Source organism: Cupressus sempervirens, chromosome 5 (assembly GCF_028749045.1).
Source record: "Cupressus sempervirens isolate cs-2001-9-10 chromosome 5, ASM2874904v1, whole genome shotgun sequence".
In the NCBI taxonomy this organism is placed as follows: domain Eukaryota; kingdom Viridiplantae; phylum Streptophyta; class Pinopsida; order Cupressales; family Cupressaceae; genus Cupressus; species Cupressus sempervirens.
The window spans coordinates 350,944,291-351,016,379 of NC_143122.1; the positions used below are offsets into that span (position 1 = coordinate 350,944,291).

The 72,089-nt window shown below is 33.2% G+C and overlaps 2 protein-coding genes across 3 annotated transcripts; one reads left to right on the plus strand and one right to left on the minus strand.

The window, feature by feature from the left end:
• The first annotated feature begins 13,545 nt into the window (after positions 1-13,545).
• On the plus strand, positions 13,546-19,007 carry LOC149556166 (uncharacterized). 2 transcript variants are annotated; one of them, XM_089830292.1, is made up of 7 exons: positions 13,572-14,225; positions 14,611-15,194; positions 16,420-16,606; positions 16,917-16,981; positions 18,018-18,228; positions 18,361-18,416; positions 18,515-18,684. In XM_089830292.1, exons 1-7 carry the CDS (start codon positions 14,130-14,132, stop codon positions 18,537-18,539), a joined length of 1,224 nt encoding a protein of 407 aa, XP_089686418.1. In that variant the 5' UTR covers positions 13,572-14,129; the 3' UTR covers positions 18,540-18,684. The 2 variants fall into 2 exon arrangements, with proteins under 2 accessions (XP_089686417.1, XP_089686418.1); XM_089830291.1 differs by having other exon boundaries at positions 13,546-14,225; positions 18,361-19,007.
• Positions 19,008-21,885: 2,878 nt separating this feature from the next.
• Positions 21,886-26,508, minus strand: LOC149556167 (pentatricopeptide repeat-containing protein At2g03880, mitochondrial-like). The gene is made up of 2 exons (XM_089830293.1): positions 25,590-26,508; positions 21,886-25,184 (listed from the first exon to the last, which is right to left on the minus strand). The coding sequence occupies exons 1-2, from the start codon at positions 26,380-26,382 to the stop codon at positions 22,774-22,776; spliced, it is 3,204 nt and encodes a 1,067-aa protein (XP_089686419.1). The 5' UTR covers positions 26,383-26,508; the 3' UTR covers positions 21,886-22,773.
• Positions 26,509-72,089: the final 45,581 nt, after the last annotated feature.

The window sequence follows — 72,089 nt, forward strand, 5'->3', positions numbered from 1 at the left end:
GTATATTCATGATATCATGCTATGTTTGATCTCACGAGGTTGAACGGTTTTGGATGTTGTTGTGGCTTTTCTCTTGGGGTTGTGAAGGAGATCATAATTGGCATATTTGACACTTATAAGTGTTTTTGGAAGGACATGCTAAGTGCTTATGATTTGCAGATTCTCTCTTTGGTCTTGGTTATCTTCTTGGATGTTTGGGTTCACATAACATTGTTTTTTGAGATTTTTTGGAGCTATGGTGGTCACTCTTTCATGGTCATATGTTATCCCTTGTACTTTATTTATTTTTGGTGATAACATGGTGGTTATATTATCTCTTTTATTTGTTGGATATGTGGAACATGGTAGAGTTGTGGAGACTAGAAGAGAGAGATGTTTCTCGCAACATTTTGGCAATAGGATTTGCATGTCTTTGTGGATGGTCTTTGGTACTACATGGCTGCACTTTCTTTGTGTTGTTATTAGTAGACTCAGCATGCCTTGGATTTTTCAGACTTGACATTACCCATGTAGTGGGAATTCTTGTATGTGTTTGGTCTTTATCAACTAGTTTGCACATGGAGCTTGAGGTTGTAGTTTATGGGTTGGCTATTTTGTACGCATGAGTTTGTTGGTGTTGGATACCTTTGAGGTGTGAGTGATTGGATGGGTTAGCATTTTTTGTGGATTTTTTTTCAATCTCGTGGGTTTATCAATTGGATTAGAGCAACTAGTTTCATTGTTGTTCTGGCTAATGTTTTATCTTGTTTTCTGGAGGATTACTTTGCAGTTATGTTGGGCTAAGAAGTAGATGTTTTTATGCTTCTATGTAGCTCATGAGAACAGTGGAGTAGTGGAAGTATTCAGTAGCCTTTTTTTATCATTGGGATCTTATACTTATATTTTTTGGACATGTGTCTAATTGTAGCACAAGAGCATGTGTTAAGATTGGTACAAACTAGAGTTGTCATTGCACCAAAAGATCAATCTGTTAATGCCCGATACAACCACTAGACTTATAGAACACATGAGGCAATTAAGCCATGCCATGAATCCCAAAGGGGAAGGCTGGCAGTTAGTCCAAAAATTCCCCCCCTCAACATTACCCAAGGAGATTCAGACCTGTGAGCAAGCTCTGATACCACTTGTTACAAGCTAAAGTTGTCATTGCACCAAAAGATCAACTTGTTAATGCTCGATACAACCACTAGACTTATAGAACATAGGAGGCGGTTAAGCCATGTCACAAATCTCGAAGGGGAAGGCTAGTGGTTAGTCCAACGAAGATTTATGGGGTTTCATGGATGGTTGTGATGATATAGTTTCATTGGTTCAACTCATGTAACTTCTTCGTCAAGTGGAAGATTGTTGGGATATGGTGATTCAACCTTATCATGCTTTATTGGTTTTTATTTATGCATTTTTTGAAGATGCTAAATGAGACCAAATCTTCCACAAGGATCAACTTGGAGCAAAAAACATAAAGTCTACTTTTTGGGCTTTATTCTCTTTGCTTTTCTTTTATGCAAGAGTTGTGCATAAAGGATGTTTCTAAATAAGTTGTAGATACATTGAATGTAGACACTTCTGAAATTATTTCCTTTTGTATGAAAATTTTATAAAGACAACGAATTACTGAAGAGATGTAAGAGAGAGATTGGAAATTCTTTGCATAGGGTTATGCTACCAGATTTTTTCTAGAATGGAGTAAGATGTAAATCTCCATGTTAAGGCTGAAAATGTATTGTAATTTGTTATTGATTACTAAATTAGTCAATGGTTTGGAGGGTGGGGTTTTTACGTAGAAAGGTTTTCCCCATGTATATTTGTGTTTTCTATTTGGTCTCATTCTTCTAGTTTCTTAATTGTAGAGTATTGAATCTATGTGTTGTAATGTTGTTGAATTTTGTTAGATTGGTAAATTGTAATCACTTTCCTTTAAGGTTTTAATTGTGGAAAATCAACTATGTCTTATTTCACTTTTATGCATAGTAGTATGTACTTGTATATTTTCTTATTAGAAGCTATTCAAGAAATCATTGGATATAGGATGTGCATACTGATCTCGGATGGCTTTCTGGGATGTTCTCATCTCCCTTCAAATAGTACTACAAAATAAAACTAGTCAAGAAAATTATCCTTTCAAAAAATTTAAATTTATTTATTTATAATCTTTCATGACATTTTCAATCAATATGCTTAGTAAATGATGTACATAAAAGAAAAATAAATAATAAATGTTATAAAGGATCTTTAAATTTCTTCATTAAAATAAAAACCACAGCCTCTAATCCTAAATAGTACATCAAATTTTACACACACACACACACACATTTTCATTATTATTATTGGGTTGCATTTTTATTTGTTGATGTTATGTGGCACCTATGACAAATTTCGTAGCATTCAAAACTTAGGCATTTTAGGGAATCAAACAAATTCAATCAAATTTGCAAGTTTGTCTTTTTTTTTCAAGTTTATATCACATTTTGGTAGTATTGTAATAAATACATAGGTTTTGATTTAATTATTCAGTATCTATTTTCCAAAATTTATATAGTTGTTATGTTTTGTTCCATTTATCATAGAAATGGATGTTATTTAGTGTTAGAAGCATTGTAAGAAATATATAAGGTTTGATTGGACATATATTATTTTGACAATTCCTTCTACATATTATAAACCAGAATCGACTTACAAAAATAGACAACTAATTTATATTATTTTATAAAACATATGAATTTACAAACTTAAAATAAACTTAAAAATTTTAGCAAATAATATCAATTTATACTTATATTATAATGATAAAATACTTAAATTTAAAGAATTACTAAAATGCTGGTAGAAGAAAAAATTAACAATCAATATTTATCATACAATGTAAAATAAAATATATTAAAAAAATAACAAAACCCTCATTAAAAAAAGCATATAATAGACCAAATTCCAAGCCTGATTGATTATCCACGGTTTCTTCTAAACCAACGTTGGCGTTGAACTCAACCTTGGTGACGAGCCCCAGAGTTTAAACTTACGGAACTCAAACCTTTTGTCAACCAAATTATATTTGTGGCCTAAGTTTCGCAATGTCATTGTAGATATGACATGGCCTCTATGGAATTTTCTAACCGAGGTAATCTCCCACTTTGAATTCAAAACCGGGTGGGTGAGTAAATTCAGATTTATGACTCTATATCTTATTCATTTTAGATTTAGGTTTGATTTTGTATCAGGATAATAATAGTATTTATGTATTTCACTAAGATAATTAATAATAGCATGTATGTATTTGACTCTGGATAATAAGTTCAAAAAGCATTTTATCAATTCATGATTAATGGTAGTTAGGTATTATCTATGTTTGTCAAGGCTATCTTTTTCTTAGTTGAGTAAAATAATCAAATGACTAACAACTATTGACTATTAGTTAGATTGAGTTAACTCACCTCTTGATTGAGAATGATAAAGAGTGATTAGGAGTAAACTCATAGTTTTAGACTTACATCCGAGAGATCTATATGTTTGTATGTTATTGTTTGTAATATAACTCATTAATATTGAATATTAAATATATTGATTATGTTTCTTATGTATGAACTTATAAGCATTTTGGTGTGGCTAGAAATCATGTGTGGGCAAAATTGTAACATGGTATTCAAGTCATGATGTCGCAAAGCTAATTTTTGTTTGTATGTGTGTGTGAGAGAGAGCGGGGGGGAGGGGGGGAATTGAGGGAGAGGGAGAGAGGGTAATTATATCAGATCTTGAGGTTTTTCTTTGGTAGGCAAATTTTAGAACTTGATGGAAGAAATTAGAGCTTCTTGTAGTATTTAAAAGGCTCGAAAAAGTCAAGATCAATTTTTATTTCACCGATTCGAAGACTAGTAGGGTCAATTACAAATAAGGGTTTGATTGTTGAATTCAATATGTAACTTGTTGATGGAGTATTTTCAAGCCAAACAAAAACAAGTCATTTAAGCATCAAGAAGGCTTATAATCCCTATTTTAAATATAAATTTTGTCTAGTTTCAATGCTGAGAATCTTTATAAAACAAAAAAAAAATGGGTGTTATGGTTGAGCCATTTAGTTCATGCATCATATAACTTGCATAGAAAAAATTAAAACTCACATGTTGGCAATATACAAATTGTACATCCTTCACAAGTTACCAACATTGCCCTCCAGCCACTAACCTCTTCCACAAACTTGCATTAGTACAAAACCAGCTAACGAACTACATTAAGTTGTCTTTAAAATGGAGCAATTTTTAATTTTTAAAATAATGTTTTCTATGAATGGAGGTGGTTTACAAAAATAATTATTGGTGATTTACAAATATTCTTAGTGTAGAGAATATTGAAGAGTAATTTTGAAATATCGTCTACTAACATTAGCATGATAGCACCCACTTCTTCCACCAATTATTGTTCCTCTATTTAATGGAGTTTTGATTTTGTATTGAACCTCAAAGGCCTCATTTATGCTTGTGAATTTTGTATTTTTAAGATTTTTTAAATTGTCTAACTATTAGTTGACAAAATTCTCTATAGGTTATTGAAGAAGATTTTTTAATATGGTTGTCATTGTTGGAAAATCACATAGATAAGCAAGTTATGAAACATGCAAACAAAGGGAACACTATCGATACAAAGGGAACACTATCAAAACAAGGAAATACTATTAGTGAACATAGAACTAGACAAATAGGCAAATGATGGAATAGTTAGGTAAAACATAGGTGTTATCATCATAATAAGAGATTCATTGAATCTAGACAAAAGAAGAAGTGAAGGACATTAGTCAAGGTACCATGGGAAAATGATTTGTAGAAATAGGTCAAGTGATTTGAATGTTGAATTTGAGGAAGGTTGAGCGAATGAAAATATAGTTTTATTAAGGATGATAGCACAGTATTTGAGGACAACATCTAAAGTAATTTGGTTTATGGAAGACTCAAGAGGAAGAATCATTGAACCCTAATTAGGTTTAGGAAAGCATGAAAGGAAAATTAATTATACATAGGTAATTGAGAAGAAGCTGAAAAGGATATATGAGAGAGAAGATCAAATAGAAGAATAAAGTTACAGAATCGTAGAGAAATTACATAACAAAACATAAGCAGAGAAAAGGAAGAGCATAAAAGATTTGACAAGCTTTGGGAAGAAGCACTCATAGGTCAAAACTCTTATTGATTTATTCCTAATAGTTTAGCAACAATATTGTGAATCCTTTAACTAAATAGTCCTTAATTGGACTTAGAAATCTTTAGTCCAATCTCCTTTCTATCTATAAAATAACACATAATGGGACATAAAAGAGTGTAAAATTCACATCAAATAATTCTCACATATAGGCATCGATTGTGGATATTTTTGAGGAGATACAATTTATGCTTATTTGAACAAATAAGTCCTTTCATTACCTAAGTTTATAGAAACATGTGTTAATACTTCATTTGCTTTGTCTCTTGTTGCTTATGTTGAGTCTAGTGTTGATACATTCATGGAATCACATGATTCTTTGTAGACAAGACCACATACTTTTCCCTCCAAATATAACTCCTTGGGATGATTACTTGGCAAACCTTCTAAGTTTATTTTGTTAATCCTTTCTTGTGAATTTCTTTTTTTTCATCCGATCTTTATCTTTAGATCTTGTGCCACATCCATTTCTAGAAGGTTATATATTATTACTTTTGTCATTTAGGTTTAAGAATGCTACTTTGATTTGTGCAGCCTATCAACAATGATATTAAAATATTTGAGAACATTCCAAAGAAATCATATATGTTGCATTTTCTTCCCCCTTTTTTGGATTCAAGTGTCTTTGAAATGCACTATTAAATTTACATCTTTCAAAGGAAGAGAAGGTGGTTCAACATAGACATATTTTCTCTAGTGTATTACATCATCATTCTATCTACATTGTAGACTAAACTAAATCATGTAAAGACTACCTAGCTTGTCTTTAATTTTCTTCTAGGAAGAGTTATGATATTCTAGACTCCTTGACCCATTTCACATTTCTCCTAAGCAATAATTATGAGAGGGTGGGATATATTATATCATATGTGTGATGGTCCACCTTCTCAACAAGCTTACTTTGAATATTATGACACTTATTTACTCTTGCCTAAGTAGATAATAATAGAACATGTACACTCTGATTTGAGGTATAAAAGTGCCTCCATTACCTTAACTCATGATTGTAGACAAGTGGCACCTTTATCCAATCAAGTCCATGTCACTCTTGTTAAATTTGAGTGATTGATATATTGGTTGATAGTTCAACTCTTTCCTTCTCATTAAACTAAATCAATTTACTATATTTTTACTTCTTGATTGAGAGTGATGGGGGACTAGCTTATGCCTAGTGGACTCTACTTGAATAGTTCTTGTTAATATTGAATATTAAAATATAGCTATTGTATTATTCTTATTTTTTATCAACCTATAGGAATTTGGATCTTATAGAGAATTCTTATTAACCATATATAGTGCATTTAAAATACATAAAACATATCTGAAAAATGAATATCCAACTAAGCCATTAGATTATGTCCTTAAGATTTGAAAAAATGAAGTATTATAACCTATATCAAAAACTAGAATATATGATGCATATAAAGCTGCCATCAATCAAGAAAATTTATTAGTATAAGGAACATCAATAATCCTTAAAAAAAAAATGATAACAACCATAAACCATATCTAATCTTCTACAAAAAATAAATAGTATTTATGAATGAAATAAATCAACAAAAATTTAAGACCAAAATAGAAATAGGAGTTTTCTAAATTAGATTATAACCTGAATCTAAACTAGTCAAAGGACTCCAAAGTCCTAAACTAAAAAATTGTATAAGTTATCAAACTAACTTCATAGAGCCAAGATTACCTCCATGCAAAGAGAACCTATTACAGGGAAGAATGGAGAAAAAAATGGTTTGGGATTTGAAAAAATTGGAGTAAGTATTATTAGAGATTAGAATTATGAGCTATACAATGGATCAATTCTTATTAAAGGAGATCGTTCAATCTAAAATAAACCCAAATATGCAATCATTTAATAATTAATATAATTATTAAACGTCACAAATGTATAAAAGTGAAATCTTAAGATGGAAGAAAAGATAACTTAATAAACAGGATTAAGCTAAAACTTTACTCTAATACCCCCCTTAAGATGAACAAGAATGCATCTACTAACAATTTATGAAAATAAAATGTAACTACAATTTTGAAAGAAAACTTGGGTCCCAACAACATGGCTTGATGAGGTACCCAATCACAACCAAATCTTTGTAAAGTGGAGAAATGGAGAAAATCAGATGGAAACAAATCTACTCCCAAAAGAGATTTAAATAGTGCTAAAAGAAAAAATGAAAGAAGGAAGGCCTCACTGAGACCCCCTAAGGAAAACTTTAGTCACCCCAAGCATGGAGCGCAATTGAAAATAGCACGAAAATGCCAAAGGTGTAGTGAAGATGTCGAAGGTATAGTGAAGATGTCTACAACATTCTCCTTTGTAGGAATGTACTCCAAGATAAGAGAACCATCATGAATTAATGGTCTGATGAAGTGAATGTGGATCTCAATATACTTAGTTTTGTTATGCTCCACTGGGTTGCAAGAAATGTGAATGGCACTTTGATTGTCACACAAAAGAATAGAGGGACTATTGGGAGGAAACCCAAACTCTATCATCAAATGTTGAAGCCATAAAATATCTTGGCTAGCTAACACCATTGCTCGCTACTTAGTCCATGTAGGTGATAATGCAATAGTAATCTTCTTCTTGTAAGACCATGTGATAGGACCAAAACCAAGGCAAAACATGAAGCCATAAGTAGAATTTTGATCATTGACATCACTAGACTGATCTAAGTTAGTGAAGCCAAAAATATGAGGGGATCTTGATGTATAGTGAATGTCATAATCTACGGTACCCCAAATGTACTTCAAGATACATTTAGCTACCTACCAATGACTCTCATGAGGAGCATGTGAGAATATAGAGACAAGTCCAACCATAAAGGAATGGTTAGGATGAGATAGTGTCAAATACAACAAACTACCAACCAACTACCATTGAGTCAACTAATCACAAAAAACCTCAAATGTAGGAATGGTGAATCTATGACCCAAGAAATTTACAGTGGAATAAAAAGTAGATGAGAATATTTGAAAGCTCCTATGAAGCTTTGACAAAATTGGGTATATACACTTTATGAGTTTTATTCTTTCTACAATCCTATAGAATACTCAAATTTCATGAAAAAATCCTAAATAGAGGGAAAGGACTTAGATATAAGTGAAGTGAGTTCAACCTCAATTTGAAGTGCTTTGAATTCATTAATGGTACCAAATAAACCATTGAACTTGGTCCACATTTCATGAGGACAGTTATACCCATCAAGATAAAACAACAAGTTGTCTAAAGCATGTAAGAAAATCAAACCCATAGCCTCATCTATCTTATTTCTATGTTTCATAACCTCAAATGATCATGTCAATATTGTTTCAACCACATATTTAAAAGACCACAAGCCCTTGGATCTTAGAAGCAGATTCATGATACATTTCCATGTTTGGTAGTTGTGAGGTGTGTGAAGTTTAATACAAGAAGCATTTTTGCCCATGTTTGGAGTGGTTTAATATGAAGAAGTTTTGACTTTCAGAAGTAAATGATAGAAAGGAAGAAAAAATTCCCCACACAATTCAAGAATCCAAACCTTAGAAGTGGTTTTACAATGAAAAAACTACTGAAAAGGAAGAAAAAAAAGGTTTTAGAATTTATATTGTGTACCTGATGACTTTTATGGAAAAATTAACAAAAGATCTTTATATTGTACAAGAAGAGATTTTTGATGCCTATTTAAGTTAGAAAACCAGAGAAAATTTGAGAAAGATACACCCCCTAGATCTAACTTCTGACTGCATAAAAAGGATGCCAATTTGCAAAAGTCTTCAAAAAATCCTACATAGTTGTAAGGTGTGTGAAGTTCAATATAAGAAGTATTTTCGGCCATGTTTGGAGTGGTTTTGAAGAAGTTTTGAATTTTAGAAGTAAATGATAGAAAGGAAGAAAAATATTCTCCACACAATTCAAGAATTCAAACCTTAGAAGTGGTTTTATAGTGAAAAAACTAGAAAAAAGGAAAAAAAAAAAAAAAAGGTTTTAGACTTTATCTTGTGTACCTGATTAATTTTATGGAAATTTAAACAAAAGATATTTATATTGCACGAGAAGAGATTTTTTACGCCTATTCAAGTTTAAAAATTGGAGAAAACTTGAGAAAGCTACACCCCCTAGATCTAACTTTGACTGCATAAAAATGATACCAAACTTCAAAAGATTTCAAAAAATCCTACATCTTGATAGACTTAGAGCCAACTTTGCAACAATATATTATTTGTGAAAATCTAAGCTAAAATGAGAAAGATGTATTTTTTTAAAATAAAGGTACCTCCAAAAGGCTCATACATGAGGTTTCAAACCATTAAGGGATAAAGATCTTCAACCCTAGGTCACCATTGTATAGGCTAGCGGGCTCAGTGGCACCCTATCTGCACTTAGGTGGCAAGTTAGCTACTGGATGACTATAGTTTTTTCAAAATATTGTGCATTGTTTTTATAAAAAAAAATCTTTTAAAAAATAAAAACTTTTTAAAAAATTCTGCCTAAAAATATGTGCTCTACATCATAGAGCCTTGGGGCAAAAAAATTTCCTCAAAGGTTGACTCTGGCCAAAACGAATAAGTTTTATATGCAGACAGGGGTTTCTAGGTGCTATAAACTCAATGGTAGGTCTATTTGAGACCAAAGTGCACAAAAGAAAGGTTACCCCCAAATCCATCATAAAATACTCTTAAAGCCTTGATATGTCTGATCAAATCCCTATAACACTTAATTCTTTAAAAATAGAATAAGTTATAGCATGTCTATGCTCTGATAGCATGTAGAAGTTTTCAAACCAACTTCATAGAGCCAAGATCACTTGCATGCAAAGAGAACCTGTCCCAGGGAAGAATGAAGTAAAAATCAAGGGTTTGGGCTCTAAAAATATTGGAGAAATTATATTATTAGAGATAGAATAATGAAATATGCAATGGAGACATTCTTATAAAAGCTCATCGTGCATCCTAAAAGAAACCCTAATATGTAAATATTTAATAATTAATATAATTATTAAATATCGTAAATGCATAAAAGTAAAATCTTAAGAAGGGAGTAAATATAACTTAATGGACATGATTAAGTTAAAAATTTACTCTAACAAAAACCATTAGAAGATGATAAATCAAGAGTACAAGGTGAGGTTCCATTTTCTTCAAGGACAATAAGGTTTATTGTGCTAGCACCAATAGACAGATGGTCAATTGTTTTCATATCAACTCCCTAGTTTTACTTTGAATAGATATGTTCTCATGGTAGCTCGCATGCAATCCAAAGTAGTGTTAAAGTATAATAGTAAAATTTAAAGAGTTTGTGTTCCCCCCTTCATTTTGACTCACTTTAGGTAGTAGTTTTATTATGTAACGACAAGTATTAAAATGGTGTGATTTTCATTGATAGTTACCACATGACCTAAACCTTTACCTATCTCCATTTACAATATTATTTTTTCCCATATTCATCTATTTTTCATCCATGTTTGTGTAATTTCCTCAAACAAACATTTTTAGCAATTTTAGATATAAAAATAAACTTACAATATACTCTACAAATAACATCAAACCTGTGAAAACTAGCTAGCTAGTCTTGCATAGAGGAAATCAATTTAAATGAAATGTTAAAGAATGTTATTGAAATTTATTTTTAGATATGAACATCATATACTCAAGTATAAACACAAAATCTCCCAAATACCAAAATGCAAAACAAGCCCCATCAAACTATCACTTCCATAATTTACCCAGATCGCTTAAAACACCACAAATGTTATTATTGGCTTTCAAATGAAAAATATGTAATATTATATATTGAAAAAATGATGTTGACAAATACTATTGTAATGCACCCACAAATAACTCACAACACATCAAACACACTATTATGCTCATGAAACCACTCCAAACAACTCCATAGAAGACTCACAAAATGAAATGAAGAAACTAACAAAATCCCCTATCTCTCTTCAACCCAAAAGAAAACTTCAATTGAGATATCCCAGTATGAACAAAGGGCTTTGATCATATGACCATGTACTAATCACCTGTTTTTGTACACAAGCCTTATACTCCAATAGAATTTTGTCAATGGAAGAATCTTCCTCTAAATCCACAAATATGAAAGAAACAATGATATCAAGAATGCCCTCAAAATAATATTTACAATATTTGTATCCATCTTGCATGTAATAGTTTGGTGCCCAAATTCAAACTCCTTCCTTTAGAATTCCAGCTAATATGGTTTTGGGAATTACCAAAGGTTATCATTATGTAATCTTGAAGGTTCTCCTAAACTTGTATAGTGGAAACATTGTAAAATTTATCAAGCAACAACTCTTCACTCCCTCCTTAGGAATTTCTACTAATTTGGTTATGAAAATTGCAGAAAGTTGTCATTGAGTTGTCAAAGATTCTCCTCTAGATGTGATAGTGGAAACTTTCTCAAATTTATTATGCAACAACTTTCATAGAATGGTATAAAACCTAATGCCCTGCTAATTGTTTCCAAATATTTCATTTAGAATTTAAATGTCTTTTCAATATTGAGGATATTTGGGCATTTATAAAATATTAAATCAATTATTATCCTAAGCTTGTCTCACTAACCCATGAAAGAAAGAAAAAACATTGGTTAATAAATGCAAAAAATAAATTTTAAACATAGCTTAACATGTCAATTTAGATTTGCAAGTGACCTTTCTCAAATTCATGATTACTAGATTGGCCCTTAAATTTTTTTAACCCAAGTTCAAATTTAGTAATGACCTTGCCTTTCCCACTTGGTTGTTATTTGACTAGATAAACAAAATTTAAAAGTTCTTGAAATTCAAGATGTAACAATTGAGAATGATGTATATGTTGTAAGCTAGTTAGGAAGATGGCTCCAAGACTTTTGTATTTCATTGTATCTTATTTTTATTATTTTTTACATTTGCAGTCTTCTCTCTTGAACTGCCACCATTTTATGTAATTCAGTTATATTCAATAAAAAATCTCCATTTATGATACTTGTATTGTATTAAAACAATAACCTTAGTGAATTTTGACAAGACCTAGAAATCATCTAAGAATCATTTGACAAGATAACTCAAGATACATTTATTATCATTAATAAAGTATTCATTATTGGATTGCCTACTTGTATCAATATCTAGGACGTCCACCATATTTTGTTGTTGTTTCCAATCATTTTAAAAGTCATTGAATTAGTATCTAATGAGGTTTGGCACTGTTACTATCCCTATCAATTGCAACCCCTTGACTGCATTACCAAGTTTCCATGCGTATTAGACATCATTTTCATAATAGACACAAGGTGAGCATTCAAAGTTTTATAAGGGTTGTATCCATTTATCTAAAATATATGTACAAATTGAATTAACAAATACACAAGTGATTCAATAATCCTAGAAATACAATGAAAAATGAAAAAAAAAAAGTCTTTAAACATCGAATCTGAACTTCACCAAATATTAAAGTTTAAATTAAATATCATTATATTATCAATTTATTTTAATAAATTTCATTTCATTTCATTCATAGATTTTCCAACAATAAAAAGTATTTTTATCTACAAATACTATTTATTTGTACCTTATGAATTAATAGGAAAATGTTACTAGTTCCTTCCCAAGAATATACAATAAGCTTTTTATTTTTATTTTACAAGACTTGATAATGTTATTTAAAAGAAGATTTAAGATAAATTGGTAAAACATGATTTTGATTGATAAGTGAACATTATTTTGAAGTTGGATTCAAGTTGTAAAAGAAATGAAAAGAGATCACTCACAATATGGTTGATAAAAAGGATAAAATTATTGACACATGTTTCATGAGACATAATTCATGAGAACCTATTTCTTATGACAATGAATGGAACACTTTGACACTCTTGCATGGTGATGCCCACAAAGGTGAAAATAATAACTATAATATTATTGTCGATATTAATGTGTTGCGGTGGTTAAGATGTGACGTTGTTTTGCCACCAAGATTCAAACATGTTATAACCCTATTATTGAATGTTTAAATAAGAATCAGATCCCCATTTATAACCTTAACAATTCATAATTCCAGATAAAAAAATATACCTCTTTTTTAAACAAAATAATAATACTTCTAAAAATATTAACTGGTTGGGGTTGGTGGCCTGGCCCATGCCACCAAAAGGATTACTCATTTGCTCATCTATAAGTGAAGTTCGGTAATGATGAGACAGATTTTAAATCATATTTGACTGGTCATTCTGAACTTGTTTTTGTTTTCATGTTTTTAAACCGATTTCTATATCGATAACAAATATTTATATTGGTCATTTTGTGTAACAGTGCCACTACAACATTTCAACAATCATGTACATGAATTGTATGCGTAGATGGAGTTATTAAAGCACACGGTCAGATACCCAAAAGATTGTTTCAACGGATCATCTCCTATCACAATTTTAAGAAGATTGTGCAACGAGGCAGACGTAGGAAGTAGAACAAGATGGCGAAGGATCAGCTAAGAAAAATTAAAGAATTCCTTTTATGGTGGATTGATCGAAGAGAGTTTCTAATTGACTAACTGTTAAACTCCAGAGGTGATCAATGGACAAAGATGACATCAAATAAGCCAGTTGTAAGTCTTGAGTGAGTTTTAATGGAATAGAAATAAAAAAACTGAAGACAGTCGGTGTAACAGAAAGTTTTATAGTTTGGCAAACTTACTTAACATAGAGATGCAACAGGTGCAATTTTTAGAAGAGTTGGTTTCAAAAGAAATTGTCGTTCTTCGTGAAGCAAAGAGTATACTTGTATAAAGATGGATGGTCTGACGGCAAATTCCCCTGTGATCAAACTTGTTTAATCTACCAATTTTAGATGAAACCAAGAACAAGTCGTGGGCGGTTTTGATGGGATAGAACTGGTTCTCTGTTGAGCTTATTTGAAAGAGAAGTGGTATACCATCAGTATTTTCAAAGAGAAACTATGAAAGCTAATGAGCCTATGAAGATCAGAGGCAGCATTCGCAATTTACTGGTTTTGGCAGCTGTTTCAGTCACTCTCTTGCTTCTTAACAATTGGGTATGTTCTCTGAAAAATTAATAAATCAATATTTTTAATGAAAATCTGAAGATATTTGAATAGAATGGTTGCAATTAGCAAGGAAAAGAATAAATAGTGGCAACTGAATCAAAATATTTTTTTTAAATAAGGGGTGCTGCTGTTATCCGCCCAGCAGCCCATTTTGGGGCAAGCAGAGCAAAACTAGTTTCCCTTGGGGTATATGTTCGTAGTACACACTATTCTAGGGCGGTCTCAAATCCGAGACCATGGAATAACCCATAACCTCCAGCTCGACCACTACATCAGACGGGCTGGCCTATTCACCCTACTGAACGAAATTATTACTGATTGGCTTTCTTGGTATTCTATAACTGCTAACTTTTATTTATTGTAATCTATGCAGTCAGTTGAGCTATGGAAGGTCAGAGCACCGAAGTTTTATCCAAATGGAATGGCAAACTCTGCCGTCTTCCATCAAAGACACAAGACCAAAGAAATGCTCAATTGCTCTTCCAATGCTGTTTGCACTTCTTCCTCGTCTTCATCAAAATCATGGTTATCCAAATTTGTGAGCAAGCACTTTGATGGTAATGGAGCAGAATCCTGTCCATTTTATTTCAAGTGGATTGTTGCAGATCTCTGGCCCTGGAAAGAGTCTGGAATTACGTTGCAGCAAGTTGAAGAAGCAAAGGAAGTGGCATCATTCAGACTGATGATTGTTAAGGGAAGGTTGTTTGCTGAAACCTATCACAAATGTTTCCAAACAAGAGATCTTTTTACCATTTGGGCGTTTTCTCAGTTGTTGAAATTGTATCCTGGTATGGTTCCTGACTTGGACCTCATGTTCAATTGTGAAGATAAACCTCTTGTCAAAAGGTTTGATGACAAGAATAATCAGACCAGGAAGAACCCGCCTCCTTTGTTTCACTATTGTGGGCACCGGGATTTTTATGATATCGTGTTTCCAGATTGGTCTTATTGGGGTTGGTAAGAGATTATGACTTTTAAAATTCCTAATAAGACATCTTTCCAATTATTTATTCTTACCTCTACAGGAAAACATCTTTTCAATGATTTGTTCTTACCTCTACAGGAAAATTGTTACTAATTATAAGCTTTTTTAAAGCATTTTTGCTTCCGAATGTCTGCTACTGTAAATGATCTGTCTCTAGTTCTTATAAGCCCTTTGAGTTGATTTTTCCCTTCGAATGAATGCAACTTCTGAAGCGTACCTATTTCTACTTCCGAATGATAACTTTTTGTATGGAATTCGAATTCAAGGCTTTCATTTGGCTCTTTTCCTCATAGGGTTCACAAAAGTTAACAGACATTAGGGTGAGGTTTTAATGGGGATTATACTTTAATGTTTTAGAAAGGGAAGGTCTTATGAAGACGAGAAATTGGTTACACAATTATTCAGAATCTCTTTGTCAAATTTAGTTCTTCCTTTTAAGTTTGTAGATTTGAATGGGTGAAAGTTCGGTTGAGTAGAAATCATCCTATTAAATTAAGAATATTGTTATTACTTGTCAATATTTAAGTTTAAATTTTTCTTATAAAATGAATTGGAGGGAAAATGAAATTTTTAACTTGTTTCATCACTGAAATTTTCAAATTCATGAGATAACCAGTTTTCTTAACTTTTGGAACTTAAACTTTTTAATTCTTTTTTTAAGGAAGCATCCCTCCATACAAATCCATGAAAGAGACCAAGAAAAGAAATATATTTTGCATGTGTGTACTTAGGAGACCATAGGCTACATAGAGTTATGCACTTAGACTTGGAGACGAGGGTGAAGAAATGACTTAACCAGGACGTGAAGTTTGTCTCCTAATTTATTTAGGAGACCTTAGAGAAAGTATGTATGCATTTGAGAAAATATGTATGCATTTAGACAAATAGAAAGTATGTGTGTACTTAGCTCCACATGCAGCTGCTTAGCTTTTTTTGATTTGCTGCCACTGTTCAACATTTCAAAGACAGTTGTGGAGCTAGTGACTCCATGAATATTTAATCTCACTGTTTATGAATCTTTAATTGTATTTTTGAATAAAATTAGTAATAATTTTTTTCCCACAAAAAAGTCAGAGCAAAAAGAAGACTGTAAAAAAAGAGAAACAAATTTGTGAAGCCATGTAGCATTGTAACAATAAGCATTTGCTGCTTAGACTTTTCAAATAATTTTTCCTCACCGGAACATGTACTTTTCAGGCCGGAGATTAGGATCCCGCCATGGGAAGTTCTAATGAATGAAATCCAAAATGGAAGCCAACAAGTAAAGTGGTCTGACAGAGAACCAACTGCATATTGGAAAGGAAATCCAAAGGTTGCAGAAATTAGAATGGAACTTCTCGAATGCAACAAAATATCCAGTTGGAATGGTCACCTTATTGTTCAGGTAAAGAAATAACTTAAAATAGAGGAGGTTGAAAATGTTGTGCGAGTTTAGATCTCTTGACTTTTTTAATCTACTTTCTAGGACCAGCTTTGAGACAGAAATGTCTGCCTTAAGACACGCCTAGAATGTAGAATCAGAATTGCTGGAAGAGCAATCCACAATTGATTGCAATGGGATGGATGGGTAGCTTAGTGGTAGAGCACATTAGGAAACTTTATAACCTTTTAAGTTGATTGAACTTTACAGTTGAAATCATGGCCAGTCAGAAAGCTTTCCGCAAGTTTATTTTTGTGCTCTGTATATATTACAGGACTGGAAAATTGAGTCTGAAAGAGGCTTTGAAAATTCCAAACTGTCCGACCAGTGTAAGAACAGGTACCCTCTTTCTTTCATCATTTTATTCTTTTGAGTCACTACTACAAAGATATACATATAAACAGGCCAAAATTTGTGTTTCTTTGTAGAGTCGGAATACGAGTGGGTGTTAACAAATATGCATGAATTTAAGTACATATATGAGTTTGATAGTTACATTTGAAAAAATAGGCTTTAGTGATTCACCATTCAAACTTGGAATATAGGAACTAGAGCACTTCATATAAACAGCTCGAGCCAAATTTGGTGGACCCACATGAATAAATACCTATTGAAATAATGGACTTATTAATCCACCATTCAAACATAGAAATATAGGAATTAGAGTAGCTTTTACAAACAGCCAGGGTAAAATCTGGTCGGACCAACATAAATACTCCTAAGAACAGCATATTGAGTTTGAACGAGGATCTTCCAATAGACTCTCATTTATTTTTGCATGTCCAGCGTGATCCGCAATCTGATTTACAATCTCTTCGAAAATTGGCATCCCCATGAACTTTTCGTTTGACTCGTTGAATGAAATGGAAAAGCTTCAGATTCTTTTAAATTTTCAATTAGAATATTTACTATTTAACATTACATTGTGATATAATTCCAAGAGTAAAAGATTCATATATGCTAAAGAGGTAGATCGAACTTCTGTTTATTTGCAAATTATTTATAGCTGAACATTTTAGAAAAAGCTTTGAAAATGTCTAGAATTATTTAAAGGGCTCAAATAAGGTACAATAATTGAACACGGTAATTCTTGTTCAATATGAACTACATTCAGTAGTTCTTGTTCAATATTTTGGTAGTCTGACATAGTATTTTGAACTAACAATTTGTATGATAGATACAAAATATACATTGAAGGCAATGCATATTCTAGAATTATTTAAAGAGCTAAAATCAAATAAGCTACAATAATTGAACATACCTTCATATGAGTTACATTCAGTAATTCTTGTTCATTATGAGTTACATTCAGTAATTCTTGGTCAATATTTTGGTAGTCTGATATAATATTCTGAACTAACAATTTGTATGATAGATACAAGATATACATTGAAGGCAACGCGTGGTCAGTGAGCCTAAAGAATATTATGGCATGTGACTCACCGACCTTGTTAATAACCCCACAGTATTATGATTTTTTTCAACGAGGCCTTGTTCCCTATAAGCATTATTGGCCTGTAAGATCTGATACGATGTGCGACTCCATCAAATTTGCTGTAAATTGGGGAAACAATCACACAAAAGAGGTGAGTTTTCTTGTTCTCTAGCACATTGCAACTATGCTGTAAGTTGGGGAAACAATTGCATAAAAAAGGCAAATTTCTCATTCTCTAATACATTGCACGTTCTTTAATAGTTTCATGTTTACTTTTCTGCAGGCAATGGAAATTGGCAGGGCAGGAAGCGATTTCATGTTGAATGAGCTGAAAATGAAGTATGTATATGACTACATGTTCCATGTTTTAAAAGAATATGCCAAGTTATTGAAATATAAACCATGTGTTACCCAAAATGCGGTTGAGTATTGTTCAGAAGCAATGATATGTTTTGCCAATGAAGTAGAAAAGCAATACATGGAGGCTGCAATGGTCAAAGATCCTAGTCCTTCGGCACCATGCGAAGTGAGAAAGGCAAATACAAATGATCAAACAATTTATAAATACATAAAACAGAAAGAAAGAATCCTGGACGTCGAAAGGATGGAAGAGAGAGAATAAACTCAAAACCCTTAATCCTTATAACATGCAGGTCCTTTGTCTTACGATGCCTGAGGAGTTTCATAGGCCAGTAGAACTTCTCTTTGGTTGCGATGAGTCTTTGTCGAATTATTTGAATAAAAAGAAGAGTTTTAAGTGTGACTCTTAAGGAATTTAGCCAAAAAAGATTCTAAACAATTGTCTTCCTCAAAGGTGACAATCTAGTGAAAAGAGAGTGCAATCTTAATTGGGAGAGATTCATACCGCCCACTAGAATTCTTCAATGTGATGTTCAATGATTTAAATAAAGGGGATGAGTTTAATTGTTATTTTTAGGGCACTTAGACAACATAATTATCTTCCTCATAGATGGCATAAAGAGAGTGCAATCCCTTAAAATTTATTGGGAGCCTTGAGAATTCTACACCTCATAATAAACTTCAAATGCAAATATTGTCTACATTTTATCAAGTTAATTACTAGGTGATATTCAAATGTGTACTATTGAATGCTAATAAAGTATATTTCTTCACAAGATTAATTTCTTATGTTTTCAATTTGAAATTTCTTATTCAAGAATGAACAAAATAAAGAGTAAAGAGTGGAGTTTATTGAGTAGCAGTTGAAGAGATTCTTTGAAGCAAAAGATTGACAACTAAAGATTTCTAAAATTCACGTATTCTTTAGGTCAAAACAGTTATACAGTGTCATTCATATTTCCCTGTAGGTCTATTAGAACAAATCAATCTAGAGGCCAATTAATTTTGATCTTGATCTATAGCAGTCTTATGGAATATAGATATCATACTTCACTGCAATAAAATATAATATACATACTAAAGAACCTTTGGAAATTAAAGATTAAGAAAGACCGCCAAATTGCCAGGAAATCATGAATAAGACATTCTTACATGTTAGCAGAGATTTATATATTTGACTTTTAAGATTTTACCTTCATTATATAGTTTATGTTGTAAATACTCATTTTTATTTAATATTTAACTTCATTTTATTTTCAAAGAGACATGCCCTTACATTAAAGAGGAAGAGTGAAAGCCTTGCTCTTTTTGAGCATAAAAATCACATCTATTCTAGTAATTTTGTGAAGGTTTGACTGTACTAGCAATAAAACCATCCTCGTTATATAAAGAAGGTGCTTACAATATCTATGATAGCTTGTGACGTCATAGTAATGTGTTAAAGAAGCATTATTAAGCATTTGTAAAACCTTTGTATCTTTTGGTTGGCTGTAAGCAGAATTATGTGCTCGTTCATGTACATTAGCAACTTAGCTCTAGCTAGTTTGAGTAATCTCACTGAGGGCACCATAATAACAACTACAAGAATAACAAAATATCCATCAAGAAGAATAAGAAGAGCACATCACTAACAACTACAAGAAAACAAAAGAATAAGAAAGACAAAATAAGAATATGCTGCGTGCTACTAGCTTTGCAAACTTGAATAGAGGTCTACATTCTTCAAGCAAAGATGCCAAAACAGCAGTGCAAATTGAAAGGTAGCCTAACCTAGCAGCCATGCACAAACAACTGATTATGTGCCAAGCATAAGCAAATAAAATGTTATTTTTCATTAGATTAATATAATCTATCCTCACAGGGTGATAAATAGGTTCAAAAGAAGCCTTGGCACACAACCTCACATGCTTAACTGAATATAGCCTACAACAACACCCAACACTGTAGTTGTTTCCTCCAATCCACCCACAAATCTGTGCACAGACCATTGCTTGCAGGTCCCTTTAATGGCCACAGTCTAGACTTCCCAATGAGCTCTTCCTTTTTTTCTCAATCTCTGCCCCTCTGTTCTTTCATGTTACATGGTTCCACATTTGTTGTCTCTACACAAGGAAGTGAGTAGTTTCATTCACTTTTGGAATCCCACCAAAGTGCCTAATTGTCTTTCCTCTTTCTGTCATGATCAAGTATCCTTTTTGCCTAATGGAACAGTCGAACTGTTATTACAATTACTTAGGAACTCCAATGATCACCAGAAAACAGCATAACCAGGGAGACACCTACCCGCGCAAAACAGAATAGCCACCATGCTATGAAAGATAAATAATTGCAACCAGCGAAATGATTAATAATCACAGATAACAGGCCAAACCCTAGCCCCAGCCAAAGCTAGAAACAAAATACACAGATTCATAACACAGACAAACATCCCACCTAAATGCCTTCTTGTATACTTGCCTCATGCTGGCTGAAACAACCAAGAAAACTACACAACCCATAGTGACAGGCCAGAGGGAAAAAAAAAGTTGAATCGGACAAAGAACAATGCGAAATGGCCCTTGGAGTCCACATCATCATATGTTACCAGTGTTAGCTGTCATTCCTACCTTGCCAGTGAAGTGGTCTCAGATGCGACAAAATTGCAAATGCTGCTGGCATCATCCCAGATGCCATTGAAGTTATAGTTACGCTAACGTCACACACAGATTGAATGTGTTATCAAAGCAACTTGCTACTGAAGTCATCACACACTACTACCAAAAACCCAATGCTGTCAAAGATGACAGTGCTATTGAGATGAAACAGCCTGCTTCCAAAGTTGAAACAAGTCATTGCTGAAGATGCAATTATATTTTTTTTGGCTGCAAACTCAAATAGAATATTCTTTTGACCTCTTTTACTCAACTAATGCATTTCATTTATTCCAAAACAAATGCACACAAAACCAAGTACTTCTCAACCAGCTTTATCATGTTTATGAGTGATGCAAGCTTGCTTGTGCACCCGGATGCTCTTGCATCAAAGAGCTTGACTAATATTTTGAAAATTAGATATTTCAATTATATTTCAGTTTATCTTTGAGATACAAATTTAAAATTCCCATAATTGTCTATAACCCAATTTGAGGTCTAACAATTCTAAACTAGAATGTAGATCAATATTGCTAAACTAGATATGAAATGGAAAGTAAATTCAGCCAACATACCAACTCTACAGATTGAGATTAATTCATTTGATCTTGCCCTTGCTTTGTAAATAATGGTTAAGGGAAAAAAGACTGCCTAGATGTAATGACTCTTTAAGTTTAAAAAAATTGAAAGCTTGATCAAAATAAATGCATCTAAGTAGAACGCTTTGCAGCTATACCCAGGCATAGTCTTAGGGTAGATTGCTTCCTTTTAAGTATTGAACCCTTGCATGTGAGAAACATTATTGTACACTCACCTGATGGACCCTTTATAAAAGGTTTGTTTATTGCCATTATTCGGCTATAAAATCAATACTACATTATGATAGTTTTATACTATGTGGAAATCAGGCTGGAACCTCCGCATAATTTTGTGATTAGCACTGAATATTCTATCTTAAACAAGAAATAAAATATTCTACAGAAGACTAGAGGTTTTGTTTTTTTTTTCCCTTCTTTTAATAGGTGAACAATTTTGACTTGGAGCTGTGCACCAATGAGACCACAATCAAGGGATCTCATCCCCAGCATGAACTTAACAGTCCAAACTCATGACCATGATAGCCCAGCAAGGACACAAAGCCCACAAGTACACCAGCCGAGAGAGGGAATGGAGTGCAAGCATGAATGTGTGCCAAGAGACCTGAGATGAGCACGACAGCAGCATCAATGCTGCAGTTCAAATCTGCAAGCATGCTGGATCAGCGAAGGCATGAGCCTGTAAGCACAACAGTCCAGCGAGGATTTGAACACTGGTGGCCACAACAACAATGCTGCCACCTAACCATTGCACTATGGGATGAACTTTGACTGAAGGTTCTCCCTTACATGAGATAAAATATTCATTTAGACAACTGAAGGTTAAGGAAGGTTAAAAACATAACTATTAGAGTAATTGCCAACAAGAAAATCATTTCAATTTTAATAGGAAACAAGATGATACCAACTTCAGGTTTACCAAGGCATCTCAACTTCAAACCATACTGATGAAGAATTGGCTTAAACATCATGGAATGCTGGTTAGACTGTTTTCCAATGTTTGTGTTATGCGATTGCAGAACAAGAGGAATAGGATGGAAATATTTCAATTAGCCTGAGTCAGAGATAAGGTATAGGATCACATGTATGGTTATTGTTTGTTTTATATTATCACCAATAGTCCCCACAAGAACACGTCCCATTTTTGAAATGATGATAGCGATTAGCATCTCTTAAGAAAATTTCTCGCTTTACAATCTTAGAGATGAATTTTGCAGCATTATGGCAATCACCACATACACGAAGATTCTTAATAATCCTAATAGGCATTTCCTGTGGAATGCTAATAAGCCCAAATGCAATGGCCAGCTTCTCACTATGATATGATACCAATTTTGTTTTCTGTTCCTCCTCTACGTCGTGCAGCACAAAGTTTGTGTTGGGAACGTAACCTGCCCCCTTTATCAGCTCAATTAATATTTCCAGCTTCTTGTATATTTCCTCTGTCTGTATGTGTGATCTGTCCATGACCTTAAAACAATGCACAATTCCTTTTACTTCAATCCAGCTCAGTCCTGGTTCCTTTTTCACGCCCCTTTCATACATTGATTTTCTCACATTTGTAAGATGATCCCATCTGCCAGAGGCAGCATAGATATTAGATAAGAGCACATATGCTGCAGAGTCTTCTGGTTCTATTCTCAGAATGTGTTCTGCTGCACGTTCTCCTAGTTCAATATTCCCATGGATTCTGCAGGCAGAAAGCAAGGTTCGCCAAACTAGAGCACTTGGCTTGAAGGGCATATTGTTGATAAGTTCTTCTGCCTCATCCAGCTGCCCAGAACGGCCAAGAAGATCAACCATACATGCATAATGCTCCATTGTTAAAGTGATGCCATGATCTAGCAAGATGGAATCAAATAGGCAACAACCTTTATGCAACAGTCCAGCATTGCTACATGCAGAAAGAACACATACAAAAGTGATATGGTTTGGCTTCACACCTTCTTGTTGCATTCGTTCAAAGAGGTCAACAGCCTCTTTGCCATACCCATGCTGTGCACATCCACCTATCATTGCATTCCAGGCAACAACATCTCCTTTATATATCTTGTCAAACCCTCTTTGCGCATCCACCAAACTTCCACACTTGGCATACATGTCAATAATGGCATTCCCCACACAGATATCTACATCAAATCCTTTTTGGATAATAAAAGAATGGACCTGCTTTCCAATTTCCAGGGTCGCTAGGCTGGCACAAGCATTAAGAATACTGGCAAGATTGAACTGATCTGGCTGTGTGCCAACCCATAGCATTTGCCTTAATAGTTTCAGTGCCTCCTCACTTAGCCCATTCTGGATGTATCCGTCAATCATGGCATTCCATGAAATAGTATTCCATTCAGGCATTCTCTTGAAAACCATGTGTGCATACCCAATGCTCCTGCACTTCATATACATATCAAGAAGGGAAGTTCCCACCCAAATATTTGACTCACTTTCATTTTTTATGATGTAATTGTGAATGGATTTTCCTTGCTTCAGATCTGCTAGGCTGGCACATGCCCTCATAACGCAAGGGAAGGTGAATTCATCTGGTTCAATACCTGTAAACTGCATTTGATAGAATAGTTTCAGAGCCTCCACGAAACTACCATTTTGCACTAATCCAGCTATCATTGCATTCCAAGATATAATATCCCTTGCAGGCATTGCATTGAAAACATAAAATGCATCAGCTAAACTGCCACATTTACTATATGCATCAACAAGGGCATTCTGCACAGAAAGACAAGAGTCAAACCCTGTTCTCATTATGTGAGCATGGACCATCTTGCAGCATTCCAAGGATGCTAGAGAGGAACAGGCAACAAGAACACTGGTAAAAGTATATTGCTCAGGATATATGCATGTCTCTAACATTAGGCAAACAAGTTTCAAGGCCTCCACACCATATGCATTTTGAGCATACCCTGAAATCATTGCAGCCCATGATACGATATTCCTCTCAGGCATTCTGTCGAAAACATAGCGTGCATCTTGCACCATGTCACACTTGCAATACATATCAACCAGAGCGCTGCTAGCAAAAATGCTAGCCTCATACCCAGATTTGATTATTTCACAGTGTATTCCCATTCCCACTCCTTCGTTCTCCAGGGTTGCACATTCTTGGAGAAAAGAGGCATAAGTGTATTGATCAGGCTGGATACATTCTAATTTCATTTTCTGAAAGAGTTCTCCAGCGCTGTCTCCTTTTCCACTCTGTACATATCCTGCTAGCATTGAATTCCATGATACTATGTCCCGTCTTTCCATTTTTCCAAAGACTGCATGTGCAGAATCTATATCACCACACTTAACATACATGTCAAGAAGAGCATTCCCCACATTAACATCCGAGAACACCCCAAATTTAACAATATAACCATGAACCTGCAAGCCATGTCCTATTGCTTCTAGGCCACCTGATGCCCTCAGCACTCTTACAAGCGTGAATGCATTTGGTACAATTCCCATAGTGAGAATTTGATTAAAAACGTCAATTGCTTTCTCTGGGAGTCCATTCTGAGTATACCCTAGGGAAAAAATTAATGAAACGTATATTTTTAGCAATTTAGAAGTCATGGCTAGTTTGTTCAATATCACGTTCTTAATTTATTTTATCTTGTGAAATAATAAAATTACTTCCTTATTCCGTAAGTATCAAATACAGAACAAATTTGACAACTATCAGCAAAATAGTAATAGTTTTATAGGAATTCAAATGAACTGTTTGGGAAAGATTACTAAAAATAGCCAAATAGTAAAGATGGACTTTGGGATCACTTTGTAACGACAAAAATTTGGAGTTGACAGATCATCAGTTTGACATGATAATCAAGGTAATCCCTAGGTTCATCTTTATTTAGCTGACCTGTTGAAGCTTTAAAATGTTAACTCCTAGCCCGTTGCCTACCATTAGCCACTAAAATTTTCCCTACCTGATAACAGAGCTGTCCAATTCACCAAATTGGGATCCTTTTTTTCGTCAAACACTTTGCGAAAACCTTCTACGCAATTGCATTTGGCATACACATCCATAAGAGCAGTGGCTACGTAGGCATCCACCCCAAATCCAGCTTTCACAATGTGAGCATGGATTTGCATCCCTTGCTCCAAAGCTACTAAACTTGAGCACGTGCCGAGAACGGTGGCCACCGTGAACTCGTTTATTTGAACGTTTACCTTCTGCATCTCCTGAATAAACAATAACGCCATTTCCATGCAATTGCAAGTGATATAAGCTGCAACCATGGTGTTCCACGATACCAAATTCAGTTCAGGCATTTTGTCAAACACCTGGCGCGCATCATCTATTAGTTGACATTTTGCATACATGCTGATAAGCCTACTGCCTGTATAAACATCTATATCTTGGCCACTTTTAAGAATAGCACCGTGGATTTGTCTGCACTGTCCAGGAACATTTTCAAGCTGTTGCATACGTCGAAAAAGTTTTAAAGTTTCCTTTGGTTTTCCCTTCTTAATGTACCACAATACTGCATCTCGTTGAGACATATTATCAACAAATTGTTGTGAATCGTGAATCCTATTCTTTGTTTTTCGTATTGTGAAGGATTTTGATGTGGATTTTACTAGAGTGGCTTGAATTCTTTTTGTCCCTGCTGAGATATCTGCATTTTGTTCGTTTGGGGTTTCTGTAAAATAAAAAGAGGGTATTTTTGGCTTTCGAAAGCAATCGAGAACATGAGACAGGGAAAATGCAGAGGCCATTGTTATCTACACTTAGCTTCATCTGATATAAGTACTTCGAGCAATTATGGACTCGAAACATAGTGTGTGGTTAATGCCTTTCTGAAGTGGATAATGTTCGTGATGGAAGAAAAGAATGAAGCAATTGTTCAACCAATTTTATAGTATCATCTTGGTAATATAAATTTTGAAAATGATAAAAAGTTTAATTCACTATATTTAAAAAAATTAAAATGATACTATGCATAAAAATCTTATATATTGAATGTAAAAACTTATTTTAACGATTAAGGGAATGGCCTTTTCCATATCAATGGAAGATAACATTTTTGAAAAAAGTATATGTGATGGATTTTTATCAATATTTTTCGAAGATTTGTAAATAAATATTTATCAAGTGGTTTATAGTAGTTAAAAGATACTTTGTTTAATGGTAAAGTTTATGTTGTAGGCATTTAGATGATTTTGACTACAAACCATCTATAATATACAAGTAATAATGTATTGGTGAGTTGAATAGTTCATGGAGAACCAATTAACAATGAGTGTACTAAGTGGTTTATAATGATAAATTTAAGATCATATCTAGTTAAAATTTGACGAGTTAATGCCTTTGAAATCTTAATTTTTATCCAAAGAAAATTGATAATATGTAAACCTAATGTCATGGTATGTTAAACCTAAAATTGTTAAATGTATCTTAGAAAAGTATTTGCAATCCTTTGTAAAATCTCTATATCTTTTGAAATATAATAGGGTGCATATTGATAATATATTTTTTTGTAAAAATAAAATAAAAATGCATGGTAACGTCAAGGAGGTTGCAAATTAAAAAGAATTAAAAAGTATTTAAGTGTGTGTACATGTTTCTTGTCATTCTTAGTTAACATTAACTGTAAGCATATTAGTTGATACAATGTGGGAAAGATTCAGGTGGGAGAGGGGAGGGGGGCAGTAGTAATCAATACCTCAAGCAATCTATAGGCATATTAGTTTATACAATGTGGGAATGATTGGGAGCGGGGGGGAGGGTATGAATTAGTGCCTCAAGCAATCCTCTATTTTCCCCTTTACCTCAAACTTAAAACTTACTTACACTGATACCTATTGTAACTCTTATCAGTAATTAAACAACTGGTGAAGTAATAAACATGCAAGGCATAAACATTTAAACACATAACACAATATTTGGTATCACAGAATTCCCTTGGTTAGAGGGAAAAATTACGGTGGGGATGGTACCCACAACTCATTTGAATTCCGTTGGTTAGAAGTATCTAAAGTCATGTCAAAGAATACTCTATTAGGAGCTCTTATCCCACTTATATAGTGGTCACCTAGTTAAAGGCCCATTTGGTTGATGGGATAGGAATAGAAATTTTGGAATATGTTTTCTATTCTTCATTTGGTCTGTTAGTTGGAATAGGAAATATGAATACATATTCCCATTTTGCCTCCAAAATGAGCTTATACCCTTTCCAAAAATAGTTGTTATAGGAATAGCCATTCCTATTCCCAATATGCAATCATATTCTCCATTCTCATGCATGCAACCAAATGGGCCCTAAGTGATTTATAATGAGTTCCTAAATAGAACTTCTAAGTTTGGTTAAAGACTACCTGGTTAAAGGATTTCACAATCTTGTTGCAAAACTGGTTAGGAATAAATCAACAAGAAAATTGACATGTAATTGCTTTCTCTTAAAGCTTGTCAAATCATGTTCTTCTCTCCCTTTATTTTTTTCCTTGCTTGATCTCTAATCTACTTCTGTTTTGTCAATACTATTCCATCTATTATGTTCTCTTATCTTATCATCATGCTCCTATGCTTATTTTCACCTTTGCTTGATCTCCTTTTATACTTGCTTGCCCTGATTAGGGTTTCACCAAAATTGTTCATGAATCTTCCATAAACTATTTTTACAATAGATTTCAGCCTCAATTCTATTTTCTTCTTTTACCTTTCAGTGGTCAAAATTTATGATAACCATTACCTTTGCATCGATAACATGTTTAGTGTTCTGATAACATCTCTTATATGACTTGACTATTTTACTAGCTAACATAATGTGATATTCTAGCAGTGACAACCTTAGCAAAATCTTCATTAGTAGCTTGTAGAGGATTTTATCAAGTGGCAATCTTTCCCTTTGGCATTGATGGCAAAAACTTTACTTGCTCAAAATTTGTTGTTGTCTTCTTTGTTGTGCTTACTACTCCCCCTTTGATTATGCTTTTGATTTTTGTAGCATATATTTTCTCCAACCTTTTCTAACTTCTCCCCCTTTTTTGGTAGTTGTACCATCTTAAATTGGAAGAATGATGGCTTAGCTCTCATTTAATGTGATTTCATCATTAATTTGCATTCCTCTTCTTTCTTTATTTTTCTCCTATGTAGAATTGGGGTAAGATATAATTGATCCTCTTTAAAGATCCTATTTTTCATGGTGTAAAGCTCGAGGAAGGATCTAACCACCTAAGTCCTCCCTTTCCTTCATCCATTCACTTAAAATCTATTAGTTGCATTGTAACAACTATATCTTAAAATTGACACCTAGTTTTTGGGATCTAGGACTTGTTTTGAAACCCTAAAGGAATTCTAAAGGTTTTGGGCCCTAGTTGGAAGGGATGTAGTGTGCCCCTACCCAATCAGGAATCCAGTGTGTTGTTAGCATGAATGTTGATGATAATACATTGGAGGAGTATTCTAAGCATTGGAGAGTATTGACATATTGCATTCATGACTATGTTTGTCATTGATGTCAACATAGCATGATTTCTATAAATATTGGCTAAGTAGAAGAGGTTTGATTGTCTAGTGATGCGTAGTTATTTACATGCTCGGCACGGTATCTAGATGATGTGCTTAAGTGCGTAGAGTCTAAGTCAAAGATGTACAGAAGTTGTACTTGATTTATAGAGAAGAATTCAAAGATAGAGTATTGGGAAAGCAATTTCGGATGTTTCTTTGCTAGATTACATTTGAGATGTAGTAAGAAGACATGTGGTCAGGCAGTGACAAGGGATAGTTAGTTGATGACATTAGCAAGTGTGCAAGCCCTAGTATTGCACATGTGAATTTTTGTATAGACTTTGAACCGATAGTGCTATTGTAATTGTAATTAATTAATTATCTTATTATAATTAATTAGGAAAGCCTCAAGGCCAACTCAAGGAATTATTATGAAGATATGGTATAAAGGAAAGATGTTTTCCTTGTTTGTAAAGTGTTTTGATCATTTTATGAAGTGCAAAGTGCGACAAGAAGCAAAGTGCTTATTGAATGCATGTAAGCGATCTAAGAGATTATTGGATGTGAGATTGGTGATCTGGTTACTAGACAAGAAGGAGCAAAAGTTTGGTTGATAGGATGGAGAAAAAGGAACAATATAATACAATTCTATTATTCTACAAGGAATAATACAAAGATCATTTGGACAGTGGGTTCATTGGTCTTGCCCTTGAAGCTATTTTGGCAGTGGTTCGAGCTGTCTTCCACAACTCCTAATAGGGTTGGCATAACTTCTAACAAGGTTTGAATCTCCTAATAAGTAGGGACTCATATGTACTAAATGTATTCATAGACTCCTAATAGGGTCCATCCTCTAACAAGAAATATTTATATTAGTACATCATCTTGTGGGTACCATCCCCATTGGGGTTTTCCCTCTGATCAAGTGTTTCCCTAGTTAACATATATGTTGTTATTATGTATGAGCATCTTGTTGTGGTTTCAATTTATATTAATCATATAGTTGAGTTTGTTTAAGGTTGATAATTGTGATAATAGTTGGATAACTAATTCATCCCCCCCCCCTCTCAATTATATCAGTGGACTATATATTCTAACAATTGGTATCAAAGCATTAGGTCCTTGAAGAGAAAGCTTAACAACTTTGGGAGATCAGTGGCGGGTCATTTCAGAAAGGATAGTCCTAAGTCTGATGGAGAAATTTTTGACACACAAAAGATGGAAATTCTTGGTGAGTTATCAGACATGTGTAAAGATCTAAGCATTGAGTTTCTTGATCCAAAATCCTTTTGTTGCATACAAAAGAATATAAGTACAAGTAAAGACAGATTTAGATCTAAAGAAGACTTGAAGATCAAGTGACGTATGGATATGCTTATGAAAATAGAGCCAGCAGGTATGAAATTTTTTGTTTGTTGGATATGTAAAGAGTTTGGTCATTTTTCATCTCGATGTCCTAAGAGAGTAAGAAAAACTAGAAAGAGTTCACTTTTTTATGAAAATGAAGAATTTAAAGCAAGTACGGAAAGATTCTTGAATGACTATGATGATAAAGATAATGAGCTTGAATTGGGTAAGGAAGAAGAAGTAGCAAAAGAGATAGCTTTGCTAACTATTGTTGATCCAAAGGCTAACCATGAAAACGTGGAAGTTATCATTGAGACAAACAATGATTTGTAGAATGATGTGCTAACTATTGAGCAAAGAGGAGAGTAGAGATCTGAACCTAGAGAAGAGACAAGAGTTGAGATTTCAACTCCTACCTCTAACAGGAATTTGACAAAGAATCATCTTCTTGAGCAGATAATTGGAAGCAAAGATAAAGTTGTGATGATAAGGAATAGAGTAAATGAGGAGATATGTTTGATATCTCAAGTTAAGCCTAAAAGTGTAGATGAAGCATGTAAACATGATCATTTAATTCAAGCAATGAAGGAAGAATTAGATTAGATTGTGAAGAATGATACACGGGAGTTAGTTCCTAGACCTAAAGACAAGAATGTGATAGGAACCAAATGGGCATTTAGAAACAAGATCGATGAGCAAGGTGAAGTTGTGAGGAATAAGGCTAAACTTGTATTCAAGGGATATTCATTTCAAGAAGGCATAGACTGTGAGGAGACATATGCACCTATAGCCAAAATGGAAGTAGTAAGGATGTTCTTGGATTATGCAACGAATAAGAAGTTCAAGGTTTATCAGATAGATGTTAAATCAACCTTTCAAAATGGAGAACTTGAAGAAAAGGTATATTTTGAGTAACCTGAAGGTTTTCCTTTATCAGAAGACAAAGACATGGTGTGTAGAAGAAAGCTTTATATGGTTTGAAGTAAGTACAACACCTAGAACTTGGTATGCAAGGTTGGATAGTTATTTGGTAAAGCTTGGATTTGCTAAAGGTATGGCATATAGTAACTTGTATTTGAAAGAAGTTGAAGATTTTTTTTAAATTATTGTAATATTTTTTTATGACATCATTTTTGGAGGTAATGATGAAGCAAGTGATAAGTTTGCTAAAGAGATGAAGAATGAGTTTGAAATGAGCATGATAGGAGAAATGAAGTTTTTCTTAGGATTGTAGATTGTACAAAATAGTGATGGTATTTTCATTTCACAAGCTAAGTACTTGAATAATTTATTGAAAAGGTTTGGTTTGGAAAGTTGTAAACCTATTGATACACCTATTATTATTGGTCACAAGTTATCCAAAAAAGATGAAACACCTACAGTAGAATAGAAGAAGTACAGATCCATTATTGGAGGTTTACTGTATCTGACTTTAATGTAGGGAGGGATGAGATAACTAGGAAAAAAGGCATACCCAGCTATTCAAATTGTTGCTAGAGTAAGCACAATAGAAAATAAACACCAAACAGAAATAAACTTGGGAGATAGATGAAAAAATGCTTTTATATATTCATCAAATAACCAAATACATGCCTAGTTGTAAGGCCTTCTGGGTTACGACCAACATACATTAATCTTCGATGGTAAAATTTTGCATTTAAACTCTAGTTCGACATCCTTGATCTATCTTCTAGCTCTTCTAATCCATTTTCCAAGGCTCTACCAAAGATCTTTTAAATACATGCATGACCACAAGTTGGCCTACTGCAATTACAAAAAAATAAACTCTCATATTAAATGCTAGAATAAGCCATAAGTTGGCTCTCAGCAAATACCTATCACTAAATTAAATACAAAGGTCAGCTTCAATAGGAAACCACACATAGACAACTCAGCAAACGAAGAACCAAGAAAAATGTTGCAACTTGGCAAACTTAGCAATACTCGGTAACCAAAGGAAACTCGATAGCACTTGCCAACCAAAGAGCTCAGTAGCACTCAGCAACCAAAGAACTCAACAACACTCGACAACCAAAGAACTCGACAATGCTCATAAAATGAAAAGAACTTAGCAATCACAGGATAACTTGTCAACAACTGTGAACTCAATAAACATAGAAAACTTGGCAATGCAAGACATTGCAACTCAGAAAAAACTAAGTAACTTGGTAAACATGAAAGATAGCAATGTAACCCAGGATGCTCTTGCATCAAACAACTAGGGTTGAAAGAAATAATTCTCTTGAATCATTCAGATGTCATAACCTGAGCTGAATCCAACTCAGATTGGGAAATCCATGTGGCATCTTCCATTGGTTTGTTCTTCCATTTTTAACCAAATACTCATAGTAATTGTTTCCTCTTGTGTTCTTCTTATCCAATATATGTTCAACCTCTTCAAATTGTTTCTTAGGATAATTATTTGATACAAAAACTTCACCATCTAACTCATGATACTTGTACAAATCAGCAACATTGAATATAGGAGATATATCCATGTCATTAAGCAACTCAACTTCATAAGAATTACTACTATCAAACTTCCTCAAGATCTTCCAAGGTCCAAACTTCTTCATCTTCAACTTACTACATGCTCAAATAGGAAATCTTTCTTTCTTCAAATGAACCATGACCTCATCACCAACTTCAAAAAAATGCCTTCTAGACTTATCAACATTCTCCTTGTACTTCTAATTACTTTGTCCCAACTTCAACTTCACTTCCTTATGCAAAGACTCCATAAAATAAACAAACTCTTCTCCTACTTCGCTTCTCTTCTCTTCACCAGTAATATCTCTTAAATCTGATACTCCTCTAGGCTACATTCCAATAAAAATCTCAAAAGGTGTCTTCCCTGTACTCCTATCACTAAATTATTATATGCAAACTCAATTTGTGTTAATACCATCTCCTAATTATGTGATTCATTCCCAATTAAGCATCTCAACAAATTACCCAAGCTTCTATTCACAACCTCTCTTTGTCCATATGTTTGTGGATGGAAAGTAGAACTATATTTCAACTCGGTACCCATCTTCTTCCACAAAGTCTTCAAAAAATAACCAAAAAATTTAATGTCTCTATCAAAAATAATACTTCTTGGTAATCCATGCAATCTAACAATCTCTTTAAAGAAAATCTCAGCAACATGCTCAACATCTGATGTCTTCTTATGTGGTATGAAATGAGTCATCTTAGAAAATCTATCCATGACAACAAATATAGAATTATATCTCGTCACTGTTTTAGGCAATCCAAAAATAAAAGCAATACTAATGTCACTCCAAGGTTTCTTAGAAATAGTAATAGGTATATACAAACTAGTATTTTGACTTACTCCTTTTGTAACTTGACAAACTCCACAACTCTTTACAAAATCATGAACATCTTTATACATCTAAGGCCAATAATACTGCTATTTCAACAAAGTTAGTGTCTTATCAATTCCAAAATGTCCATCCAATCCACCACTATACTTTTCCTTAATCAAATTTAACCTCATAGAAGTCTTAGGAATACACAATTGAATACCCTTAAACAACATACCTTCTTGAATAAAATACTCATCAAATTTACTTGGTTGTTCTATCAAACTAGGTGCTCTGCACTTTCCACATCTCAGAAAAATTAGGGTCAATATCATACAACTCCTTCATCTCATCAAAACCAAGAACTTCAACTTTCATCTCGGTCAACAAAGAACATCTTCTACTCAATGCATCAACAACTTGGTTAGTGATTCCACTTTTATGCTTCATCACAAATGTAAAACTCTGCAAATACTCAACCCACTTCATATGTCTCTGATTCAACTTATGTTGACTTCCTAAGTATTGTAAAGCTTTATGATTAGTATACACCATAGATGCCTTAGGAATCAAATAATGTCTCCACTTCTTCGAGGCTTGAACAATAGCATAAAACTCTTGATCATACAGAGAATACTTCCTTTTAGCATCATTAAACTTCTCACTAAAGAAAGCAACAAGTTTACCTTCTTGACTCAATGCAACTCCTATTGCACTACCACTTGCATCACATTCAACTTGAAATACCTTATTGAAATTAGATAGTGCTAATTCAGGAAACTCAACAACCTTTTGTTTCAAAGTCTCAAAATTTTTATTAGCTCCATGTGTCCACTTGAATTCCTTTTTATCTCCTCTCATTGTCTTGGTCATAGCATTACAAAAAGAACCAAATTCCCTTATAAAATTCCTGTAAAAACTAACCAAACCATGAAATGATCTTACTTCACCCTCATTCTTAGGTGTAGGCCACTCCAAAATTGCTTTAACCTTCCCAAGATCCATCCTCAAACCATCAACTGAAATCAAAAATCCCAAATACACAATCTCCTCTTGCATAAAAGAACACTTCTTCAAATTAATCATCAACTTAAATTCCTCTTTCAATCTTTGTAATAATTGTCTAACATGCTCAAGATGTTCTTCCTTAGTCTTACTAAATATCATAATATCATCCAAATAAAAAATCACATACTTACCCAAGAATCTTTTTAGAACTTCATTCATCAACCTCATGAAAGTACTAGGTGCATTAGTAAAACCAAAAGGCATTACCAACCATTTATACAAACCATCTTTTTTCTTGAAAGTAATCTTCCATTCATCACCTTCTATAATTTTGATATGATAATAGCCACTCTTCAAATCAATTTTGGTAAAATACTTTGTTCTACTCAAACAATCCATTATTTCATCCATCCTTGACATAGGAAACCTATATTTCACTATGATCTTGTTAATAATTTTGGAATCAATACGCATTCAACATTCTCCATTCTTCTTAGGTGCTAACACGATAGGTACAACACATGGACTCAAACTTTATCTAATCAAACCTTTCTCCAACAACTCATGCACTTGTTTGTTAAGTTCTTCATTCTCTGTAGGTGTCAATCTATATGGTACTTTATTCGACAAACTAGCTCTAGGAATTAGATCCATATGATAACTTATACTTCTTATAGGATGTAAACCATCAAGTATATCCTCTACAACAATATCCTTATACACATTCAAAAAATTAGTAATTTCCACCGGCACTTGGTCAATACTACCAGTTTATGTTGTCACATGGTTACCATTGGCTTCTGCTACTCAATTGTCACTACTGATTGGCACTTGGTTAGCACTATTTTATGATACTTGATTTCTACTGGCACAACTTTGTCTCCTAGTAATTACAACAAAATAGATTTGATTATTCTTCACTTCCTTTTCAAATTGCTTTCCATTAACCATGCAAATTCTCGTAGTAGTACATTTAACCTCATCTGGACTTTCAACCAAAAGCAGCAATATTTGCTTCTTCCCATTCACCCAAAGAGTATATTGATTCAATCTTCCATCATGTACAACATATCTATCATATGTCCAAGGTCTACCCAACAAAATATGACAACAATCCATAGGCATAATATCACACAAAAATTCATCAAAGTAATGTCCAATCTTGAACTTCACAATGCAATGCTCACTTACCATATCTTATGCTCATCTTTGATCCATGAAACATGATAAGGTTTAGGATGCTCCAACCTTTACAACTGCTACTTTATAACCAATTCTTTTAATACCAAATTTGTATAACTTCCACTATCAATGATAACCTTGAAACTTTTTCTAGCCATCTTACATTTGGTCTTGAAAAGACTTATCCTTAGGATACATTCCTCATCACTTCCCTTATTACATAAGGTTCTTCTCACCATCATATTTTCTCCAACCTTAGGCTCACTAGGTGAAACCTCAATGTTTCCTTGTACCACAACATTTCTGTTACCTTTTTCACTTTTAGAAGATCTACACTCAAAGGATTTATGTCCCTCTTTAACAAATCTGAAACAATTACCATGAAAACTACCTCTAGAATAAGAATTATGTCTTCGTTAGTAAGAACTAGTACCTCCTCAATAGGAATCACCACCTTTCCACTCAGTCTTACATTTATCATCAATCTTCCATTCAAATTTTCCCTAATCTTACATAGAATTGTTAGATCTTCCACCTTCTCCATAAGATCTACCTCTTCCTCTTTTGGAATCTACCACCTCTACCTCTTTGTCTTTGTTCATGTTTCTTTATCAAGATCTCCTCAGTTTTCAAGGCATATTGATATGCTTCCTACACACTTTCCAATTTGACAAAACTTATCTCATCCTGAATTCTAGATCTAAATCCATTTAGCTATCCTGCAATTTTTTCATCATCCACATGTCTAGATCCAATGTCCAATCTATAGAATTCCTCAGTATAATCCTTCATAGACATGTCTCTTTGTCTCAAATTTTGCATCTTTCTCAACAAACTAACTTGGTAATTAGCAAGAAAAAACTTGTTCTTTACCTTGTTCATCTTCAGCCAAGTCTTAATCTTCTCCTTTCCACTCCTTTCTCTATCAGTTTGCAAATGCTCCCACCATAGTGAGGCATGTCCTTTCAACCTTATAATACAATCTTCACCATCCTATTACGAGTGTTTTCATACTCAAAGAACTTCTCCATTTTAGAGATCCAATCCAACACAAAATTGGTATCCAATTTACCATCATAATGAACAACTTCAATAGTAGGCTTTGAATGCGCCCTAGATAACAATCTTAGCAACCTTCCCTCATCTTGATCTTCTTCAAGTTTTGGATTAGGGTTTGGTGTTGTTGCTTCATCATCGAGATGCACTCTTCTTCTCTAGGTTGTCTCCACAACATCTAATTTAGTTGTATTCTATCTCAATGTATCCAACATGACATTGTCAACACTTCCTCTACCTTGAAACATTTTTACAATCAAGTTCCTGCAAGATTGTAACCCTCTTCAAGTTATAGGTCAAATCCACAGATCTGCAACCCTACAACCCAAATTCACTTAGGGTTCTACACAAGCCAATCTCCATAAGGACAAACCTTTTCTATGATTCCACTTGATGTAGGGAGGAATGAGATAACCAAGGCCAAAGGAACACCCAACTATTCAAACCGCTTATGAGAGTAAGCACATTGGAAAATAAACACCAAACAAAAACAAACCTAGGAGATAGAGGAACAAATTCTTTCATGTATTCATCAAATAACCAAATACATGCCCAATTGTAAGGCCTTCTAGGTTACAAACAACATACATTAATTCTCAATGATAAAACTTCACATTTCAACTCTACTTTGACCTCCTTGATCTATCTTCTAGCTCCTCTAATCTCTTTTCTTAGACTCTACCAAAGACCTCTTAAATACATGCACAACCACAAGTTGGCCTATTGCAATTACAAAAAAATAAACTCTCATATTAAATGCTAGAAAAAGTCATAAGTCAGCTCTCAACAAATGCCTATCACTAAATTAAATGCAAAGGTCGGCTTCAAAAGGAAACCACACACAGACAACTCAACAAATAAAGAACCAAGCAAAATGTTGCAACTTGATGAACTCAACAATACTTAGCAACCAAAGGAAACTTAGCAGCACTCAGAAACCAAAGAAATCCAAAACACTTGACAACACTTGGCAACCAAAGAACTTGATGATGCTAGGCAAATGAAAAGAACTCAGCAACCATAGGATAACTCGACAACAATTGTAAACTTGACAAATATAGAAAACTTAGCAATGCAAGACATTGCAACTTGGTAGAAACTAAATAATTTGATAAACATGCAGGATAGCCATGTAACATAGGATACTCCTGAATTAGACTCCTACTAGAACAGATATAGAAAATGCAGTTGGGATTGTAGCTAGATTTCAAGCTGATCCTAAGGAGTATCATTTTGCAGTAGTGAAGAGAATATTTATATACTTGAAAGGGACATTTGACTATGGAATTTGGTATGAAAAATCAAGAAATTTCACTCTATCTACATATATTGATGTAGATTGGGTAGACAGTATGGATGATAGAAAGAGCACTAGTGGTGGAGCATTCTTTCTTAAAGGAAGATTGGTTTCTTGGTTAAGTAAGAAGCAAGATTGTATTTCACTAATTACTACTGAGGCACAGTATGTTCCAGCAACAAATAATTGTAATCAATTTATGTGGATAATATAGATGTTGAAGGATATCAAAATTGAGTTTGAAGAACATATTATCATTTACTATGATAACATAACTACAGTGTGTATCTCTAAGAATCCTATATTACATTCTAAGACTAAGCATATATCTATTAAGTATCATGTCTTAAGAGAGAAAGCGTTAGAAAAGGAGATCAAATTAGAGTATGTGAGTACTAAAGATTAGATTGCAGATATCTTTATGAAGCCTTTGCCTAAAGATACATTTGAGTACTTGAGACATATGCATGGGGTTATGCCCTTGCCTACTTCTGAGTAAATGATGGAAAGAGTTCATCAGTCTAGTGGTACAAAGCACTATTGTTAGCCTCGACTGAAGGTTGATGCTTTCCATATGGGGAGTATCTATGATGATCTAAGTCATTGAGGACTCTTGGTATTTGGTATTGAATAGTGTCTTTGGAAACTCAAGTTGTTAAAGACTTGGAGTAGCATATTAGAAATTGGTATGTAGTAACATTGAGATTGAGTTCCTTGACATTAATTTCAATGGAGGAGAGTATGCATAAAAAAAACATCTCCTAGGGTATGGGGGAGAGTATCTCCTAAGGCATGGAGGAGAGCATGCATGATAAGAAATATCTCCTAAGTATGGGGGAGAGATATCTCTTTAGAGAGATTTAGAAAGATTCATGAAAGGAAGAAGGAATATGCATCTGATGTATTGTGAATTGTTTAGTGTGAAGTAAACAATTGACATAAAAGGAGTATGCACCTATTGTTTTGAGATTATTTTTAGCGTGTGGACAACTAATGATGGTCAATAATAGCAACAGAACACTGTTTGGTATTCTTGGAACTTAAATGGTTTTTTCATCTTTATTGCCATCAATGCCAAAGGGGGAGATTATTAGCATGAATGCTAATGATACTACATTGGTGGAGTATTCTAAGCATTGGAGGGTATTGATATGTTGCATTCATGATTGTGTTTACAGTCATTGATGTCAACATAGCATGGGTTATGTAAAGACTAGCTAAGTAGAAGACAAAGATCTTAGTGGTACAAATAATGATATGATTGTCTATTGATGCATAGTTATGGACATGTTCAGAATAGTGTCCTGATGACATGGTTAAGTGCAGATAGTCTAAGTTGAAGACTTACAAAAGTTGTACCTAATTTGTAGAGAATAGTTTAGAGACAAAGTATTGGGAAAGCAATTCTTGATGTTTTTTTGCTAGATTACATCTATGATGAAGTATGAAGATGTGCAGTCAGGTAGTGACAAAGGATAGTTAGTTGATGACCTTAGCAAGTGCACAAGCCCTAGTATTGCACATGTGAAGTTTTGTATAGATTACGAGCTGACAATGATAGTGTAATTATAATTAATTAATTATCTTATTATAATTAATTGGAAAAGCCTCAAGGCCAACTCAAGGAATAATTATGAAGATATGGTATAAAGGAAAGATTTTTTCCTTGTTTGTAAAGTGTTGTGATCATTTTATGAAGTGTAAAGTGTGGAAAGAAGCAAAGTGCTTATTGAATGGGTGTAGGCAATACAAGGGATTATTGGATGCAACATTGGTGATCTAGTTACAAGATCAGAAGGAGTAGAAGTCTAGTTGATAGGATAGAGAAAGAGGAAGGAATAGTACAATAAAATTATATTATTCTGCAAGGAATAATATAGAGATCATTTGGATAGTGGGTTCATTGGTCTTGCCCTTGATGTTGTCTAGGTAGTGGGTCTAGCTATCTTCCACAACTCCTAAAAGGGTTGAAATCTCCTAATAGGGATTCAAATTCTCCTAACAGGGACTCATATGTATTGAACGTATTCATAGACTCCTAACACGGTCCATCCTCTAACAAGGAATATTTATATTAGTACATCATCTTGTGGGTACCATCCACACTAGGGTTTTCCCTCTAATCAAGGGTTTCCCTAGTTAACATATATGGTGTTATTGTGTATGAGTATCTTTTCGTAGTTTTAGTTTATATTACTCATATGGTTAAGTTTGTTTAAGGTTGATAATTGTGATAATAGTAGGATAACTGATTCACCGTCCCCCCCGCTCTTAGTTATATCAATGGACTATATATTATAACATGTGTCCCTACTTGACCAATAAAGGATGCAATGTTTCCCTGCTTGAGCACAATTTTGGGTCCACTTCCTGAGTCCCATGTCTAGGTTGTTCCAGGGTGTTAAATTTTAGGTGGGTTGACCTGTGGGAGAAGGTTAATTCCAAGCCCTTTATAAATCCATCCATATGCTCCATTTTGCATCTCATCTCACAAATGTGCAACCATCAAAGCTCTTTATTTCTTAATAATTCTTCAAGCATTCAAGGAATTCAAGCAATCTATCCATTGAAGATTAGGGATTCATATATCCAAACCATTGAAGGAGTTTATGCAAGATCTAGTATTTTCAACATTCAATATCTCCCTACATATATTTAAGATGTTTTGTTGCATCTTCTTCATTCATCCTTTTCATCCATCTCTTTAAGATCTACATTCATTCTTAAGGCAGATTTCAAGCACATTCATTCATGAAAGTTTTGTTTCACTTTCCTTTTGTAGGTTTTTTGAATTTGAGTCTAGGCTATTGCATCTACATAATTGGTTACATTTTGAATTTGAGAGCATATTCATAGACTTACATTGCTTCATGTTAGATCTATCACTACTACTTGCTAGCATTCCATTTCTATTTCAATTCAAGGTTAATTTATAAACTAATCTTTGACTATGGTGAACCCTTTGACAACAAACAAAAAGACCCTCTATTTTACAAGTTTTGAATCTCAGAATGGTGAATGGATTACATATTTGGATACCCTTTCATCATTCTACAAAATTGTAAAATCAAAATCAAGGTCAAACATGATCGATTAGGTTCACACTACACCCCTCCTTTAGGAGAAAGTCTCCCTCATGCGAAAGTCACTACTACCAGATCGTCGATTTTTTTTGAGTTTTGTAGATCTTTTAGTTTTTAACCTTGAGTGTAGGATTTGGCCCTTTCAGATCTCATTTGACAACTTATTTTCAGGTTTGTATTTTGCAAGCATTTCTATACACTTTATCATCTTATCATACCTCTATATTTTAGCATCATACTACATATTTACTTTTCTAAAACCCTATTCAGGAGGAGGTGAGAGGGAAATAAATCTAATTTATTCACTCTTGTTGCATTAGGTTATGCATTGAGATATCCTTGTGTGTCAATCAAATCTTATTAAGTGGGTGGATATTGGTTTTCCCCTTTCATTGTGTCTAGGGTGGATTGCTTCCATTCCCTCTATACATAATTGTGAACCCGACTTGTGGATTTTTCTTATTAAAATTATATTTTTTGCATTGGGTGTTCACCTTAATTGGTGAACCAAGGGGACTTTTCTTTGATATTTGAGTTATAATATTGTGTCCTCTTGGTTATCTTACATCTTTTAGTATGAAGATCTTTTGGTGTATGGTTATCTTTCTTAATATTTCATTTCTTGAATCTTATTATAGCATTTATGATGTATATGAGAGTTTTATACATTTCGTAGTGTTTATGGCTCTTCATTCTCTCATTTCTTATGTTATTACAAGGTTAAAAAATACATATTGTCCCTTCAATTTTATGGTTAGGTCTTTAAGTGGTTGGCTGATTTCTTCTTTGCATTACGTGAGAGCCTTAGTTGATGATCCTTCTAACCATCCTCCTAACCCTCCTAATCCTTTGCCTAACCCTCCTTTTCCTTCTTCATATCCTAGTCCATCTCAAATAGATATTCAAGCTCAAATCTTAGTTCATGATGAGGATGTTATACTGTTCCTTGATGAAACTTCTCCTCCTTTTCCTACACATGATGATCTCAAGGGAAAAAAAAAAGATCATTTTATTTCACCTCTCATTAGTATTCCATACACTACATTTTCTCACAATTCTAGTGAAAAGTCTCCTCTTATTGAAGATTTGAATAATAATTATACTAAAGGACATAATATGATTAATAAAAAATGTTACAATAGCTTAGGACTTGGTATGAATAAGCATGATAATATAAATCCTATTCATATATCATCTAAGATAGATGAACATAGTTTTGGTTATTTTCCTTTTGACATAGTGCAACAATGTCATATACTATATGACATCCTCTTCATCTTCTCTTACATACTACTAATCTTGATTATCCAAATACTTGTCGATGGTTGGCCTTCAAGGTGTATATTCAAGTAGTAGTTGTTGAACTAAAAGGATTTAGTATTCCTCTTGAAGAATGTCTTTTCAAATTTTTATGTCTATTTCACTATGGTAATTCTCACATGCTTTCTGATCATATCATTTTATGTTTTTATGTTAAGAAAAAGGCTTCTTTAGGAATTATTCCTTATACATGTGAGGTGTTAAAATTTCTCTATAATTTCACATAGCCTTTCTTCTCACCTATTGGATTGGATTCCTCATTATTTTATATAAAGTTCTTTAGGAATCTCCTAGTAAGTTTCCTCTCCTTCTCCCTTTACTAGGGGTAAGGATTGTTTCTTTTATTTCCTTATGGGGATCCCTTCTTCTTATTATACATAAGCATTTTTAAAAATCTTATATGGGAGAATTTTTTTATTATCCCTTCTTTCCTATATTTTCTTGAATCCATTTCCTCTCTTAGGAATTGCATTCCCTTCTTCTTTTGTATCGTTGCAATTTGGTGTTCTTGATTGTATTTCCTTATTGGATGATGATGTTCTTCTTTTCCTCTTTGAATGTTAACTCTATATGTTACATCTCTTTTCATTACACGTGTGTTGATTTCTTTATTCACTATAATGTCCTTTCATCCATTTAATTCACTTCTCTATAAACTTTTATTGTTTTATAGAACATTCTTAGCTATAGATATGTATTAATTTTTTACATGCATGACCATGCATTTTTTCATAGAAAATGTCATTTCACACCTTGGATTTTAATGCTTCTCATTTAATAGTAATTTATATCTTACTACATATGTGATATATTTTCATATGTTGTTTAGAATCAACTATCCCATGCTATTTCTTTCGTCTATGGTGTAGCATTATTTTATAATAATTCTTGTTGGATATGGAGTGTTTTCATTTTGTGCATCACTATTAGTTTTTCCTTATGATTCATCTTTATATCTTCCAAGATTTTGTTATATAATCCATCATAGATTTTCTTTTCTTGTCTCACGCGTAGGGGGAAGGAAGTTTTGTATATTCTTCATCTCTTTCTCTAAGAATATACTTTCCTTGTGCTTAAGTGAAACTTGTTCATCATGTGACATTGCCCTTTCTTTATGAAGAATTTTTTTTTGGATATGGATTCTCTCTTTTATAAGAGGTGTATGTCCTATGTCATCACCTCTTCTTTATCAACAATAGTTGTGTCCATCTTATACACTTTCCCTTTCTTGGAGACTATCATCCTTCATCTAAGGATCCATATTCCATCTACACATAGGGGGTGTTGAATAGATGCATTCTTGTTCCTCTTCTCCTTTCTTGGAGATGATATCTCGATCAAGAAATCCTCTTAGGAATAAGTCTTGTTATTAAGATTTCTCCCTTTTGAGGATCCTCTTTCCATAAGTGATATATAATTTTTGCAATTGTCTATATTGTTAGATCATAAGGGTTAATGCCCTTTGCTATGAATATAGTCAACAATGTTTCTTTAAGGATATCTCCTTGTTGCATGAAGTAGGTATCATCTTTATCTTCCTTCTCATGTCTACTATACAGACATGATAAGAAGGGTGGCATACATATGCCCTCCTTATACATAGTTCTTTTCTCACAATCACATGGTTGAAAATATGGATTCTAAGCATGGATTAGAGCACTTTAGCCTTGGATTCTTAGTATGATTTCTAATTTATTCTCATATATGCATTGTTACTTCATCTCTTTTGCACAAACAAGAACATACACTAAATCTCATATATGGGTATTATAGACATACTAGCTAAATCTCATTTATGTGTAACACATCTAGACATGTATTAAATCTTGTATATGGGTAATGTGTACAAGCTCATTAAGTCCCATACATGGGTAACACAATCCAAACATCTATGCTAAATATTATATATGGGTAATATATAAGAGTTTAATAAATTACATATATATGTAACACATGCAAGAACAACATGATGAGTCCCATACATAGGTAACACATCTTTATAGGACCATGTCATGGTCATACAAAGGACATTGATTTATGGATATAACTTTGGTGGGTTGGCTAGCATATTACCACCACATTAGAATATTTAACATTGTTTAGTGGTAAAATGGATGAACTTCAATGAGATGTAGACTTCCACTTTATGGGATCACTAAGCCATTCAAATATGTGTGAGGGAAAAAGTAGAATTTCCAAGTATGATTCCATTTATGATCCAAATTAAACTAGCTAGGACCCAAAGGACAAAGGGAGATAATACTAAATTCAAATTATAGAGAAATGTACTCTCTTAGACCCTTAATAGGATAGTGCAAATGTGAAATTGTACTAAGTGTTTAAATGAAATGATTTACTAATATAAAAGTTCCTTGTAAGAAGATGGACTCTATTAGGAGCCAATGAAATACATTTAGTACATATCAATCCTTTTTAGAAGACTTTGAATCCATGTTAGGAGATTCTAACCTTGTTAGGAGTTGTAGAAGGTAGATGGACCCACTGTCCAAATAGCTTTAGGGGTAAGACCACTGAAATCATTGTCCAACTGATCTTTGTATTATTCCTTGCAAAATAATAGAAATGAAATAATCTTGAACTCCTTGTCTATCCTCTTTGCTAGACCAAACCTCTTTAGATCTCAATTCCAAATCTTCCAACTCACATACTCTGATCCCTTTGGTTGCTTACACGCATTTATCAACTTTGCATATCCAATACAAGTTTTCTTTCTTTATTCCATATTACATACTTCATCACAAGGAAAATGACCTTCCTTTATACCACATCCTCAAAATAATTATTTGAGTTGGCCTTGAGTATTTCCCAAATAATTATAATAGGACCTCATTAAGATATTACCATTCATTACATTTTTTGAAATTACAAAATACTATCAGCTCACAATAATCACAACTTTTCATACATGCAACCTTGAACCTCACACACTCACTGATATCATTGTTAGGTTGTTAACTGTTATTATATAACTTCACTCATCACAATTCTATCCCTGTTAGGAGATACAATTTGAACATTAGAAACTACTTCTCATATACTATGACTGCACACTATCTTATGTAAATCACAAATAACTTTCACATGTCTTTGACTCTCTTCACATGCACTTGTCCACTTCATCAAGAGACAATGTAGAACATATCCTTAACTACAATTGACCTCATCATCAACATATAGTCTGTATGACTTTGTTCTCTATCTACTACTATGTCAGTCTTTATATAAACAGTACTATGTTGACATCAATGACAAACACAGTCATGAATGCAACATGTCAATGATGCTAACAAACTCTTTAATTCTTAAGATACTCCCCCAAAGGAATACCATCACCATTCATGCTAACAATCTCCCCCTTTGGCATTGATGGAAACATATATGAAAAAAATCTAAGTTCCAAGAATACCAAATTAAACACTGTTGTTGGTGTTGCTCTCTACTTTTCAAATCCTCTTCACCAATCAAATCTGAAACACATGTGAATAACTCTCCATCTATGCTTCCTCATTATTACATGGATGGGAATCAATTGTTGGCACTTCTCCCCCATGGATGTAACTCAATGTATCTCTATGGATAATTATTCCCCATACATACATATCTCACATACTTATATGAAGATACTTTTCATGCAATCTGTCCCCCATTGACATTAATGACAAAGGCTTCATTATGTCAATCATCTACTCAAAGTCTTTAACCAACTCAAGTGTCCAAAGATACTAGTCTATACTAACTACCAAGAGTCCTTGATGATTCTTCTCATCACAAATACTCCCCTATATAGGAAGCATCAACATTAAGTTTAGATAGACAATAGTGCTCTGTACCACTGGATTGGTGCACCCTCTATATCATCTTCTCAGAAGTAGATAGGGGTATAACCCCAAGTATAGCTCACAAATACTCAAATGTATCCTTAGGCAAAGGCTTCATAAAAATATATACAATCTGCTCTTTTATATTCACATAATCTAGTCTAATCTATTACTCTGCAACTTTCTCTCTCAAAACATGATAATTGATATATTCTTAGTCTTAGAATGTAACATGGGATTGTTATACATACTTATTGTACTCTTGTTATCACAATGTATGATAATAAATTCTAAAAACTCTATCCCAGTGTCCTTCAACATATGTTTCATCGACATGATCTTATTACAATTATTCGTTACTACTACATATTCTGCTTTTGTTGTACTATGTGAGATACAATCTTGTTTCTTTCTCAGCCAAGAGACCAATCTTCTTCCAAGGAAAAGTTCTCCACCACTTGTACTCCTTTTGTCATCCATATTTCCTACCCAATCTACATCAGTATATGCACACAAAGTAAAGTCACTTGATCTGTCATACCATAGTCCAAAATCAAGTGTACCCTTCAAATATCTAAATATTTTCTTTACTGTTGGATATTGTAATTCTTTAGGTCTTCTTGAAATCTTGCTACTATCCAAACTATATTTTCTATATATAGTCTAGTGTGAGTTAGATATTACAAACCTCCAATCATGGATATGTATTTCTTCTGCTCAACTATAGGTGTCTCATCTTTGCTAGATAACTTTTGACCAATTATCATAGGTGTACCAAAAAGCTTGCAACTTTCCAAGAATAATATTTTTAACATGTCTTTCAAATACTTAATCTATGATAAGAAAATACCATCATTGTTCTACACAATATGTAGACATAAGAAATATTTCATCTCACTAATCATACTCATCTCAAATTTATTCTTTATTTCATTAGCAAATTTGTCACTTGCTTCATCATTACCTCTAAAGATTATGTCATCCACAAATATCACAATAATCAACAATGTATTCTCAATTTCTTTCAAACACAAATTACTATCTATCATATCTTTAGAAAATAATTTTTTTTCCAAATATGTGTCCAACCTTGTGTACTAGGTTCTAGGTGCTTTCTTTAGTCCATACAATAGTTTCTTCAATTTACATACCATAACCTTTTCTTCTATCAAAGGAAATCCTTGAGGCTATTCAATGTAGACTTCTTCAATTTCTCCATTTAGAAATCTTGACTTTACATCTATATGCTACACTTTGAACTTCTTACTTTCTACATAAGCCAAAAATATTCTTAATACTTTAATTCTGGCTACAAGGGAAAATTTTATTCATAGTCTATAACTTCTTGTTGTGAATATCCTTTACATACCAATCTTGCTCTATTTCTTACAACCTCACCTTGTTCATTCACCTTATTTCTAAAAACCCATTTAGTTCCTATAACATTCTTATCTTTAGGTCTAGGAACCAATTCTCATGTCTCATTCTTTATAATTTAATCTAGTTCTTCCTTCATTGCATGAATTCAATGATCATCATTGCATGCCTCATTTGCACTCTTTGGTTCAACTTGAGAAATCAAACATAATTCTTCATGTACTTTATTTATTGTCATAACTCATTTTTCTTTGCTTCCAATAATATGATTATTAGGGGGATTCTTTTTCAAACTCCTATTAGGTGTAGGCATCACTGACTCAACTCTTACTTCTTGTCTAGGTTCATATCTTGGTTCTTCTCTATGCTCAACAACTTGAACATTGTTTTGAAAATTATTGTTAGTCTCAAAGAAAGTTTCAACATTTTCTATGATAGGCTTAGGATTAGTTTCTTCTTCAATAGAATTATAATCCAACATTCTTTTTTTAACTCCAAATGTTTCATCCACTCTTACATTTGCGCACTCAACAACAATCTTAGTTCTTTGATTAAAACATCTATATGGTTTTCTTTTTAATGAATCACCAAGGAACATACCTTCATCACTTGTTGCATCAAACTTACCAATATCATCATCTCTCTTTATGTATCACTTACTTCCAAATTTTTTGAAATACTTCACTAAGGGTGAATGTCCAAATCATAATTCACAGGGAGTCTTGTTTGTACCTTTTCTAATATGCACTATGTTCATTGTGTATACTATTCTATTGACTGCCTCTCTCTAAAATGTCTTGATACATCATTCTCAAACATAATGTCTCTAGCTGCTTCTATTATAAACTTATTTCTTCTTTTAGAATTTCCATTTTGCTCAGGAGTCTTAGGTGTTGATAGATGTCTCTTAATTCCATTCACTTCACAAAAGGTTTTAAACTCATTTGAGGTAATTTCTCCACCTCTATCTGATCTTAAACACTTAATCATCACTCCAATTTCATTCTCAACTCTATTTTTAAAAAACTTAAACTTTTCAAATGCCTCATAATTTTCGTTAATGAATGCTACCACATCATCCTATTAAAGTCATCAATAAAAATCATGAAATACCTTTCACCATAAAATCCACTTGTCCTAGTAGGACCACTCAGATCTATGTGAACAATCTCCAATTTTGTTGTAGTAGAGAACTTCTTGCTAGGAAGTGAAAATTTCTTTTGTTTAGCCATAACACATTCTTTGCACACAACATTAGTAGGCTTCACAATTTTAGGTAATTCTCTGACAACAAATGTACAACTAGCCTTCAAAACATTATAAAATTTTATTAAAAAATCTTCTATGCCATAACCAACTAGTATCCACCTTTGAAACCAAACATGTCATGTCTTTAGAGTTCAATAGAAAAATATTACCTCTAGATCTTGTACTAGTGCCAATCAACTTACCATGTTTATCCCTTGATAATGTATGTCTTCTCTATGAATTGTAACTAATACTCCCTCTCAACCAGCTTTTGAACACTTAATAGATTATGTTTTAATCCATCAACAAAATAAACATCATCACTGTTAGTATTTCCATCAAGAGTAATATATATTATTCCCTTGATATGACAAGTTGTGTTGTTATTAACTCTAACAATCCCTCCATCATGACTATTGAACTTATCAAATTTATTCATGTCACTAGTCATATGATACAAACAACCACTATTTATGATCCATTCATCTTTCTTTTCAACCTATGAAACTAGGGGTTTCTCTTCTTTGACTTCTTTTATAGCTAAAAATCTTAATTCATCATCACTTTCACTATGAACTCTTTCATTAGATTCAACATCTTTATTTGCATAGAAACAATCTCCAAGACTTCTAGACTTGAAATTCTTTTTATACATTTTCTCTCTTTTAGGACATTTAGAAGAATAATGACCAAATTCATTGCAAATCCAACATTTAAAGATTCTCTTACCATTTGGTTCTCTCCTTACAAGTAGGGATATTCCTTCTTTAATTCGTCTATCCTCCTCAAATCTGGATCTTCTACTACTACCATAGTCTCCACTAGTTCTTGCAATTCTTGACGGGGAAGGGTGAACATTTAATGTATTAAAAGTTTTTTATACTCTTGGAAATTCTCTAGATTGCTTCAAGCTCACTTTTTCTACTTCCAATCTTCTAAGAAGAGTCTCTATGGTAAACTTCTTAGTGCAAGGTATCACTTGCTCAATCATCTACGTTGTCTGCCTAAATGGCGGTCTCAATTTTTTCAAGATCTTCCATAAAATCTCTTCTTCATCTTTAGATCCTTTGAAAGACTTAATTCTTGCAACAATTTTTGATATTCTACCTATATAACTTCTTATAGATTCATCTTCCATCATCATAGCATCCAAAAACAAAAAAATCCAATTTTGCAATTTGATTCTCTTAGCATGTACATCACCTTCAAAAGTAGATTCTAAAGCTTTCCAAATTTCATGAAATGTATTTAAAGATTTTACCTAATTGTATTTGTTTTTAGGAAGAGTTGACAATAATACTTCTCTAGCAAGCATATTGCACATACATAGATCTCTTTCAAATTAATTGCATTCTTCAAGTTTGTTTGCTTCCACAATATTTTTTCCATTCTTTGTCATCAGCCAATATCCTAGACTCATACATAGAAAATGAGCCTTCATCTTCTGTTTCCAACTATCATAGTTAACTTCATTGAATTTAGAAAATTCTTTTTGAAATGACCCTCCATTGATCTCCTTAAGTTTTTAAGATTTTCCTTCAAGGACTTGATGCTCTGATACCAAATGTTAGAAAGTAAAGTCCACTAGGATAATTGAGAGCAAGGAGGTGTTGTGATGTGGAGCCTAATCAAACTTGGAGGTTTATTTAGTGCATTTTTCTCCCCATATTATTTCTATGGGGGTTTGGGGGTAGCACCTCTAAGATGGGGTCAAGGGGCAGTGCCCCTGCGACATCTTGGGGTAGCACCCCAGGTGGCGGTGATTTTTTTTTTCCCCTATTAGATGACCTATTCTAGCCCTAATTTTGTAAATGATAAAATATTGTATAAAAAAGGCTTACGGTTAGGGATTTCATAATGTAATAGTGATATTGTAGCTTCTTGCTTCAGTATTGAGCTCTAAGGAATTGCGAATTGTAATCACTGGATAATAATAATATTGGACTTGTTTTTGGTGGACGTAGCCCAAGGATTGGATAAACCACATTAAATCTTGGTGTCTTTTGTTCTCTTCTATGCAATCTATTATTTTCAGATATTGGTTATATTTGCATCTAAGTATTATTTCTATCTAAGTTTAATCCTAACAAGTGGTATCAAAGCCAAACAATTATCATTTTTTCTTTTTAGGCAGACCACCATCATTTTTTTTAAGGTTTTTTTTTAAAGTGATCCTTTGCAAGAAGGTCTCATGGTCGAGTGGGAGTCACATAGTTGAGTAGGAGCAATGGCAGAGAAGGGTAAGCTAAAGAGTGGAGAAGTTTAATGGGCAGAACCTTCAATTATGGAAGATGCAAATGGAGGAATATCTTTATCAAAAGGACTTATGGAAGCCATTAGAAGGAAAAAAACAAAGAAATAAGGAACTATGACAAATGAGGACTAGGAGATTTTAGACAGAAAGGCACTTGGAATTATTCAATTATGCATGGCATCATTGGTGACATTTAACATTATAAAAACAAAGATGATGAAAGAGTTGATAGGGTGAAAAGCCCTCTACTTTAAACAAGGTATTTATCATGAAGCATTTATTTAATATGAAGATGATAGAAGGTGAATTTATTGTAGATCATTTAATTGAGTTTAATATTGTTACTAGTTAGTTATCTTCTGTGGGTATCAATTTTGATGAAGAAATTAGGGCTCTCTTGATTTTGTGTTCTTTGCTTGAAAGCTAGAATGACTTGGTAATGGTTATCACCCTAAAATTTTATGATGCTATTGGTGTTATAGATTGAGGAAACTCATAGAAAAACCTTAAGTGTATCTACATCAGGAAGTGCTTTGAACACATAAGGCAAAGGTAGAACAAATGAGAAAGGAAATAATTTTGGAAATTGTGGGAAATCAAGAGGAAAGTCAGGGAAGAGGTCTAAATCCAGAGGACCAAGAGATTCCTAGTACTATAGGAAACTAGGGCATAAGAAGAAAGATTGTTGGACTCGAAAGAATAATAAAAGAGATAAACTAGAAGTGAACAAGGAGGAAAATGTGGTAAGTAACAAATCCAAAGAGGATACTTTGATTTTGTCTTTAGAAAGTGTTGATGATTCATGGGTTTTAGATTCTAGTGCTTCATTTTATGCTATACCTCATAGAGATTATTTCATTGATTATGTCTAAGGAGATTTTGGGCTTGTTTATTGGGGGGATAATGAACCCTGTTAGATTGTTGGAAAGGGAAAAGTTAAGATTAAGTTGTAGAATGGGAATCATTGGCTACTACATGGGGTAAGGCATGTTCCAAGGCTAAGTAGGAATTTAATTTCAGTAGGGAAACTCGGTGATGAGGGTTGTGTAGTTACTTTTATTGATAAAAATTGGAAGGTTTTAAAGGTTCCCTTGTAGTAGAAAAAAGTGTGAAAGTAGGCACCTAATATCTTTGTATAGGTCATACTATTCCTTTTACTTTGATTTTTTCAAAGAAAAATGAATGTTCAAGAACAGTTGCCATAGTTGAGCAGGTAGAAAAAGTAGCTATTGTAGATTTTGATATAACATTGTGGCACAATAGACTTGGGCACATGAGTGAGAAAGGTATGAAAGTACTTCATTCAAAGAAAGTTTTACCAAGTTTTAAATGTGTCAATAAGGATTTCTATGAAAAATGTGTGTATGGAAAACAAAAGAGTGAGTTTTGTGAAGACTATGAAGGAAAAGAAAAGTGAGAAATTAGAGCCTATGCATAAAGATGTATGGTGACCAACTTAGGCATCTTCCCTTGGTGGCTCTCATTATTATGTTACATTTATTGATGATGCAACTAGAAAAGTGTGGGTTTGTTTCCTTAGACAAAAATCTGATGTATTTCAAACATTTAAGAAATGAAAATGCTTGGTTAAAAATGAGACTAGTAAGAAATTAAAATGTCTCAGATCTGATAATGATGGTGAGTATTGTAGTCACCAATTTGAAGATTATTGCTCCAATAATGGTATTCATAAACATAAAATTATTCCAAGGACTTCACAGGAAAATAGAGTGGCTAAACACATGTACAAGAGTATAATGGAGCGTGCAAGGAGCATGAGGTTGCATGCAGGGTTGCCCTTAAACATTTGGGTGGAGGCTGTCAATACTATTGTGTATTTGATTAATAAAGTTCCCTCTACTCCCTTGGGCTATGGTATTCTAGAGGAAGTATGGTCTAGTGAGAAGATGAGTTATTCTTTTCTCTAAACCTTTGGTTATGAAGCATTTGCTAATATAAGTTCTAAAAATAGAACCAAGCTAGAAGCTAAGTCAAAGAAATGTATATTTTTTGGATATGGCATTAATGAATTTGGTTATAGGCTTTGGGATTTTGCAAATCATAAAATTGTGAGAAGCAGGGATGCCACATTCCATGAGAAAGTGTTGTACAAAGATCTATTGTAGCAACATAAGAAGAAAGAAGATGATTATGTAGTGCTAGATGATACTGCGAAAGATGATGTTCCAACAATTCCTCATGATGTGCAACAATTGAAACAACAAATACCACACACACCAATGAATGTTAGATGGTCAACAAGGCTAAGTAGACCTCTAAAAATATTTTCTCCTTCTTTGTAGTCTATTTTAATAACAGATGCTGGTGAACCTGAATGTTATGATGAAGTTGTGTAGGTGGATACTAAGATTTAGTGGGAGTCTGCAATGGCAGATGAAATGGGCTCATTGGTTAAAAATAAGACTTGGGATTTATGTAAGTTTCCTATAGGTAAAAGAGCTTTATAGAATAAGTTGGTTTATAGGTTCAAAGAAGAGGATGGAGGTAACAAAAGATTTAAAGTTGGGTTAGTGGTAAAAGGATTTGCACCAAAAAAGGCATTGATTTTGATATAATTTCTCCTATTGCAAAAATGACTTCTATTCACATTGTTTTAAGTATTGTGGCTACTAAAGATTTACATTTGGAGCAGCTTGATGTTAAAACAACCTTCCTTCATGGTGATTTGGATTAAGAGATATATATGGCACATCCACAAGGATTTGAGGTCAAAGGTAAGGAGAACCTAGTGTGTAGATTGAAGAAAAGTTTAGATGGCTTGAAGAAAGCACCTTAACAATGGTATCTAAAATTTGACAATTTAATGCATGAGCATGGATATAGTAGGTGTCATTCAGATCATTGTGTTTATTTTAAGAAGTTGGATGATGATAGATACATTATTTTATGTTTATATATTGATGATATTCTTGTAGCTGAGTCTAACATGGATCACATTAAGGGGCTAAAGCACTAGTTAGCACATGTGTTTGCTATGAAGGATTTGGGGGCAACAAAACAAATCCTTGGTATGAAGATTTACAAAGATAGGAAGAATAAGAAATTGACATTATCTTAGGCTGATTATATTGTGAAGGTGTTGCAATGTTTCTTTATGGAGAATGCTAATGTTGCAAACACACCTTTACTTGGTCATTTGAAGTTGACTAAGAAGATGTGTCCCAAGATACAAGAAGAGGAGTATAAGATGTGTAAGGTACCTTATGCTTCAGCAGTAGAAAGCTTGATGTATGTTATGGTATGTGTATATGAGCAATGCTAGTATGCTAATAGAAACCAAATTAAATAAAGCTTCTACAAACTAAACAAAATTCATAAACTTCAAGATAGACTAAGATGAACTCTCAATTGAGAATATGAGCCATTAATGGACTCTCTCGATGAGAATCTCTCTTGTTGAGTGGCTTTTTCTAAATAGATAGGATGTATGCTCAAGCTTATGCTTCAAAAAGGGCTTCAAATGGAGTTGGAATTTGGGTGTGAGTGTATGGTTTTGATGTAAAATGGCTTCTTAAAATGACATTATGACTTTACTTTATGGATTGTGTTAAAATGGCTTGGGAGAGGATTCCTTAAATAGGCAAAGGGCTTGAGGGATCAAGGATGGGAAAAAGCTTATGGAAGGCTCAGATTGCATGAGAGGAGAGCACATGGATTGTGCTTCCTTATAGCCAATCAGGGAGTGACACATGTCACAGGGTGAGAGGATGGAGGAAAGGGGAAGGATGAGTCAACAAAGGAGGCTCAAGGGATAAAATATTCATAAAGACCCTCATAATGGCTTGTAAGAGCAATAAAAGGGCTTGGAAGAGTCATTTATGGCCTAGTGGGCTTCATAAAGTTTTATGGTTGGGATATTTTGAAGGAGATGAGAGGAATTTCGACTTGGGCTTGATTAGGAAGGTTTTAAGCTTGCTTAGGATTGTGAAAATGATTAGAGGATGGATTAGGATGGTTTAGGATTAGCTTAGGGATAGGCAAGTGGATGGCATTTGATGAGGGTGGGTGAAGGAGGAGATATTTGTTAACTTTGGCTTGGGTTAGTAAGTCTTAACCCATTTTTAGGGAATGTGACAAGGTTAGGAGGGGATTAGGATTAGGTTTAAAGACATCTTCTAGAAGAGTCTAGACTTTGGATGAGGATAAAGACTTTCTAGAATAGTTTAGAATTTCCTAGGATGAGGATGAAGACTTTCTAGAAGAGTGTAGAACTTCTTAGGATGAGGATAAATTAGATTTTAGGAAATAAATAAAGTTTTATTTATTTCAAGGGTTTGGGTTGAGGAGATATTTATTAAAACTTTTTTAATAAACATGAGGATTAATATTTAATCTTAATTAAATATTTTGAGTTGGGATTAGGGGTAAGAAATGATGGGATTAGCCTTTAATCAAAATTAAAGAAGGATTAGAATATTTTGGAAGAGGTTAGTGGTCTTAAGGAAATTGGCCAAGTTTTGGGCAAAAAATTAATTTTTTATTTATTTTGGGTTTTTTGGTCAATTTATTAATTAAATAATTAATAAATAAGGAAATAATGTTTAAATAAGATTTAAACATTTTTGGGAGGGATTCCTTAATTAAATATTTTTAATTAAGATAAAGGGATTTAATGGCATAAAAATAAATAAATAAATTAAATAATTAATTAATAAATAAATGATGATGTCATCAAGATTTTTTCAGAAAATAAAAATACTTTATTTTTTAAAAGTTTTTAGGTGTCTACAGTATGTACTAGGCCAAATATTGCACATACAATGGGAGTTGTTAGAAGGTATATGAGTCACCTAGGAATTGAGTATTGGAATGCAATTAAATGGATTCTCAAATATTTGAGAGGAACATCCAGCAAGTGTTTACATTTTTGGGGTTCTAATACTAATTTATTGGGCTATGTTTACTTAGATTTGGTAGGGGATATTGATACTAGGTGAAGTACTACGGGTTATATATTTACTATTGGTGGGGTAGCAATGAGCTGGGTTTCTAGGTTATAGAAGTTCAATGCTTTATTAACTATAGAGGTAGAGTATGTTGCTGATACAGAGGTAGCCAAGGAGATGATATGGCTTCAGTTCTTCTTGGAAGAGTTGGGACACCCATAGAGGGATAATTATTTTTTCACAGATAGCTAGAGTGACATTCATCTTGCAAAGAATTTAGCTCTACATTCAAAGACAAAACACATATAGTTGTGGTACCATTTCATTTGATCAATTTTGGATGATGGACAATTAAAGCTAGAGAAGATACATACAAATTATAATCCAACAAATATGTTTACAAAGGTAGTGACAAGGGGGAAGTTGAACTCCTCTTCAACTTTGGTTGGTTTTTAGACTAAATAGATTAAAAGAACAATAGAGTCTAGGGTGTTTTAATATTCCAGTCAGAGCTCTAGGTTTTTGTAGTGCTATGATCAGTCTCCAAGTGGGAGGTTATTGTTGTGGAGTCTGATCAGTCTCCAAGTGCAAGATTTTTGTGATGTGGAGCCTAATTAGACTCAGAGGTTTATTTGGCATGATTTTCTCCCCATGTTATTTCTATGGGGGTTTGGGGATAGTGCCCCCAAGACAAGATCAAGGGGCAGTGCCCCTTTGGATCCTGGGACAATGCCCTAGGTACACTTCTTGTTGTAGTATAGGGTGGGGTCAAGGGGAAAAATCCTCGTGGGGTTTTTTGGGGGCAATGGCATCAAAGAAAAAAATATCCTTATATTGTAAAAGGCATCAACAACTTTTTTTTTTCCTATTGGATGACTTATTATAACCCTAATTTTGTAAGTGACAAAAGCTTGTATAAAAAAGGCTTAGGATTAGGGATTTCATAATGTAATGGTGATATTGTAGCTTCTTGCAGTGGTATTGATCTATAAGGGATTGCAAACTGTAATCACTAGATAATAATAATATTGGACTTGTTGTTGGTGGACACAGCCTAGGGATTGGGTGAACTACATTAAATCTTGGTGTCTTGTGTTCTCTTTTGTGTGATCTATTATTTTGTGATAGTGATTATATTTGCATGTAACTATTATTTCTATCTGAGGTTAATTCTAACATGAGGGTGAATCAGTTATCCAAATATTAAATTTTTTATCAAACTTGTTAATCCTTAACCATGTCAGCAATATATCATGTAACCATAAGAAGATACACATACACAATAACACTGGATATGTTAACTATGGAAACCCTTGATTAGAAGGAAAGCCCTAGTGAGGATGGTACCCACAATAATGTATTGATATAAAAGTTTCTTGTAAGAGGATGGACTTTGTTAGGAGCTAATGAAATACATTCAGTACATATTAGTCCCTATTATGAGACTTTGAATCCCTATTAGGATATTTCAACCCTATTAGGAGTTGTGTCAACCATGTTAGGAGTTGTAGAACGAAGATGTATCCACTATCCAAATAGCTTTAGGGGCAAGAATGCCAAACTCACTACCCAACCAATCTCTATATTATTCCTTGTAGAATAATAGAAATGAAATAATCTTAAACTCCTCTATCCTCTTGACTAGACCAAACCTCTTCATATCTCAATACCATATCATCCAACTTGCATTCCTCTAATCCCTTTGATTGCTTACATGCATTTACGAACTTCAAATATCCAATACATGTTTTCTTTCTTTATTCCACATTATATACTTCATCACAAGAAAAAATAACCTTCCTTTAGACCACATCCTCAAAATAATTCTTTGGGTTAGCCTTGAGGCTTTCCCAATTAATTATAATAGGACCTCAATAAGATATTACAATTCATTACATCTTTTCCCAATTATAAAACACTTTTGGCTCATAGTAACCATAAATTTTCACATGTGCGACCTCAAACCTCACATACTTATTGACATCATCATCAAGTTGTCTACAGTCAACGTCTAACTTCTCTCATCATGATTATATCCATGCTAGGAGATAGAATCTAAACATCAAACTTCTCAGGTACTCTATCTACACATTGTCTTTTGTAAATCACAAATAAATTTCACATGTCTTCGACTTTCTGCACATGCACTTTTCCACTTCACCAAGACACAATGTAGAACATATCGTTAAATTTTCTTGACCTCATCATCAATACACAGTCTGTACAACCTCATTTTCTGCTAGCTACTCTATCAATCTTTATATAAATAATACTATGTTGACATCAATGAAAAACATGATCATCAATGCAACATGTCAATCATGCTAACAAAATCTTCAATGTGTAGGATACTCTCCCAAAGGAAAACCATTAGCATTCGTGCTAATAGACATTTGATGAGGGCTTACCTTTGTCAAGCCCTAGTTTAAGGAATTAACCTTAATTGAGAAATATAGATTTAAATGACTGTAAAATAAGATAAATGTTAGGATTCACCTTTCTTGTATGTATGTAAATGTAGTGTAGCTCTTGAATTCGAAATGTAGGGTATCTCCACTATTTGCAATAGATCTACCATAATCCCATCATGGTGTCATGGATATAGAAGTGCATCAATGAAGAAGATGATGAATGCTTGAATGTAGATCTCCTCCCTTGATGGTCATTAATAAGCTAGATGTTTAAGAGGAAATGCTCACAAAGGATCCTTCAACACTAGATAAAATTATCCTTGGTTGAATGCTTGAAAAACTTGAATACTTGAACTCCTTTAATGCAAAAGAAAGAAATATTCACTTGAGAGAAAGAGCTTGAAATCTTAGAATTTAGTTGTGAATGATATATGAAAATGAAGCCTCCAACACTACCTATATATGAGTTTTGTGACAAGAAATCAATACAAGTTGACTTGATAATAGTCATAAACTAATTAAACCCCTTGAGGCCTTTCAAGCCCCAAGATCTGAAACTATTAGGGACTAGGTCAACCTGGTCTTGAATATCAAGTCTCAGGTGCTATAGAAAGAAGGGGTAGGTACTAGAAAGAATAGAATGGAAATATGGAATATCCATTTTAAGACAGTACCTTTAGCCCCCACTTTAGCAGGAGTATGATTTTTCTCAAAATCACGATAAAGTAGAGAAATAGAAAAAGAACAAATCTTATCATGACTTAGGAGGAAAATAAATCATCAAGCCCCTAATAGACTTTAGCCTTTGTTAATAATAAGAGATAAGCATTATGAAAAGGGGTGTAGCTTCTTGCTCAATGAGGTTTGTGTGCCTTATTTTGAACCACACAAGGAAAAGAAAAGAGAGGGGGAAAGGTTACCATAAAAGAAAAAGGGGATGATATTGAATAGTCCAGCAAGTGGGTGTGGCATGCTAGTCAACCCATGAAAATATGAACAAAATGGTCTAGCAAGTGTGTGTGGCATACTAGTCAGTCCATTGAGGGATTCAACTTCAAGGGAACTCCATGTCCCAAAAAGAAGAATAAAAAAGAGACTTAGGCATAAGGATGCGTGTGTCCTTAAGGGATTAGAATGAGAATGGGCTTTATAGACTATTAGTAGTCAAAAGAAGGGTCAAAAAAAGGATCAAGCCTCCCAAAATTTCAATAGTTTAGAGAGAGATCCAAAAAGAAAAGAGACCAAGCCCCTAGGAATAACTCCTAGAAACTAGAAGAGAAAAATGAGAGAGGGGATAAAAATGAAATGACAATACATATATTATGGTATACCTTAGAAATCATACCAAGCACTAAACACTGAAGTACTCCAAGTTATACATAGAATCCGTATTTGTATTCTATGGACAAAGGATGATTGGAGTATATGCCTCCACACTAAAGCAATTGCAAACACATTAATGGGAGAAAAAACTTTAATGGAAGTGTATATACATCCAATGAATAACGTTTCCACTATGACATGTCCCCAAGAAAAAAGAAAGATATCAAGGAAAATGAACACATGACAAAAAGGCATGGCACAAAAGAGATCTACTAACTTTGGGGTCAATAAGATCATATGAAAACATGTAATATTATATCAAGTATAAAAATATCATAATTCCCCAAAGAAAGTAGAACTACAACATAATGGAGAAAGAGACACAGAAGAGCTACAAGAAGAATCTTTTTGGTCCAACTTGCTAACCTACTCATCTCCCTACTAGGGGCCGATGAGCCATCCCTATTATGCCCTCCGTCCCTACTATTTTAAGGGTTAAGGTAGTCAATTGGCTCTTCATGGTGTAGCCATAGAATAGTAGGGCTCCAAATAGAGCTAATGTTGATGTTGTCATTCAGATCTCAACATTTCCATTTAGATCTCAACATCATATCACTGAATGGGGATGTGGCCCCTATAGCCCCCCACCCCCCATAAGATGGAGACTAAAAAGAATCGGTGCTGCCATATCATAAGTGACTAAGAAGACTACACAAGATCACTTGTATGAACAATAGAACAAGAATAGCATAACATGTAATGACATATAGAATAAGGGAGATACAAATAGAGGAATGTGGAAGACAAGGCTATTACTTTATACTCTTGAGATTAATGAAGCAACAAGGATCGTCTAAAGCAATCAAAAGATAAAACAAAAAACAAAAACACAACACTAGAACACAAATACTACTATTATGAATAAAATACACATTAAGCATTCTATGTGCCCCCCATCTCAGTTCAAAATTCTAGGGGAAGGATGGTCATTCATAAGAACAATATCCATTATAGTAGGAATTGTAGTGAGTTCTAAGCAAGGACTATGAGAGTAACTATGCTCATTACTAGAAGTGATTGTAAGTTGCGTAGAAAGAAAGTTAGGAAAATCACTATCCATATAAATTAAATCTTCATCTCTACTATCATATATAGTATCTTCCATATCTAGATTAATAGAATCTAAAATATGAATAGAATCATCATGTTTATCCAAATGCAAAGTCTTACTTTGTTTAACTTCCTCCAAAGACTCATGCATGGTTTGATCAAAAGAATGTAAAGGTTGAGATGAAGATGTAGGTTGAGAAGAAAGATAATGAGCTTTAGCTTGAAAATCATTGTGATGCTAATGAACATGTTGATTATGAATAGTCTTATGAGACATAGTAGAAAGATTCAAATCTACTACCATCAGTTTCAAAGAACATCAATTGGCTGAGTAGTTGTAGATGGAAAAATAGGTTTAGAAATAGAAGGAGTAATGGAGAAAAGGTGCAGGTGAATAACCCTTAGGAAGACTTAACTCCATGATCTTAGCTACTTTTTGTCTTTGATAGTTTCTCTAGAGATGATCAGGATGAGTAGGTGATTTTTGTGGTTGAGATGGCGAATAAAAAGAAATCTTGGCACAATCTCTAGGATAAAATGGTTTATAAAGAGAATGATTAATAGTAATAGTGTTTCCATCATGAGGAAATTTAAGCAATTTATAAATAGGAGAAACTACGACTTGTATGGAAGAAATCCATGGAATAGCAAGCTTAACTTGAAATTGATAAGAAGTAGGAATAACAATAAAGTTTGTAAAAACATATTTCCCTAATGAAGTCACAAACAAAGTGATAGAACCTCAAGGATGATAAAGGAAACCATTACAAGTTTGAATACATATAGGCATAGTAGCATAAGTATCTCTATGCAATTGTTTTTTAAAAAGGTGTTCTTCAGTGGTAACATTCCTAAAAAAAGAAGGATACATCAAAGTACTACAAGAAGAAATATGAGCAACTCTAGCAGTGATATAAAGAGGACCATTAGGTGCCTTAAACATATCAAACTAACGAAAGGAAATAATAGGTATCTGTTCAAGTTCAAGTGGAGAAGAAATAAAAGGTTGAGATTCTAACTCAACATGATTAGTTTCTTGTTTCCAATATGGTGAACGGAAGAAGAAAGTTAATTAATAACATTCACAGAGTAAGAAGGTAAATGATTAGTGTAAATATATAAATTTTGATTAGGTGGCACAATAAATTTATTCACATTATTAACTTAAGCATCAACAAATATAGTCTTAAAATAAATAAGGTCATGAATGGCATTCTCCAAACCATAACACTTTTGAGTATAATGACCAAGTTGATGGTGATATTGACATAAAGCATTTGAATAAAAAGACTTAGCCAATGGTTTACTATGATCAATAGGAAAAATAGGAGGAATATTAAGGGCACGAGCATTAATCAACTTATTCATCACCTCAAACAATGGCTTAGATAAAGGAGTATATTTATGATTAGGACAAAATATAGAGGAAAAAGTAGTCATACCTTAGGGTGTAGCAACCACTTGATCATCAACTATATTTGTAGACTTAATTTTAATATAATTGTTATGTTTAAAGGACTTATTTGTATTTCCAACAACATCACTCTTATCACTAGAAACAAGAGTCATCAGAGTAGATCTCTTGAGTTTACTCACTTGTAATTGGTAATGATGAAGCATGACACATATATGTGAAAAGAAGGTATACTCAATAAGGAGAATCTTATCCCTAATGTCTTGTTGTAAATAAGAAATACAGATATGTTGAATATCATGATTAGGTACTAGATAAGAAATATGAGCAGACAAACATTTAAATCAACCAATAAATTCAATAACTTTCTCTTTAAAATTTCACTTACAATGCATTAAATTGGTTAAAGTAATTTGTGGACCAATATTATTCTGAAACTATTGAATGAAAGAATTAGCAAGAGTTCAAAAAGAATCCATATAATAAGGAGGTATAAAGTAGTACCATTGCAAGGCTCTATCCCTAAAAGTATGGAGGAACAACTTAACCATAAGCTTGTAGTCATGAGAATAATCATTGCATATAGTTTGGAAATTTTTAACATGAATTATAGGATCTCCCTTACCATTATAAGTCTCAAGATGAGGTACCTCATCATGTTTCTAAATAATAGCATGAAGGATATCTAAGGAAAGGGGATTAACAACATTACATTTAGGAATATTGTACTTAGATTGAGTTAATTGAGCAACTTATTGTTGTAAAGAAGTGATGGTGTGAACCAATGTACTAATGGTAGGTTTAGAAGAGATTCTAAGAAGTAGAAGGAACATGTAAAGATGTTTGAGAAGGAACAGGGAAAGGGTTTGAATAGGTAAAAGGAACCACATTATACATAGGTAATGAAGAATGAATGGGAGTAGGAGGAACACTCATGAGAAGTGAAAGGCTAGGAAGACCAACACTTAAAAGAGTGAACACTTGTGTAGAAGTAGTCATAAGAGATGGTGCATATGTAGGTATGCTAGAAAGAGTGGTATAAATCAAGATAGAAGGTTCAACAGTTGTGGAAGGAGGAGGATATCCTAACTCTTGAGAAAATTTCATCAAAGATTTAGCATGAGTATTAATAAGGTGAGATATACCAAACAAGACAAAAATATTATTGTCATCATTATTAACAAGATTCTTAAGAGACTCAACAACAAGAACACTATTAGGATTTTGATTTTCTTGAGCAAGCCAAGGTTTCAATTTATCAAATTCACTAGAAAGCTTATCAACTTGCAAAGGAGGAAATCTTAAAGCATCATCGTCATCATGGGATTAGTAAGAAGAGTTATGCTCCATTATAGGATTAAGATCAAGAGTAAAGATGTGAATGTCATCATGAGTACTAGGAGGAAAAGAGGAATCATGATCAAAGGAACCCATGAGTCCACAACTTCACCTGATGGGAATTCTATAGGTTGATTTTGTGTAATTAAGCTCATAAAAGAGGAAATAAAAAAATGAAGCCCTAATGAGATCCAACCATACAAATGTAATAAATAGCATAAAAGAGAGATGTAAACACACAAGATAGGAAAATATAACTCTATGAAAGGAAATAAACCACCTCAAAAATAATGATTTAACTCCAAAAAGAAAGGGGCACAAGGCAGGTTCACCAAAATGTTTAGTGGTAAAATGGAAGAACTTTAATAAGATGTAGACTTTCACTTTTGTGGGTTCACTAAGCCATTCAAATATGTGTGTGAGGGAAAGAGGGGAATTTACAAGTATGATTCCACTTATTATCTAAATTATATTAGCTAGGACCTAAAGGAAGAAGGGAGCTAATACTAAATTCAAATTACAAGGAGGAATTCATTACAAAGAAATATACTATCTTAGGCCCTTAATAGGATAGTGTGAATTTGAAATTGAACTAATTGCTTAAATAAAGTAAATCTAGATGTTGTGTAAACACAATTAGCCAAATTAAAATGTAAATCTAGGGTAAAGATATGAAAGGAAATAAAACATGAAATACTTACCTTGAAATGCATAGAGTAAGATGTGTTTTCACTTTAAAATTTACTGATTTGAACTATATTTGAATATACATCTGTGGATCTCAAAATGTGGCAATGAAATGAAAAAAACCTAAAAATCTTCTTGAAATATGAGACCGGATGACTATGTCAACTTGGGAAGACATCCTACAATCAAGTTGACGAAGATTGGTGATCTATAACTAATGACTCCAAAAATCTTGTGAACTGTAGGTTCTAGATCTATAATCCTTTTTGCTCCCAACTCTGAATCAACATAGAAAAGAAAGGTTTGGGTTTGGGGTTTTATGAGGGCTTGACTTGGTCAAGCCCTAGGTTAAGGAATTAACCATAATTGAGAAATATATATGTATGTATGTAAATATAGTGTAGATCTTGAATTAGGAATGTAGGGTATCTTCACTCTTTGCAATGGATCTACTGTAACACCCCACCAAGGGATCCAAAAGAATTAACCTAAAGATTCACTAAGTTTGGTAGCATTTTTTTTAAAAAAAAACATGAAAGTTAAACTATTCACAACATACACATAGTAACGGAAGCAATAACAACATTCAACTAAAAGTATACATAAACATACATAGCAGGTTACATTCCTTAAGGATCCCTTAACATTGAATCACCATTAAATTAAACTAATATTAATTCCATCTAATACCACATCCACATGAAATAATAATGAAAAGTCCATCATTCTTAAACAATATACTTTGGTTCCAAATGTCCCTTGGTAAATTACATATTAGAATGTTCAATCATCCACTGTACATGCCATAGGGTATGAAAGGCATAAAAGAATATACATGTGTGAAAATAAAGTACATCATCCTATTCTAATCCATGATGAAAGTGCAATAAAGTAAATGAAACCATGATACATCATCATAAAAGATATAAACATCCATCGTAAAAGATAACCATACATCATAAACACAACTAACTAAGTGCATGATTCCTCCCAACCATAAATAGCATCATTAGACCATCGTGTGCCCTAGCCATCCCTTTGTGTGTAACATTCCAAATAAAAAAAGAGATCATCAATATTATCATAGTAGGAATGTCACTCCTAAAACATACTACATCATATGCAGAAAGAAATCTAACATGCTACAACATATGCATAAGAAATCTAATCATGCAAAATAAAGCATAAGATAAGTAAACAACATCATCTATCATATGCTAATAATAAATATAAGGATATGTGTCCATCATCATAATCCATGAACAGAATGAAGATAGGTGCCAACAAAGAATGCATCAGCCACGGTGTCTCAGACGGATCTCAAATGGTAAGAGTGAAAAAGCACTACCACCTGACCGTGTGGAAAATGGTCCACTCCCACTGCACTGAGGAGATAATCTCAGGTCCCAAATAGGCTATCAATCACATAGCACAAATACTCTCTAAGTCCAGGAATCCTAAAAGTATACTAACTCAAAGGTTCCAACACAAACTGACATCTAATCCCAGAGGCACACAAAGACATGTAGGAAACCTACTATGTAAGTGGGAAAGTGTCATCACACGGGTCATGCTAGAGTTACCCTGGTAGTCTCTCTATAGACCCCAACCCCCTAGTGATCCCTATGCGACTACTAGTATCCTCTCATATTGATGAGGCATACTACAAAATGCAAGGTCACAACCAAGCATTCTCTTTACTCCCATCCTAGTCTATACTAGCACTCAAGGCATGGGCGAGAACAAAGAATTATCTTATTAGGTTCATTTAAGTCAGTATTAGGTGTAATGTTTTCACTTATTAATCAACTTACAATGAGTTACCCTGGCAGCCACTTAGGACCCCGGCCCCCATTGCAAGCCACTTCTCGACACTACAAGTAGATAACCTACCCTAAGCTCATGGAATCATAAATCACAAAATCACCACAATCCTATAGAAGCGACTAGAAAAATACCAAAAGACAATCCACAATAAGAGCATCAAATCTCCATGAGCAACTGAAAAGAATCCATTGTTAATCATGGCCACAACAGTTTCTCTATTGGCAACTGAAGGCATCAATGATAAATCACAACTTGCAATGGTTCTCAATGAGCAATTAGAAAGTATCTCAAAGTAAGATTGATCAAAGACTCCAAATGGTTAAGTCAAAATGTGACATCATCAAGATTAGATAAACACTTCAGTCCCATCAAGGTGATTGGAAAGTAATCCAAATACAACTGATTGATAACTCATAGATGGTTACATATTTCACAGCTTACATAAAAGGACTGAAAACAACATCAATCAATAAACCACACACACCATAGAGCATGCCATATCATAACCATGGTTGGTTTAAAAGATCAAAGTCAAAAGATGTCATCATGACATCACAAATCATAACCCTCGAGCCTCTGGTAGACATCCTAGTACTGGTCAACAATCTAGTCAACCCAAAAGCCCAAAATAGATAGCATAGGGAAAACACAAAATGCAAGCACATGTTTTGGTTTGTTAAAATCACATAGTTGGATTAAGTATGGGGTTCCAGTTTTCATTTCAAATTTAAAAATCAAGTGAGGGAATGTTTATACGTTTCTCTCTAACCTATGTATTTGTTTGATGGATGGAATTTTTCCTCCCATAGCTCTTAGAATTCAATTTCCTAAATGTTCTAAGTATATACAGTAATTAGGTAATGAACCCCATCATAGTTCCAATAGGTCAATTGAAAACTCAATAAAAGCAATTACAATTTTCCTCCTCATTAACAAATTACATCCAAATGAATTAAATTTATATTAATAAACTAAAATATTATAAGATGATTAATTTTTATTAAAAGAAAAACTAATAATAAAATTTCATTTATAATAATATAATAATTAACAATTATTAATAATAATTAACAATTATTAATAATAATTATATATAATATATAATATTTACAATTTATTAATATTATTAATTATGATAATTGATATATTAAAAGTCGATTTCATAACATATATATAACATAAACATTTTTTTTTTTTAAAACATAATCAAAAACTTCGCTGTCAATAGTGGGCCATTAGTCTAATTTGACAACCAAGCGACCACCATACAACACCCAGTCGCAGGTACACTGCATATGTAGGTACCCTGCAACTTTCGAACATAGACCCACATTAAAGACTGTGGGGGTACGGGGGGGTGTAACCGGCTCCTCCATATTTTATAATTTGTTTTTTTATATAAATATATTTTTTAAAAACGCTTTCCCATATGCGATTCAAATATTTATAAATGTTTTCCACTATGTTTTTTAAAAAATAAGCTGTGTTGTTTAATAGATGTATATATGTATATGTATATATGTATATATATACATATATACATATACATATATATGTATATGTATATATGTATATATATACATATATACATATACATATATATGTATATGTATATACATATATACATATACATATATATGTATATGTATATGTATATACATATATACATATACATATATATGTATATGTATATACATACATATACATACACATACACATACACATACACATACACATACACATACACATACACACACACACACACACACACACACACACACACACACACACACACACACACACACACACACACACACACACACACACACACACACATATATATATATATATGTAGATTGTTAATAAGAACTACAACATTTTTTTTTTTAAATGCAAATTTGTAAACATATATGTATATTTTTAAAAGAAAACATTTACAATAACGCCTGCGAACATATACATTTTTTTTTTAATAAAAAGGGCTTTCCAATTTTATAAATTAAGAATTTCTCTATAATGATCGTTCTCTAGATCTACCTATTAATCCCTCTAATAGGTTTGTCAATAAGCATCTGAAACCCTAGTCCACTAGATTCCTCAGATCTACGCATGTGGGATTTTCTCATATAGGAATTTAACTACCCATGACAAGAATGCATACAATTGAGATATTCAACACATGAAATCCTCATAAAGCATTCAGAAGACATGAAGAAGATAGGAAGTGCAAGAAGTGAAATATCATATGCAAAAATCATGAGTGTCTACCTGGACACTGATGCTAAATCACTTATCCTTAGAATCTGCAGAGCAAGCTCCTTCCTTCTCCAATGTTCCTGGGTCCTCCAAAAATGCTCCCCGAGCTTCTAGGAGTGCCTGAATATAAAAAACTCTCAGGAAGCACCTAGAATGTCTCTAGAAACAACCAGAAGATGAGATAAGTGTTGACAACTAAGCACGAGCTTTTTCCAAGCTTCTAGATGAATCACAAGGTTGTAGACACCATGTGCTTAATTTGTGCGCTAACTCATGTGTTGTAGACATATGTGCAATCAAGGGGTGTGCTTACTCCTAGGTAGACTTATAACTTTTATTTTAATTCTTTTATCATTATTATTATTATTTTATTTTTTATTATTTAATTATTAATTATTAATTTCTTTTATTTAATTCTTTTACTCCATCAATTTCCCATTTAATTAATTAAAATCAAAATATCAAAAGATCATAATATTATATTAATTTTTCCAAAATAATTAAATTATTAATTAAATCTTTTAATTTTAGAATTAATTAATAGAAAAGTCACCAAAGACCTCCAAGATAAAATATGAAAACCCATCATAGAACAATCCACACAAAATCAATCTAAGGGGTTAAAATCATGAATTACGTCATTTGACACATTCGAAAGGTAAAACATCTCAGATACTTGTCCTACCTTTCTAGGACAAATGGTTTAGGGGTTTAGGATTTGGACTTGAGAATTTATCTCCCCTCTATTACCATTGAGATAGTGTGATAGGGTACACTCATCCTGGCAATTCAACGAAGTCGATACCCAGTACCTGCAACCTGCATAAAATCCATGCATGTACATACAATATATGGAAATGTAATGCCCTACCAAGGGATCCAAAGAATTAACCTAAAATTTCACTAAGTTTGGTAGCATTTTATTTTTATTTTTATTTTTTGAAACATGAAAGTTAAAGTATTCACAACATACACATAGTAACGGAAGCATTAACACCATTCAATTGAAAGTATACATAAACATACATAACAAGTTACATTCCTTAAGGATCCCTTAACATTGAATCACCATTAAATTAAACTAATATTAATTCCACCTAATACCACATCCACATGAAATAATAATGAAAAGTCCATCGTTCTTAAACAATATACTTTGGTTCCAAATGTCCCTTGGTAAATTACATATCAGAATGCTCAATCATCCACTATACATGCCACAGGAAAAACGTAATGAAAAACTTCACTATCAATAGTGGGCCACTGGTCTGATTTGATAGTCAAGCGACCACCATACGACACCCTGTCGTGGGTACACTGCATACGTAGGTACCCTGTGACTTTCAAACGCAGACCCATATTAAAGATTGTGGGGGTACGGGGGGGTGTAACCCACCCCTCCATATTTTATAATTTTTTTTTATATAATCATTTTTAAAAAAAATGCTTTCCCATATGCGATTCGGATATTTATAAATGTTTTCCACTATTTAAAAAAAAAAAAGCAACGCTTTTTAATAGATGCATATATATATATATATATATATATATATATATATATATATATATATATATATATATATATATATATATATATATATATATATATATATATGCAGATTGTTAATAAGCACTACATCATTTTTTTTTAAATGCAGATTTGTAAACATATATGTATATTTTTAAAAGAAAACATTTACAATAACGCCTGTGAACATATACACTTTTTTAAAAATAAATAGGGCTTTCCAATTTTATAAATTAAGAATTTCCCTATAATGATCGTTCTCTAGATCTACCTATTAATCCCTCTAATAGGTTTGTCCATAAGAATCTAAAATCCTAGTCCACTAGATTCCTCAGATCTATGCATGTGGGATTTTCTCATATAGGAATTTAACTACTTATGACAAGAATGCATACAATCGAGATATTCAACAACACATGAAATCCTCAGAAAGCATTCAAAAGACACAAAGAAGACAAAAAGTGCAAGAAGCAAAATATCATATGCAAAAATCACGAGTGTCTACTTGGACACTGATGTTAAATAACTTCTCCTCAAAATTTGCAGAGCAAGCTCCTTCCTTCTCCAACATTCTTGGGTCCTCCAAACACGCTCCCCGAGCTTCTAGGAGTGCCTAAATATAAAGAACTCTCAGGAAGCACCTAGAATGTCTCTAGAAACAACCAAAAGATGAGATAAGCATTGACAACTAAGCAAGAGCTTTTTCCAATCTTCTAGATGAGTTACAAGGTTGTAGACACCATGTGCTTAATTTGTGTGCTAACTCCTGTGTTGTAGACATATGAGCAATCAAGGGGTACGCTTACTCCTAGGTAGACTTATAAATTTTATTTTAATTCTTTTATCATTATTATTATTATTTATTTATTATTTTATTATTATTATTATTTTTATTATTATTTTTAATTTTTTTTATTTAATTCTTTTACTCCATCAATTTCCCATTTAATTAATTAAAATCAAAATATCAAAAGATCGTAATATTATATTAATTTTTCCAAAATAATTAAATTATTAATTAAATCTTTTAATTTTAGACTTAATTAATAGAAAATTCACCAAAGACCTCCAAGATAAAATATGAAAACTCATCATAGAACAATCCACACAAAATCACTCTAAGGGGTTAAAATCATGAATTATGTCATCTGACGCATTTGGAAGGTAAAACATCTCAGATACTTGTCCTACCTTTCTAGGACAAATGGTTTAGGGGTTTAAGATTTGGACTTGAGAATTTATCTCCCCTCTCTTACCATTGAGATAGTGCGATAAGGTATGCTCATCCTGGCAATTCAAGGAAGTCGATACTCGGTACCTGCAACCTGCATAAAATCCATGCATGTACATACTATATATATATATATATATATATATATATATATATATATATATATATGCTAAGCTAAATAGGCAATGGTAGGAAGTGGTGCATTGTGTAGATCTTGACTAGCAGGTGACTACGACTCCCTTCCTTAACCACATCAGAAATGCCATACATAAGAGAACAAACACGCACACCATACACATGCAAGTATGGGGTAAGTATCCATAAGAAAACACATGTGATAATAAACCATCTAACTAATCATCATTAGTAATTGAAAATAATGTAATAATCATCATGCATACATGAAATGTAGAGTCTAAGTAATCTCATCATATATCATTGAATCCATAACACAATATCTGATAGTCTCAAAACAATACTACTAACCATCAACATAAAACTAGTCTAATAGAGTTCAACCATGATAGCAACAATGTATCTAGAAAAATGTAAAAGAGGGCAGGCACTACATCCACCCCCCCTAGGATTAGGCTTACTCTTGGAAGCCTACAAACAAGTAGGGATA

What these genes read in the sequence shown, in the direction of transcription:
- LOC149556166 (XM_089830291.1), top strand. Translation starts at nt 14,130, where the DNA reads ATGAAAGCTAATGAGCCTATGAAGATCAGAGGCAGCATTCGCAATTTA. An exon ending in TCTTGCTTCTTAACAATTGG is followed by an intron (nt 14,226 to 14,610) that starts GTATGTTCTCTG and finishes TAATCTATGCAG; the next exon opens with TCAGTTGAGCTATGGAAGGT. An exon ending in TCCGACCAGTGTAAGAACAG is followed by an intron (nt 16,982 to 18,017) that starts GTACCCTCTTTC and finishes TTTGTATGATAG; the next exon opens with ATACAAGATATACATTGAAG.
- LOC149556167 (XM_089830293.1), bottom strand. Translation starts at nt 26,382, where the DNA reads ATGGCCTCTGCATTTTCCCTGTCTCATGTTCTCGATTGCTTTCGAAAG. An exon ending in TTGGACAGCTCTGTTATCAG is followed by an intron (nt 25,185 to 25,589) that starts GTAGGGAAAATT and finishes TTTTTTCCCTAG; the next exon opens with GGTATACTCAGAATGGACTC.